The sequence below is a fragment of the Watersipora subatra genome, chromosome 10, assembly GCF_963576615.1.
Source record: "Watersipora subatra chromosome 10, tzWatSuba1.1, whole genome shotgun sequence".
In the NCBI taxonomy this organism is placed as follows: domain Eukaryota; kingdom Metazoa; phylum Bryozoa; class Gymnolaemata; order Cheilostomatida; family Watersiporidae; genus Watersipora; species Watersipora subatra.
In genome coordinates, this window is record NC_088717.1 from 6,378,065 (window position 1) to 6,434,962 (window position 56,898).

Genomic DNA, 56,898 nt, shown 5'->3' on the forward strand with positions numbered 1-56,898 from the left:
CAGCATTGCAACATGTATTTGGTTTGTGTGGTTATGTCCATTTTCTGGTGTACTTGCAGAACTCTGATTAATGGATGATAGAAATAGTGGTGATCAAGACAAAAAGGTTAGACTCCAAGTCATTCAAAAATCTGACCAAGTTATTTAGAAGCTTTGCTAATCATAGAACAAAATGTAATAGTGAAATTGATTAGATTATCAGCTCACTAGTATGATTTGGAGTCATGCCTTCTTCAGTTATGGATGCAATGGGTCTTATTTCTGAGGAATCTGAACTCGTCAATCAAGTAAAGATTATACATAATAGATATGCGAAACAATTCTTGTTTTACTGCCGTAAGTAACTGTCGGTGCTAATGGCATTGTTTACTATTTCTTTACCCTCCTGGCTCAGTATATACAATGAACCGGGACCATTTTAAATTACTCACATTTGCGTCCTTTTCTCTCTAATACAAAGCAGTTAGATGTTCCCACATATTTCTCATGTTGGTGATTTCTCAACAGCTGTATTGACCTGTAATTTGTGTTAAGGCTGTAACAGTCTAACCGAGTAAAGGTTTGTTGGTGGTATCCTCACAAACCTTAATCTGAAAGTGTCTGCGTTTACCTTTCAAGCACATTACAGACGGGATTTACGCTTTTCCGTCAGATGATACGAAACTAAGTATTTTTATCAGTTCACAAAAATTAGTTGCTCGCATTAGATGGCTTTCAAAATTATGTTAAAAAACCGTTGTTTTTTGAGTTTTCAAGAGCGTTAAACAAACATACCGAAGTGATGAAGAAGAAGAAGAATCTATCAACTGATGCCTGAAGGTGTGTAAGCAATTAAATAAGTAAAGTTTTATAAACTAAGGTTATTAAGGAGGTTCATTTAACAAACTTCGGCACACAGGTTAGACCGAAAAGAATTAATCATACGCAACATTTTGAAGATGTTTTATTGGAATGAATTAATCAGCCATTCTTATGATTTTAAACCCCCTAGTTGTTATTCTCCAGTCTCATCATAATTTTTCGTTGTCATTAGCCAAAAGTAATTAGATTTATGCTCTTGTTAAAAAACAGCCTGATTAATTATATTTAGACGAACTGAGAAATTACAAACATAAACAGTCCTTTACTATTCTTGGAATTTATTTTGTGTAGTTGCTATATTTCACTAAAATTATGTCAAGAATGGCTGAATGTAAATTTAAATGAATCATGTATTAGGGATACCACAAGTGTTGCTTGGTGATGTATTGCATTTGATCCTACAGTGGTTGTTTTACTACTGTAGGTCTACTGTTTATGCCTGAAATGTGACAAATACAAACATACGAGGGCGATTCGATAAGTAAAGATAATTTCCCTATAAGTTAGAATATTATTGTGATACATGCATAATTTTTTGGAGTTATGTTCTTTTAGGTGTTGTCGTCACACTGTAATCTTTTTCAATAACTTTGAGGCTATAAATTTTTTTGGAGACTATTTCAAAATGGCTGCCCCTCTTAAAATTTGCTCACATGTTGAACAGAGAGCTGTAATAAGATTTTTGTCAAGTGATGGAGTCAGACCAAGTGACATTTATAGAAAAATGAAAGCTCAATATGGTGACAGTTGTTTAAACCAAAACAGAGTTTTTAAATGGGCTAGCAGTTTTAAGGAAGGAAGGACCTTTATTGAGAATGAACCAAGGTCAGGCAGGCGAAAAGAGGCAGCCAAACCATCCAATTTGGAGGCTGTGGACAAGGTTGTCAGAACAGACAGGAGGATAAAGGTAGAGGAAATTGCTGAATCATTGAGCATCTCCATTGGAACAGTGCATTCCATTCTTCATGAAGATCTTGGGTACTCAAAGGTGTGCTGCAGGTGGGTACCCAAAATGCTCAGTGATGCCAACAAAGCTAAGCGATTGGAAATGTCTAGGAAGAATCTGGACAGGGTTAAAAAAGAAGGTGATTCCTTTTTAAACAGACTTGTGACTTGTGATGAGACTTGGGTGGCACACTATGAGCCAGAGTCAAAGCAGCAGTCATTGAGGTGGAAACACCCATCATCTCCTGTCACAAAGAAGTTCAGAGCACAGAGAAGTGTCAAGAAAGTGATGTTGACAGTGTTTTGGGATGTGGGAGGCCCCATTATAGTAAGCTTTTTTGAGCAGGGAACCACAGTAAACAGTGAAAATTACTGCCAACTGCTACAGCAAGTCAAGAAGGACATTAGGAACAAGAGAAGAGGCATGCAATCTCGTGGCGTCATTCTCCACCAAAACAATGCAAGGCCCCACACTGCCACTCGAACCATTGAGACCATAAATCAACTAGGTTGGGAACTGTTGGACCACCCACCTTACAGTCCTGATCTTGCACTATCTGACTATCATCTCTTTGGCGCTCTAAAGTCCTATACCAGAGGGAATCATATGGATACTCACGACGAGGTCAAAGCTACTGTGAGTATGGTTACGAAGGCAATCTGCAGAATTTTAGGCAGATGGGATCAAGAAACTGGTACCAAGATGGTAGAAATATGTTGACTTCTCTGGCAATTATGTTGAAAAAAAAGTATCTAACTCAACTACAACTTGACTTATTGTAAAATTATCTTTACTTATCGAATCGCCCTCGTAGTTTAAACTGATATGTATTATTTCAGTTTAGTGTCTGTCTGTCTGTTCGCATAAAAAAAGTTTAAAGAATAGAGAAAGCATAATATTATTATGCTTTATTATTCATCTTGAGGTGTTGACTGATGTTCTAAAAAAAGAATCAAGGAGATTGACCAACCAGAAGCTGAGATATAGCCAGCCAAACACAGGTCTACCAAAAAACATAAGTGTTTTGGTAATCATCAATATATGACGTATGAAATCGACTTGTGTGTCATTGGTCAATTAAGCCAACTAATGCGCTCTCCTATAACAATTACGGCGTTTTAATTGGTTTAATCCCTGGAAGTATAGAACAATCAAATTGGGCCTAACAATCATCGCTCCTAGAATTCCGAACCAGTCCCTCTGACGTGTAGATTAGTTTTAGCATAAAATAATTACACGCATCTATTATTTCGCAACATTTCGCTATCTTGCTAGTTCAGCTCAGTTTTGTTGTTCTCCTACTTAGCTTCCCTATTCAGACTCATCTTTAGCGTTGTTCAGATTTTTTAACTATAGCTAATAAATAGAATCAATTAAATCAATCTCGGTTATCATTTGGAATTTTCTACAAATTATATTAGTTACATCATTTATTCTATACGCAGTTATATTATTATTTTGTATAATATGCATTATGAATATTATATAAATCATAAAAAATAATCATAGATAAGATAATAGATCAATAGAAAAATCAAAGCAAAAGTTATCGTTTTCTTTTCTTATAGCAAGAGCAGCACGGTCAAGTTAGTCTTTTTAAGATTATGGCTGTAGTGAACTTCCAGTCTGTTAATAGTGACGATAATCATGAAAATCAACTGAATGCTGCAGTAGATACACAGTAGAAAAATGATGAAGGAACAAAAAGTCCCATTCCTATTTCGTATTCTAAAAAACTGCAATCGCGGATATCGCATATAGACTATACACGCGCCGTTCGTTGAACAGATGATCTTCGGAGCATATCCGTGGAGATCGAGTTAAAATTTGAAGCACAATAGTCAAAATCTGCTCTTCTGCTTTAAAAAATCATGACGAGGGGTTGTGGGCAAATGCCTTTACCACACAATGTTTGGATGATTTTCCTGAGAAACCAGAGCTAGTATGTAAATTATTTACTATCGCGAGAAGCGTTTCACATCTCGTAGCCAAAACAATCATTATAAGTAACGGCGGTAAGGGTGCGCAACTCCGGCACATGACCATTAAGTCGATTTTATACGTCATAGTTTTCGGGATTTTCGAAGGGTTTTCCTCTGATTCTTTATTAGGTAGACCTGTGTTTGGCTGTCTATATCTCAGCTTCTAGGGGGTCAATCTCCTTGATTCTTTTTTTAGAACATCAGTCAACACCTCAAGATAACTAATAAATCATAATAATATTATGCTTTCTCTATTCTTTAAAGTTGAGATTTGCTGGAAAGAGCAAAAGAATGGCACGTAAGAATTGTGGCCCTCCAATTCTACTGTAGTTACACTCGTAAGAATGGTGGCCCTCCAATTCTACTGTAGTTACACTCGTAAGAATGGTGGCCCTCCAATTCTACTGTAGTTACACTCGTAAGAATGGTGGCCCTCCAATTCTACTGTAGTTACACTCGTAAGAATGGTGGCCCTCCAATTCTACTGTAGTTACACTCGTAAGAATGGTGGCCCTCCAATTCTACTGTAGTTACACTCGTAAGAATGGTGGCCCTCCAATTCTACTGTAGTTACACTCGTAAGAATGGTGGCCCTCCAATTCTACTGTAGTTACACTCGTAAGAATGGTGGCCCTCCAATTTTAGTTCCACTCGTGTTCCTTTTTTTACTTATCAAGCATGAGTTCAATTTCTGTTCATTGAATTGGAACATCAGCAGCCTACTGCACTTGCTCACTGAACCAAACACTAATCTCTCACTAATGTACCAAATTTAAACAAAAATTGCTTATCCAGTTAGGATTGCCTCTATTTGTTAATGGCTAGTGACATGGTTGAATAAGAAACATTATTTTGTCGAAATGGATGAAGGTTTGCCTATTTAGCCATTTTAGCTACTTCATGTAAATCATATTTTCTATTGTTTGTTGGATTGAACAGAGGAGTTGGATCACAGTCACTCAGTTTAATCCAACAAGTTTTATTCATAGACTAGCTATAAATCGTATAAAATGCTGTTTTCAGGAAATGACGCTGATAAGCAGAAAAAGTGGCTGGGAAAGGTTTGGTAAAGGTAGTGGATGGATTCACTAGATTAATTTAAGAAATCTGGAACAAGAAATGAAATTCATCTGCACTATATTATGTGTATCTTCATATTAATAAAACTCTGTGAAATACAAATTGGACTAGCATTTTGTATGCCAGCATTCAAATCACTTCAACACAATAACGCAGTGAGTTATCTTGTAGAAGTTCACACATCTATTGGTATTATTTGCTGTTTTGACACTGACAAATACAATATTTTTACTTTGTAACAAGGTTTGGTGATTGTTTATTTGATGCAATATCTTGTTAAGCTGTTTTTCTACCACAATGTGTAATAAAGTGACAGTGATATGAACTGCACTCTAGACTTTGACATCTTTTGTGCATAAAAACATTTGTTCAACAGGAAAAAAAACTATATTTGCAAAACTTTGTGGTCATAAGTCACAACATACACTGTCTTAAATTGAGTAACGTAGACAAGACAAATTTGGGAGTAGTGCCCAGTTTTAAAGTTGGAGTTTTTTTCATTTATCAAGTTTGGAGACAATTTCTGTTTGAACAAAGTCGATGATTTATTTGCTCAACTGAGCTACCGCTGAATAATACATAATTGTTATTGAATGAGATGACAAGTTCTGTTACAGCATCTAGTTTGTATCCTATAACGGAGTCTGCACATACTTGGTATGAAATTGAGATACGCTACATCAGCCATGATAAAAAGCATAAAATTTCTAATATTTTTGTTCATTTTTTCTAAAAGGAGTTGATTGGCGCCAGCGATATTTTCAATTTGTGGGCTATAACATTGTTGTATGTAGTGAGCTGCTCGTTGTTAGGGTTTTAATATGTCTCGAAAGTCATGCATAACTAATTTCTGTTTGTCATCTTTGTATTCTCTATAATAACCATTATTGCCGGATATTTATGTTCATCTTTTAACATCCATATAGTCATGGTAGTTATGCAAGTTACGCAAATACAAAAAATCAGGCAATTGTCTCTCCTGGAAGGTAGTATAAGTTTCTGACAAATACTTACAGAACGCAATCCTGAATGTTATTAATTTTAACTAGTCCGACATGAAAAATCTTGATCGTGCTAGACTATCTCTATCTCGTTATAGAACAAACCGATAGTGATAATATGGAATGTTTGCATATGCCATGTTATACTTGATTCCTAAGATTTGATTATAAGTTGATTTGTTTGAAAATAAGTAGATGCTCCAAAGTTTCGAAACACGTTTATTATACATTTGGAACTTCTGTAAATTTTTATGTTTGATATGAAACATTTTAGCTGCAGTTAGAAGCACGAGTGTGCATCTCCAGACGTGATCGACAGGTTGCTGATTTCTACCAGCGATTAAGTAAGTCCCTTTATGAAAGATACACTATAATCTTCTACAAACTCAACCCATTGTTTTGTTTTAAGATTTAACTATTGTATTATCATTAAAAAGTGCAAACATGTAGATTTAAATCTGTGGTGAACGTTTTTTTTAAGCATTTTTATTGGTTAAATACTAGCCCCTGAGCACCACTTTTTCCGTAAAAGGAGTCGTGACTTCACGAGGATTGGAACCAATAAATCAAGTCATTTACTGATGCTGCTACTAATAACGCAATTTATTCATGAAAACATTAAAATAATTAAACAAAATTACATTTCATTGCAGCAACATAAACCATCTTGATCTAATGTCACAAGAATGTTTAAAATGCAAAGGCACTCCGAGAGATGTGTTTGCCCTTACTCAGTCTTATTAACTCATTCTACTCTTTTCTTTAGTATGTCCCTTTCTTCAGTGTAAACTTTATTGAACTTACAAGCCAAAAAATGTTATTTTATCTAAAGCAGTATCCAATGTTGGCTAAAACCATTTTTCAAGTTTCTGTCAACGAAAGATGCTATAATCCCTTGTTTGCTTGGATTTTTCAGTACTGACTTTTAGAAAACTTGGTGTAGTTCTATTATATTCATCACGATGGATCTTACTGTACCTTTTATAGTTCAAAGTTTGTTTCTGACATGAAATGACTGATTATAGAAATGACTCGTTAAAGAATTTTCCATTTTTCACAATTGTTATATAACTTTAACTTGTTCCCTTCAAAAATGTAGATAACATGACATGCAAAACAGCAATCCCCAAAACAGTCCATGAGTTGCAAATCAATTAATAGTTTTTAGTTAGAATGCCATCACAGCATAAATGATGTTAAGCTTCCATTTCTAGATTAAAAATGGAATATAACATTGTAACACGTAACTTTTGACTAACCTGCTACATGTATATTGTTTAGGACACAGTTTTCATTTAGCCTTTGGTACATGAGTTTTATATATCATGATCTCAAGTCTGTGCTGGGCATTTCTATAATGACATTCAGCGACAATCACTATGGATCAAAATTTGACAAGGAATGCTGGCTACAACAGTGGTACTTACTTTATGAAGTTGTTATCAGTAAAATATAGCTATTTTAATTTATTGTTTGGTAACATTCTTACTGGAAGGAAACGCGTCAAGATGACATTTAAAGGCTGGTTCACACTGTATCGTCGTATGTCGAAGTTGTCCTCTCGACGATTATTTTGTCCATTATGTGCGCCGTAAACCGATGAAATCGCCGATGCAATGCGGATATGTCAGGAAACATCACAGCTGTCAAACTTTCCTATTATTTCACCAAGCATCCATGACAGTCTGCGCAATGTGCACAACTTTGGCGATTGTGATTGGCTGTCACAGATTGCTTAATCTTAATTTCCCTGCATGACAGTTACTGCGGGACTAGTATTCAATCATTTCAGCGACCGCATCGTATAATAAAAACACTGTACTGGACTATTCACCGATATAAATGCAGATGGGTTTATGATAGTGTGAACATTGTTATCACAAACGATCACCGATGCATTGTGGGATTAATGCAGACATAATGTGATACAGCAGTGTAAACCAGCCTTATGATATGAGACATTGCTCTAGTCAAAATACTGACTCCAAATAACTGGTAACCGAAGGTGCCAGTTCTGGTCTATTGTGTTTGTTATAGCGAATCATGCTGTTATACTGTCTCTTTCTTACAGGAAATGCATGGAAATTTAGAGAAGCACTCAAGAAAGCCTCGGTTGAAAAATCTGAAGCGGCATCCGATTCTATCACTCCTCAGTCACCATCCACATCTACCGGTGACTTTAGTGACCTTGTCTCGAGTCTTTTGGACATAGAGGTAATAAGAAGTTGGTTAAGTCGGTTCAAGTCTCTTTTTATTCTCTGTTAACAAGTTTTCATCTATTTTAATTCCATCCCAATAAATGTTTGTTTCAATGATTTCTAACCAAACATCAACTCTCTTGATCTTTAGATAATCGTTGCATTTCCATGCCTCAAATGGGTTCGCGGGTACTCACTGCCGACGAATTCATACCCTACCGTTTCAACGATCCAGAGTTACACTATAGATCTTTCCAAGATTTACGATGTATCCCTCAAAATAAAACTTGTTAAAGAGGAGTCGCTTTTGGGTCATGGAGCCCTTTTTCGATTCGTGTGTAGTCAGCAAGCCAAGATGCCAAATAGCAATTGATCGCAACGCTGAAACTTTTACCTCCACTGGTGAGAGTTTAGCTGAGTATCATCGGTTTGGATCTATCAGCAGTGAGCATTTTTACCGATGTTGAATATTACTCCCACAGCGAATGTTTTCGTAAAGATTTAGCGAAGCGGAATAGTGTAAAACGTGTTTGCATTTTATGGTTTTTTTGATTTGGAGTGGAAGCAACTCCGAACCCATTCAAAGCGATCATAACAATGCCTCAGTCAGGCCCCGTTCTTTGGTTTTTCGGCTTTTGCCCATAGGCTATTGACTCACTAATAGTTAAAGCAAAACATCTTCAGGGGGATTCAAAATCTTAAAATGAAAAATGTTGGCAAAATGAAAAATTCCCATTATCTATTTGTGAACATAATCGAAAAATCCTTATTCAAGGAAAATGTATTGCTGGTAGATGTTGGTGATATTTGTCATATTGTTTCATCTAAATCTGGGAATTATTTTGTGCACTGTGTTCATCTAAAGGAGTGCAGTTAGCTCAATTAGAATGAAATAAACAAATATCCTCACGAAAACAACTGGTATAAAACACGAACCATCAAACATTGCGAAAATAGGCATTTCTGTAATTTCAATATGACCAATAATTGAAATTCACTGATGAATTTGTCACCAATTATTGCAAGTATTGATGTAAAATTTTTTACCGTTAACAGATTTTCATTCATTTTACCATTTACAACAACCAAAAATCATTATTTTTACACGTAGTTTACCGCTGCTGCGCTGAATTAACTTAAAGATAGGTGTTTTACTCATCATATGCTTATAGAAAGAGTGCGTGAGTTTACTAAATAACTTTTTATATGTCGGTTAGATGCGATCTCAGGCTTTTGCAAATAATATTTGTGATTACAGTGAAGCCGGACGGCTAGTCAATAAAACAATTTTTTTCAAATTTTTTCAATTTTTTTTCATTGAAAGTCAGCTTGACAATTGCTTATCAGCTGGCAGACTAATCAGTATTGTCGGTTTGGTTGAGAGAGCTCAGTTTAAGTTCAGATACCATTTCCTTCACTACGAGCGGCCTATTCAGGAATTGAACCCTGACTTGCTGTTCACAACTCAGAAGCTCTAAACCACGAGGCCGCGGTTGCTCCGCCAATAAGCAACAAAACGCTAAAAATTCCCATTTTTTTCAACATTATTTTATCACAGTCGATTTCTTTCCGAGTTTCAAAATTTTCACAGCGCAGCGTTTCTTGAGCTATAAAAATAATAGAAGCATAATAGTCCGGCATCGCCGGTACACTCACTAGTTATGATTTTAGGCTGTCAACCCTCCCCAGCAGTTGCGATACATTCCAGATGGTAGATGCCGGAGAGTTGACGTCTATGACTGTTATACCATTGAGACGTCTCCATACGAGAGACCCACAGAGAGAGTTCCTCAGCCTCCCATGTCCTCATCAATATTGCTAAGACCTTTCGTTAGTGAAGATTTGCCTGACCTTGGCACCGCTGTTGTGGATGAGTTCAATGATCTCACGTCTGACCCCGTGACCCTCGGCGATGATGACTTTTTATCAGTAGATTTGAGCGCAAGCTTGCTGTCTGTAGAATCCTTCTTGGAGATTAGCCACAAATCTGATAAGCTTACTCCGGAAGAACAAATGTGGGGTTTCTCTGATGGCGACCCTGCAGGTATTACTGCTTATTGAGGCTATTTCATTTATAATGGTTACAATATATAATTTGAATGTTGAATTGGTCATTTTTTCTAACTGCCGCTATATAAATGTAATTTGAGTACATAGTCAAGTTTGTATCTGTTATTACTAGAGCTTTCCGATTTTCAAAAAATCATCAGACGATTCGATATTGCAAATAGACGGTTGGCGATATAATGTGATATGTAAAAAACTTGCAAATTTTAATTAGTATTTTCTTGTATATTTTAACTTGCAAAAAATCTGTTTAGTGTTCATGATAATTGAAAACATTTCATTGAAGCCCGTGTGCTTGGAAGGCCATGGAATGAGCTTATCGTGAGTCTAGAAGGCCCGTGCATTTTTGTTCTAGTATCACTCACTTTGAATATCGTTAGGTGTTAGATACATTGCCATTGCATCATTATATCGTTAATACGATTGGCGATATTTCTTTAAAAGGTGGTGATTTTCAAATCGTTCACCTAAAAAAGCACCACCAAGCAAATCGCCATATCGCTAAGCTCTAATTATTAGATCGATTTAATACAAATTTCTTATTCTGATATCTTACAAGTGTCTGGTTTTGATTCCTGGAAGCCCTAGTCGCAAACAACACATCTGCATGTACCATCTGCTTTCTTTACCAAGCAGCAGCGCATCTAAAATTTGATTTTTACATTGAAATTACATGTTATTTACATTCACAGATTGGCTTTACACTGAAGAAAGGGACATACTAGATGAGTGTGTAGAATGTGTCGACAAGATTGGGCGAGTGCAAACAAAGAAAGCCAAAATAGTTAGAATAAAGCATGGTAAGTTCGCAGTTTGCGTAATGAGATGGCACTTTTCGAGAGGTCAGTTGGCTGGTGAGTACAGATACTGAATGGTTTAGAGAAAAGGTGTTTGTTGTAGGGCTGCGCAGAACTTGTGTTGGTTGTTGTAGGGCTGTGCAGAACTTGTGTGCTGACTGAGGAGCTGACAGAATGCGCCATCAAGTTGCCTGCTGTGTCTCAGGAAACCCTGATGTCGCTAGTAGTGCCTCCAGGTGTGTATTTAATCTTAGATGTTAAGTGAAATATGCGCATCTAGTTTACCTGCATGAATTAATATGATAGGCCACTACACTTTCTTCTGTAACATCAATTAACAGTCTTTACATGCTATCTATGTCTATGTATAATCACCCCCTAATATTCATCTATAATTTCTGGCTAAAAATTGGTCTTGATATCGGGTTACAATCTTCTTGTTGTGTGTGTGGCTGCGATCTCACACAAATAAGTAATTGCAGTCATGAAACGGTTCTGGTTATAACTATAAAATGGTATTTGATTACTACCTTGAAATGATATCCAGTAACATTCATGAATGGTATCTGGTTACAGTAGTGATATACAGCCCCCTGTGTTTGGGCTGTATATCATTGGTTACAGTAATGAAATAATATCTGGTTGCGATCATGAAAGCAGTAACTGGTTACAATTATGGAATGGTATTTGGTTACAATTATGGAATGATATCTGGTTACAATTATGGAATGGTATCTGGTTACAATTATGGAATGGTATCTGGTTACAATTATGGAATGGTATCTGGTTACAATTATGGAATGGTATCTGGTTACAATTATGGAATGGTATCTGGTTACAAATATGGAATGGTATCTGTTTCTAATTATGGAATGGTATCTGGTTAAAATTATGAAATGGTATCTGGTTACAATTATGGAATGGTATCTGGTTACAATTATGGAATGATATCTGGTTGCGATTATTTCAAGTTGCAACCAGACATTTCTGTACAATGCTGATAAGTTCACGCATTTTTCAGTTGTGAAGAATGCACCATTGACAGAGAAGACATGGCTGCAATTGCCCATACTACCTGCTGTCACTTTGTCAGAGCTGACTGGAGAGATTTATGACAGAGGAGTTGGTGAGTTGTTGTATATCATTCACCAGAGCAACATGAGGTGCAAACTTGTGCCATACGAGTATTTTTATTACTAGTCATCCAATTTTGCATCACTATTGAGATTAATAGTGTATCAATTGTTCAAATCATGAACAGATCTAGTTAATGTTGGAAACCCCCCTGAAAAACTAGTTTAACCATAGCAACTGGCAGCAGTGGAAACAGCATCCATCGCATTAGAATTTGTTGAAAACCAAACAGTTTCATCAGCAGATGTCCTAATATATAGCTTTCTCTTTTAGACAAACTTATATAGGAGCACTTGTTTGTCCTAGCCTTGCATTTTCTTCTGTATATATCAAAAGTTGAAGAGAGCTTCGCCAGTTTGGTGCCTGTTTTGGTTATCCTTTCTTGGACAATTTTTTGGTTACAGTTGCTTAGCAATTCAAGTATTTACATTTATTCTTTACAGTTTTATATGACGCGTTTGTTTTAATGCTATATGTAATTACTACCAAGTATTTATCATGGGTAAATAATAATTGATAGGCGTTTTTTAAATGTTAAATCTGCATCTCTGTTTTTACTCATGCTCGTTATTCCTACATTTAAGAGGTACTTGAATATGTGAAGCTTTTGAACTATTCTTTGCATTTTTTTTGCATTAATTCAGATATTTTTCCTAATGTAGTTTAGCTAAGAATTAATTTTCCTCGACCCGTTAAATGATATTTTGCAAGAAATGGAAAAAGGCAGATGTAGAGCTGATATTTTTGTTTTGTACTCTCATTAGAGTTGAGCGAACATAAATTCAGCCAGCGAATGACAAGGATCTGTAAAGAAGCCTTAGAGCCTCCATTGACTGCAAACCTTGGTTGTGTGGATGATGTAATAACCTCAAATTCGTATGGACCCACAGCGCGAGCTTTGTTTACTAGGCTTCACTATGATGTCACCGATCCAGTCATATCAGGTTTGTTTACTCGCTGCATCTCGATGGTCCATTTTTTATAGAAAAGGAGAAAGTAGATATGATGACAAGTGAAGAGAGTGAAATTGTGTAATATATGGAAATAATTGTACAAAAATATACTAGACAAACGCAAAAGCATAATTTCAATTTTAGTACAACTCTGTCAGCCGTTTTGATTTGGCAACAATTTTTGTAGTAAGCTGTATAAATATTCAGTCTCAGTTTTCATCAGGTATTCTAGCACACTCTACAGCGGTCATTGACTGTACATGGTTCTAGCACACTCCACAGCGGTCATTGACTGTACATGGTTCTAGCACACTCCACAGCGGTCATTGACTGTACTTGGTTCTAGCACACTATACAGCGGTTATTGACTGTACTTGGTTCTAGCACACTTCACAGCGGTCATTGACTGTACATGGTTCTAGCACACTCCACAGCGGTCATTGACTGTACTTGGTTCTAGCACACTATACAGCGGTCATTGACTGTACTTGGTTCTAGCACACTCCACAGCGGTCATTGACTGTACATGGTTCTAGCACACTCCACAGCGGTCATTGACTGTACTTGGTTCTAGCACACTATACAGCGGTCATTGACTGTACTTGGTTCTAGCACACTCTACAGTGGTCATTGACTGTACTTGGTTCTAGCACACTCTACAGCAGTCATTGACTGTACTTGGAAGAGTTTAATTTTTATCTATAATTGAGTACAGTGAAACCTGATTTTTATCTATTGTGTACAGTGAAACCTGATGCAGGTTGTTCATTATTGTATTTTGTTTAAATTGCAAGTTTAGTATTGATTATTGATTATTTTTATACTGATTATTGGTTATGAAGGTTGGTCTTTGTAGGAGCTGATGTGCGGCAGCATTATGAACTGCGATCGTGCTACGTTCCTATCGTAGACATAGCTGTCACACTCCCTCACTTTTTAACAAAACATAATAAAAGTCAGGCGAATAATGAAAAGGCTCAACGAAGGAATAAATATTCCAAAGCAGTGGAACCTTCATCGACTCGAAAAAGCGACAGACATCTTGGCGATGCAAAGTACAGGAACAGTCTCTTTACGAAAAAACGGAGAGGCGTGAGTCTGTTGATTATAATTATATGTGTGAATTTTATAGCGTACGTAAAATCTAACATTACAAGCTCATAGTTGTGGTCATAACTCCCCATTTGCAAATGTCATAAAAATCTTTTGTGGATTCTGAGTGATCTATTTTATCTAGTTTATTTACATGTATCTTGTCTGTTATTACTCTTATTATATGCCTCTAAATCTACTATCTCATTGAGCTACGTACATTACTCTGTAGCATGTATCAGTCATACATGCAATCATATATGAATAACTCACCCACGGATAGCTTGCTTGAACGCGTGGTTAACTCGTATGGTTTAGTATGGTCCCTCTCTACACAATAATAACATTATTAACTCGAACAGTTTTTGTTCTTTGTTTTGCGTAGAGATATTTGTTGATATAAAAAAGTAGCACGTTGGATATAAAGGGTTTTAGCTCAATGGCTATCGAGACTGCAATAATTGTTTTAAAATATCACTTCATTCTGGCCATCCAGATAATCATTTACTTTTAGTATTTCTTAAACTTCAATATTACTCTGATCTGCTATATGTTTTTGTTATCGATTTCATTAAAGGTTTGTAAAAAGGTATTTTATAAGGCATCCGTTTTGCTATGGTCCCGCCAAAGTAAGGAAATGCGTGGAAATTTACGGACAAACTTAAAATAATTGAGGAGGTTGAAACAGGAAAAAGCTATCAGGAAAATCAAAAAAGAAGAGTCTCCCAAAAAGAACAGTGTCGCCACGGGTTAAACAAAAGGAGAGGATAATGGTGCTATATGATAAAAGTTCATCAAGGCTAAGACATCGTTTAACATTGCACAATGATTTGGTTGGTGTATTGCTGAATTGATTTAAAGAAATACGTGGTGAAGGCTTACCTATTGATGGAGCAATTTCTCTAGAAAAAAGTAACGGGTCTCTTCAGATTTTAGGAAATGATACCGCTGTTTTTCGGGCTGGATCGGCAATTGAACCAGATGGCTCTCTGTTAGTGGTCACAGAGTTGTTGGAGAGTCAGCTGCGGTCATTTTGGAGAGGGAGTAAATGGAAGAAGGAAATGTTGACTTCATTGCTGCAATCTTACGCTGGGGACATGACATATTCAATATGGATGAAACTGGGTGGTTGTACAAGTCAATGGTCTACACAATTTTACACTTTAAAAGAGAGAAATGCTGTGGAGGGAACTTATCAAAAGAAAGGCTTTGTTCTAATATCTCGGGCATTGAGAAGAAAAGTTCAGAAAACCTCTGTTTTAAAAATGTTACTAACCTTTCGTGTCAGTACTACCAGAACAAGAAGTCTTAAATAATGAGTTACATCTTTCAAACATGGATAAGAGATTTTCATCGCCAGAGAAACTGTCGAAAAACCAACTGGGAATAAACTTACATTAATCACGCTTCTATTTACACCACCCAATACACCAAATGTACTGCAGTCTATGGACTGAGAGACCATCCATCACCCAATACTCCAAGTGTACTGCAGCCTATGGACCGAGGGACTACCCATCACCCAATACTCCAAGTGTATTGCAGCCTATGGATCGAGGGATTATCCATCACCCAATATTACAAGTGTGCTGCAGCCTATGGACCGAGGGACTATCCAAAGTTTAAAGTTTTACTATCGTCAGAAAGTTTTGCAGTTCGCTGTTCATCATATGGATTCTCATGGAAAGAAGCCATATGCGTTCTATCAATGTCTTGCAAGCAATATGACAGGTACACAGAGCATGGAACCATGTTGTAAAAAAACTATTGCCACCACTTTGTATTTTCACCACCCCATGGTCATCTTGGCTGTTATCAAACAGATGTGGTTTCAACTGCTGACTTTACTGAAGAAGATGACGCTGAGAAATCTGAATCTGCTGCTACATATCCCAGATCCTACATCCAATGTGAGAGCAGCTAGGTAATCTTGAAATAGCATATGCTGTTACAATATTGTGAACTGAACTTGCTAACGTCCTAAATTTAGGACTGTCAGTGTTGACTAATAAATGTTTTAGAGATGGTGTTGCCTTTACCATAAGTTCACGTTTGGCTTTGCAGAGGAGCTTTTGGCAGTTGATGCAGAGGTTACTGTTGTTAAGCGCTTGACTGATGCGGGGATCGGGCAGTTGGTCACTTTTTGCGTTACCCTAGAAAATTCTGATAGATAAGATGAGGTTGAGTGTGAGATTGTTAAACCTGACCTCCTTCAGCCGCTGATGCAAACAATACATTAAATCTCTTCAGACGTTTTATAAATACTAGAGAGTGCAAAGACTAAATTCACTGTTTACGGTCTGTATCTACATTCACCTACACTGTTCACTTTTCTATAAAAAAAACACCTAACCGCAGACTACACTTCATAAGTATTTTAGATGTAATCAATGATCAGACAAAAAACATGCTTTAGTGCATTGGTTTTAGTTTGCAGCAAATGATTTATGTTTTTATATGTATATATAGTTTGTTTATATGTAGGTATTTATTAGTAAATGCACTTGTGACAGTGCTCGAATAACCTGACTGCTCAGATAGCTTGAACACTTTCTCTCGATTCTTTGAAGTTTTAGACATCCATGTTTGACTGTACTTGATATTGCCAGATGCAATCATCTTATATCTTTCAATCATCTAAATAAAACATTTTCGTGGTATTGTAAACTCGCAGCACAAACCTATACGCAATATTTGGACTTCTTAATTTTTCATCATTATACAATTGTATAATCTCCGGTATGAATAGCCTCTACATTCTCTCCCTGTTCAGTCAGACAAAGTACCAGACAAAGACAGTTGGATAACTCATTTTTACATTTGCACCAGTATCGAGAGGCACCAGTATTGTCGTATGCAAAGTTTTGATGGATAGCTTCTGCTGAAACAGTAACCTTTTTATGCACACACTTCTATGCACTCTTTGTTATTATTAATTCAACATAATCAGGATTTTTATTTTGTTTTCTCAGTTCGTATTAATTGAATTATTACCGAATCATCTTTTATTGTATTCGTAACAAAACAAACATAATCTAGCTATTACATGCCAATTAATTCACATTCAAATTTGAACCCTTTTATAATTGTTTTATTTTGTTTGTTAACTTATTTGACCTGCACAAAATATTTTACTCATGATATGAAATTTGAAAGTTAGAATGGTAACTGTTGTTATATGTTAAAAATAAATAAATTTTCTGAGCAAAAGACTTTTATTATCCGAGCAATGCCGGGCATTCAGTCGGTACACTAATATAAACTTGTAAGTGGTCTTCTGCAGAGACCAAAGGCTGAGCGGCTGGAAGACCAAAACATGCTCTCAAAGTTTGAGAAAAATGCTGGCTCTGATAATTCAGCAAGAAAAGCATATAATGCCTTCGAATCGAGCAGCCTTGAAGCATTGCTGGGCTCTACTGAGGCTTCAACAATCTCTCCCTCACCAAAAGTATGCCCTCAGACTATCTTCTCTGTTTTAACCATGTTATCATACAATTAAAAAAATAATTTGTTTGACCAAAGTCGATCAGTATTACTTCCTAAGTTTGCAATGACTCTCGTTATTTTAGTCAGTGAGAGAAGTAACAGCTAGTGATCATGAATCTATACGTATCTGCTATGTGAATAATTAGGAAAGGGTTACATCTATCTACATGTATCTACTATGTAAACAATTAGGAAAGGGTTACATCTATCTACATGTATCTACATGTACTATGTTAACAATTAGGAAAGGGTTACATCTGTCTACATGTATCTACTATGTGAATAATTAGGAAAGGGTTACATCTATCTACATGTATCTACTATGTGAATAATTAGGAAAGGGTTACATCTATCTACATGTATCTACTATGTGAATAATTAGAAGATGGTTACATCTATCTACATGTATCTACTATGTGAATAATTAGAAGATGGTTACATCTATCTACATGTATCTACTATGTGAATAATTAGGAAAGGGTTACATATATCTACATGTATCTACTATGTGAATAATTAGGAAAGGGTTACATCTGTCTACAAGTATCTACTATGTGAACAATTAGGAAAGGGTTGCTACATTTTGCAAATCGAATCGGCAGTCCTGTAGTGAGGATGAATGTTAACGAGTAAGATTTTGTTCATTAGGTCATAAGCAGCACCTACATTAAATCTGCTGTTTTGATGCTTATCCAAATTTTGCTGGTGCTCTGAAACTTTAATTTTAAACTCTAATTGTCACGTACAACTTTTATCGTATTTACTAGGTAAAACAGACACGCTGATTCCGATTTTGTACTCAAAATAAAGATTAGTTCACTAACTTTCAGAGTAGTGAAGTCTTTTTTACAGCGTTTTAATATCGGTCTCGAAAACAGCACAATCGGCACAACAAGCTCCGCCCATAAATACGTGACGTAACCTAGCTTTTTAGGAACAGAAGTTACGTGAGGCTGTTTAGATCGATTTAGAATAAATAATAGAGATGGGTGTTTTAAAATCCATTAATTTCTAAATTCTGCCTTAAAAATAATCTCAGTCTTTTCTGAAAGGTTGATAAGCTATTTAGCATTGCATATTTAAAAAAGCGCGATAGCAACGCTAGCTTGTGATAAAACTGCGCTTTTTGAGCTCATTTTTCTCAGCGTTCAGCCTATTTAAACATCATGTAACAAGCTATGAGCAATTTTAAATAGTTTATATACCTTTCATAAAGACTGAGATTATTGTACAGGCTGGATTTAGATAATATCGGGTTTTAAAACACCCATCTCTATTATTCTAAATCGGACTAAACATTCCTAATATCCGTTCCTGAAAAAGCTAGGTTTTATCACATATTTATGGGCGGAGCTTGTAATACCGATTGTGTTGTTTTCGAAACGGATATTAAAACACTTTAAAAAAGCCTAAATGACTTTGAAGGTTAGTGGACCAATCTTTATTTTCAGTATAAAATCGGAATCAGCGTGGCTGATTTACCTGGAAAATACGATAAAAGTTGTACGTGACAGTTATGGTTTAAGTTCATAAATTATTGCTGCTACTATTGGCGAATCCGATCACTTGCAACTCTTCAATGTGAGGCTGTAATCTCTAGAAAATAAACTCCTCTGTTGCTAAAATATTGAAGTTTTTTGTTCAATGCTAAATAAATGAAAGCGAAAACACTCACACTTATTTAAACTGCTCACTGATTGGCTGTCAAGAGCCTATTTCAACCAATCAGCGCTAGTTAGTAGTTTAGGTAGTTTACTAGCACTTCATGTATTACACTTAGTTGTGTTTCCAGCGCTTACCTTGTTTTATTGCTGTGCTTAGGAAGAGAATCAGCTAGAAGTTTCAGCTGAAGAGTTATCTGAGGAAGAAGAGATGCGCATAGGTCAGATCTGGTCAGTGCCATCAATGGTGAGCATCACCACAAGGATATTTTGTGCATACAAGAAACCGCTGCCACATACAATTCTTTAGTTAGAAATTAGATTGATTAATTTTATTCTATTCTTGTGAGGAAATTAGCGAATATCTGCAAAGCTAAAAGCTTTAACATTAGCTTGAATTCTACAGTGTGAAGTTCACTACTTGCAACAAATTCTTTCTTAGTTCACCAAAATTTATAATAATTTCATACGTGTTACTTCTCTAAAACTATGATTGCTGAAATAAAATATGTTAGGCCAGACATGGAAGTTTGAATACGTAATCGCTGGTGACATTGATATTAGTTTTATAACGGAAAACTAAAATTTAGTGATAAGGAAAACTTTATGATAGGCTATACACTTTTATCGGCCTTTTTGAGGTGCTATTTTATAAAGGCTGCAATTTTATAAAGGGATGCAAAAACTATACTGGCAACTTCTCGATTGTGTGATCCTTTGAAAAATCAATTTCTTGGACTCATAGGATGTTTTTCAAAAGTCATTGAAATAGTGTCTCATCCATTGATTAGTGCATTTATTATTTTTTGGTGCATTGATTAGTTTATCAGTGCTTTGGTTAGTGCACTGATTAGTGCTTTGGTTAGTGCATTGATTAGTTTATTAGTACTTTGGTTAGTGCACTGATTAGTGCTTTGATTAGTGCATTTGTTAGTTCTTTGTTATGGTATTTGCTTAGTTTGCTGGTTAGTATGCCAACCTTTTCATTAACTATGCTATGATAAGGGGTTTAACTTTTTAAAGTCGGAATTACTTTTCAAAAAAATTTCAAAGACCGACATGGCCATATGTAATCTTTCGCAAGTAATCTTGGGAAGTAATTAGTATTTCTTTAAACTGAAAATTGCATCTTATTCAACGTAAAATCTCTTTTCTAATGATATATAAAATATATAACTTTAAAGAATACTTCTATTCCGTAATAATGGGAGAAATGGTTTGGAGAAATAATTTCTAAATTGCTCGTAAAATGCGAGGGGGAGGCTATAAGAACATAAACAACAATGTTGCACATGTTTTGTGGCCTCTCATGTTAGCCATGTACATCATAGTGAGCACTGAAACCTTGTAATCATAGTAGCTTTATTATTTTGCACTACAGAGGACACGCTTTCATTACGCACCTTATGAGTAAGCTATGAGTAGAAGTTATGATAAGTTATGATTACAGTTAAGTAAGCTATGATTGTAGAAGTTGTGTGATCAATGCTCTTTTGTATTTTTCGAAATTTAGACTGGGAAGTTTCTCCGTATGTTTGTATAAAATAAAATATTTCCTCTTTACTATTTTTAAGCTGGTTCAAAAAATTTCGCTTCTACACCTAATACTTACAGTTTAAAGCCGGCGAGCCGCATGATGCGGCTCGCCGGCTTCAAGGAGCTAATAAACTCCTGTCGACTGATTGGTCAATATTTTCTCTTACACTTTGATTTGCAAATTTAGTCAATTATACAAAAGAATCGTTACAATGCAAGGGGAGATTATCAACTGTCTTTTATGCTTGCGTGATTTCGCTCATGAGTTCGCTTCTGGCATGGACAGAAATATGTTGTAGAAGGCAGGCGTTCTGTCCAAAACAAAACAAGTCATAGCGTCTACTTACCCTCCTAATCCAACCAAATCAGAGATGAGATCCTTTAAAAAGAGAATACAAAATGACAAGTCAGTGCAGGCAGCGGCTGCAATAAGAAAGGCTATGCAACAGCGCAACAGGTTGCCGGAGAAGCTCAGCTCAATGATGCGACATCATGTTGGGTCGAGCACACCAGCAGTTCCAGCGAAGCAGGTGCTGGTCGTTGAGCAGGAGAACAGTCCTAAACTCATAGAGATGGCTTACAAGCGTGCCAAAAGGCTCATTAAGGTACGAGTTTACATAACAAGCGCGCCAAGAGGCTCACTAAGGTACGAGTTTACATAAGTTTGCAAGGTTACTCAGCTCAAATCGATGGCTATTGTGAGATTGTGTTAACAACGATGTCCATTTTCAAGAAGTCTCCAGTTTAACCTCTGACAGATTTCTATAGAAATTGTTTGTTCTCTTAAAGATTATAACTTGTATCACATGATTTTTCTGTTGGGTGATTTGTGTTCTCTTGTCACTATTCGCTGTCATGGCAGTGTAGCTTCGCTATGTTTACTGTAAAAGTTGATGTCGATAGGATTGCTATTGCCTAGGAGCAGATTGAAAAGGTGCATATTATTTGTTTGATTGGATTTTGCTAGTATGTAGAACTCTGAATATAATGTGACATTTTATGGTGCAGAGCCGTCATCTTGCATATGACATGTGACAGGAAGTACCTTAGTTGCTATACAGTGGTGAGCAAAACAAACCGGACCCGTTTTGTTCATTAAACAAGTTTTTCAAAATTATTTATAATTCGTTGTTCCAAACTTTGTTACTAGTAAACTAATGTAAATTATATGCCACTAGATTCAAAATCTTGTCAAGATTGTGGGATTTGTGTGATAATCTGTCAAACTTTTTATGCCAAGAGAAATGGTGACTCATTACCCAATTTTGATGCATGCGAGACCTTGAATGTCGCACTAACCGCCCTACTAACATGAATTAAGCAAAGGATTCATTAATAACACTCTGCTGTTACCTTTAGCCGTGAAGCAGCTTCATATGCAGTTTTTGCACATACAAAGGGGGTGTATATTTCTTGCTTTTCCTGGGGCACATATTTCTAGTTTATTTTAATGGTTATTGGTTAGTTATTGGTTCCTATGCATATCTTTGTAGAGCGGACAAGCTAACAGTCTGAAATACTTGAAGTAAGTAAACAACCCATTTCTGATTAAACATACTTGAGGCTTTTACTACATGCAGTAGTTTATCATGTCTTCTTGGTAGCATCTGCTGGTTTAGCTCGAAGTCACCTTTCTGTTTTCTCATAATTTGCCTTTGAGTAGTTTTAATATTCGCTTTTTATTGGTTGAAGATAACAATCTGTGCAGATATGATCACACCACATACATTTTTATTAGCTCATTTCTATTTATATACACGTATATGACATGAAATAAGCGAATTAAAATATATGTGGTGGAGTATGTGATGTATGATATGTATGAAATGTATGTGGTGTGATCATATCTGTACAGATCGTTATCTTCAACCATGGAAAAAATGAGATGTTCAAATTTTAACCTACATAATCATTCACAAACATAATTTTACAGTCATTTGACTTGCATATTTTAAATCAGGACACTATGAGGATTCATTTAATATATAATTTATGGCTGTTGATTAAATCCACTTGAGTAATAATGTTGTAGGTGAGAATTTTAGTTTTTCACCAATCAGATCCAGCTTATTTTACATACCGCTTTGGCTTCTAGCTAGTCACTTTTGTTCTTCTGGAATAAATTAGAATAAATTTGTTATTCACTTCTTGAGTTTATTTACTTCATCTTCTTTACTATAATTAGACTATTGTTATTATTTTGCTGACCTTGTTTTTGATGTTTGATGTGAATTGATTATCAGGATGTTTCAAGATTGAAATCGACAAAACTTGATCAAGGTTAAATCGCGCGGATCAAGCGAAGGTGTGATTATGACATCTATAGTTGCGAAGAGACCGACGGAATAGAGACGCGTGAAGCTGCAACTTGAACATAATAGCTGATATCAGCCATTGCAACTATAACAGCTGGTTACGTCATTTCGCACGCATCTCCGTTCTGAGCGTTTTAACCGCTATAAAGTTTTGTCGGTTTTAATCTGGAAACATCCTGGCAGTCAGACACCTCAAACATCAACAACATCGCAAATGATAAAAAATGCTGATATTTTCTGATAAAATCTACTAAAAGTTTGCGTAGGTTCGTCCTTTGAAGGTCGTACGAGTTTCTTTAGTTATTATTATCATAAGCGTTAGTCGTGTTTCATGACGTGTAAAGATAACCTTTTCACAAACTAGTAATAACAAACCTAGCAGTTTATAATCTAAATTTAAAGGATTTTTGGTTTATCTGGATTTTCACAACTTGGAATAGTTTTCCATTACCCCGTCGAATGAACACATAATATAGTAAGAAAACTGACACCGTTATTGGTAATAAATGATTATTGATTATTTAGTAAAGAAGCCCGGATTCTAAACATACTAGCCAATCCAGATAGCGATCTGATTCACAATTCCCCACTAAAAGCAAACTCGTATCACACCGAACCAAGTATTTTGTGCTTCCGAGCTAATTGTCTTTTTTTTTCATTACAAAAAATGCACTTGAACTTTACATTAATAAATTTTTTGGTGCTTAAATAAAAATTAAAAGTTAGTATTGTAATGACAGTAAATGGAAGTGTTACACTGCAGTCCTAGTTTGTGATTGACTGTAATTATTTTCATCTGTTGTAAATAACAGTTGTGACAGGGTAGATCTATATTCTGACTACAAGAAAACAAATGTTCACCTTTATCAGCTGCCTTGCACCGATTTGAATAAAAATAATCTGTCATCTAAAATTCATTATATATAAAAAAATATATATACACACCGAAGTGATGGACACATGCAGCGTTTGGTATTGGTTACTCTAATAGGCTGCGATAATATTGCTGATATCAGTAAGAGAAGTGATGAAAATATCTCGAGTTTCAGATTTTTTGGAAAAAAAGTTCATTAAAACTGATCCAGATGTGTAACTTTCATATTGTTGCCAATGCCAATATTGAAGCTAAGATACCAGCTATAAATATATGCTCGTACGGTTTTTTACAGCAACCCGCTCTTTCAATTCATTGAAGCTATTGGTATCAAAGAAGATGAAGGCTTGATGGATGCCCTAACCAGGGTAAGTTCTCTTAAGAACCATTATTGTTGTTATCCACTGGTGTGTAAGTACTTGTGGTTGTGTAAGTACTTGTGGTTGTGTAAGTACTTGTGGTTGTGTTATTACTTGTGGTTGTGTAAATACTTAAGGTTATTAGATGATCATATTGAGTGCGATTGAATTAGATTCTAAAGCTTCTCTATGAGTTTATAATTCGATATATTACAAGCTGAACTGTAGTTTTTAGCAATTTTAATGAACTTATCATGTGTCAACCTATCATGCGTCAACCTATCATGCGTCAACCTACCATGCGTCAACCTACCATGCGTCAACCTATCATGCGTCAACCTATCATGCGTCAACCTATCATGCGTCAACCTATCATGCGTCAACCTATCATGTGTCAACCTATCATGTCTCAACCTATCATGTGTCAACCTATCATGTGTCAACCTATCATGTCTCAACCTATCATGTGTCAACCTATCATGTCTCAACCTATCATGCGTCAGCCTATCATGTGTCAACTCGATATTAAAGCTAATATAGCAGCTCAACTTCATGTTAGTTAATCTTATGCTGCAGAGTTAGTTTTTTACTGGGCCATATTGAAATATTTGGAAAAACCTAATATTTGACAAAGGTGCATATAAATTGTCATCGCTTTTGAACTACACAGTGTATGAAAAGTATTTTGATACCAAATTAATCAGTATAAAATTTTACCTAAGCTGATGACATAAAAATTCTACAAATGTGCTCAGACACTTTTGGCCCTTTTCATTTTTACCATGAGCATGTCCGAATCGGACGATTTATCAATTATTATAGCTTACAGCATTATTATTACTGCTAAAAATAAAATAATCAATCTCAGCAGTACTATCGTTAAATAAATAGTCATCACAAGTCGATTGATCTACAACGCATTTGACAGGGATGGTCATTGCGAAGAAAGAATAGCGATAAAAATACAGCTTTTTTGCTAAGCGAAACTAAGCTCAGCATGGGCTGTAAACATATTTCCTATTGACTCAATGCGGGCAGACAATTGTTTTTTTGCTCAAGTACAAATATGATAGGCTAATTAATTAATTACTTAATAATCAGAAATGTTTCGTACGAAGCCTTTTAAAGCCGACCCATGCTGCTCTTGCCCATACACAAATGCTGTTCTGAGCCGCACGCGAGTTGTGGTTTTAGTTTATGCAAATAATTTAGTAGTTCATGCGTTTTATGTATTTTTAAGCTGTTTGTTTATGACTATATAAATTTTATTCACGTATAAAATATTATTTGGTAGTAAAATAGCGATATTCAAGTACATTTTGATATTCTATATTGTCAATGTGGCATGATTGTTATAATTTTTTTCCAATGGTTTGTAAGAGTTCACTTTTTATAGGCTAGCAGCCTAATTGAAGCGCAGAAGCGATTGTTCCTGATACAAGTGGTAGAACTCATGATATTAGCGAAAGAACGAAAGAAATGGGAATTGCAACTAAACGAGCTTAGTAGAGAAATTGGTATCAAAGACAAATCGGAGTTGATTGATGATGTTAAATCATTCAATTCCATGGACCTTAGTCTGCAAGACATGCCAAACGATGCTGGTTTGACTTCAAAAAAGTCAGCTACTTGTTGCGAACATGCGCTGGACAGAGCAAAAGAAGGATTGGTAGATACATGCTCACCCATGCCCGAGGCTGACACAAAAACAGATTGTTTCAGACCTCTAAGAAACAACAATTTTCTGAATTTATCTGCAATGAATACATCACATGAACAATCGCTGAATAATGACTGCTATCAAGGTAGTTCATCTGGTTCAAAGTCACCAGTGACTGGCATTGGTGAGAGTTCAATCAAGACTAGCGATACTCGCTTGAATGATAAAGAGTTACTCAGTTCCGATCTTTCTATTGAATCTTCTAGACAAACTTCTCACAAACCTTCATTTGTTTCGCAAGAACACAAAAGTACCGCAGTACCAAACACTTCCATTGTTGCTGTCAAGGACTCGAATTCTGTAACTGCATATCCTGAAAAGCCAAAAACTAATGCTGAAACAACGGATGACATTCAACATATGAAAGATTATAATGCGCCAGAGAAACTGAATGTGAATGCTGAGAGAATGGATATTGACCTAGATATAATGCCCAAATCTTTTGTAACTATATGCCCCCAGAACAAGAATACACATAGAGAGATACCGAGTAATTTGCAGCCGCTTATAGAAGAATCCGAGGATTTTGAGGTTAAAATCGCTGAATCTTATTCCCTGCTAAAAATGGATGGTCTATCCCTACACCCTGCTGATAACTCAATTAAAACTCTTGGCAGTTTTGGCCAGAGTACAATGTTGAAGTATGATAATTCTTTAACCGCTGCTCGCTTGGATGCTGAAGGGTCGGATGCTATTCCCAATATTGATGCCCAAGCATTATCACTAGGTTTATCTCGGGTTCAAGCATTACAACCACTTCCTGCAACCACTAATCAGATTCCTGTAAGGATAGCTACTGATTTTGAGGAAACGCTGGGCATAGAGTTTCTTCCAGAAATCACTAAAACTATGGAGCATCTTCTATGCTCTGTAGAAGAAGAAACTGAACCAGATCTTGTGGTACGATCTGTTATGAATCACATGCTGTTTGCTGTAACTACTTGTCACACCTCAGCAAGTAATAATGACTTTATCTCAGAACACCATTTATATGAACAGGCCAAGTTTAATGCTCCATCTGGTAACATTTTGAACTCCATGCCCAAAATAAAGCGTATGGCACCTCGGATCACAAATTCGGACTCTCCCATCACTGCTGAAAATCAAAGCCTGATTCGACAAATGAAACTTTGGTCCATTTCTGGAGCTGATAATCTTCAAGAAGTGCTGCAACATATTGTGACACCCAACAGCAGCTCGGTTTATAAGCCGTTTGCGGTAAAACTTTCGATGCTGGAAGATCTTGTTGAATCATTAACATTAGCTCAAGCGAAGAAATTGAAGACTCTGATGAACGCCACCCTGGCAGTATTTCAAGTGCACCAACCCACATCTCTGAAAAGTAAAACAAGGCTCAAGAGTAAAAGTTGTTCTGGATTGAGCGACTCCTCCTTACCATATGCATCTGCTGATGCACTAAATGGCTCTCCAAAGGAAATTGAATCAGCTGAGATGATAAGGTATTATTAGATTTTCATAGCTATGTTCTATTATTATTTAGACCACTCTAAATTGTTTTCACTTTGGGCCATTGTGGCAAATTTAGAACCAAACATGCAAAAATTAGTTGTTAACTATTAATTTATCTTCAATCTAGAGTTAAACCAACAAGTGAGCGAGAATTGGTTAACATAGATGAAGACGATATTTCAAATTGTGTAAAGAAGGAGAGGCTTAATGCTGATGTTCTACGCGATTACAAGTATGTTTGACATTCTATTTATATCATCCAGTGTAAATCCTTCATTACAAAGTTTTGTCACTGAGAATTGCGCGGATTTGATTTGTTACAGTACAAACTAATATTGTAGCGGTTAAATCTAATGATAGTACATGTGTGGTTGTTCATCTTCAGAGTGAAACCAACTAATCAACGAGCTGAAATTGATGTCCCTCAGACCCAAGGTAAACCTGAAACGCACAGTTTACCTTTAGAATCTGCTGATGCTGATCATTCAGAAAGATCTTCTGATATCTCAAGTGAACTCAATCCACATTCTCATAATGAGAATAATTCTCTGTCTTCAAAGCATAAACACTCGTATGTAAATCTGGTTTGTTTTATCAACCATATGAATTTATTGCTCTGGCAAGGTGTGACATAGTTACTGAAGGGGGATAAAAATTAATTAAAAGAGATAAATTGCTCCCATGTTCTTGAGACAATCCTCACCTGGAATCAGCATTAATGGTCCGCTGCATTTGTTCTTAGGATTTGGACATAAAACCATCAAACCGCAGGTGGTTTTTGTCAAAAAATATGGTGATTCGAATTTGAATAGTTGGTTCAGCACTGCCCTTTTCAAAGGTAGTCAATTAAAATTTTTTCAGTGTATGGCGGGTGCATTTCAGATGGAGGTTTCTGTTAGCCAATAGCAGGCTGCGTCGTCGCAAGCAATGTACTACAGTTAACCGGATTTTTATTAGAGGTGCATTAATATGAGACCTAGTATTCGATTGTGTAACCATAGGCTGAGATGTAATATGTAAAATACAAAGAAACCTGTTTGTGTACGCCTGATCATAAACTCCCACGCTCTCAAGAAGATTTATGTTCTCTCAATATTCATTTCAGTGAGATGGTATTGTCACTCAGACTATATATAAATACTGCTGTACATCGTTGTTTTTTGTAAAACCGTTTAGCTAAAAATACTTGTTTCTCGTATAGTGTCACTTTATTTCCTGTAGTATTACTTTCTTATTTTTCCATTTACTTTATTTCCTAGTAGTCTGAAGTTTGAGAGCATGTCCTGACCAAGTTTAAACTCTCTAAGAGATTTTAATGATATTTTTACTCTTTCCTTCCAAAACAATGCACATTTTTCTCAGACTTTGCATTGGTATTGTCTATGATACCCATAGATAGCGAGTTTAAAAATGACACTAATGAAACGAATTCCACTGGCGACGCTTAACTTTTTTTTTCACTGAAAATAATTTTGAAGTGGAACAGTTTGAAAGATATATTGCTGGTATTATAATTTTATCAACTATGCATTGCAATTTGAAATCATTTTTTTAGACAGAAAATATCGCATAACTATTGGAAATGACTTTTTCGGTGTCATTGATTGATATCATACATCTTTATATTGTCTTCAAATAATTGGTCACCTTTTATTCAAAGACTCGTTTGGGTAGGTGGAGTCAAGGGTTTCTCCATGTCATACTAGTGAGAAAAACCTCTAAAACTCATGTGATGCTAGACTCTCAGCTGATACTCAGTGAACTCCTTGGGGCCATTCGCTACACCAAGTCTTTGAGGTTTTGCATTGATACTAGGGATTACTGCCTGTACCGTCGATCTTATCAGCAAACCACCTGTAGCCATCTGTAACTCGTTGCGACTTGTTGGTGTTGACAGGCAGTTATTAAATGTCTAGATGCCTCATAACATTTTATTGATAATCACTTGAAAATACATGACTAGTATATGCATTCACTATTGTGCAAGCATCATTCAGCATTCACTTCATATCAAACATTCCTGTGAGTGTAAAACTTATCATAAGCGTACATGAACACGTGTCATACGTATCAGTGTGTATCTTAAGTAAGCACGTACTGTAAGTGTATACGTGTACCATAATTGAAAACTTTCATAACAAGTGTAAACATATATCGCAAGTGTCAACATGTAATGTAAGTGTAAACATATACTGTAAGTGCAAGCGTGTATGGTAATTGTGTACATGTGTAAGCATGTACTTTGCAGGGAGTGCAAAAGAAGGAAAGAGCTGCTGCAGTCTCTTAAGGCCTTGGCTCGTGTCGTTAACAAATATGGCAATCATCCACCTTATGCCAAATTCTCCAAGGTGGTTGTGTTGGCAATGGTAAGTACAGTAGACGCTCCTACAACGTAAATAATCTGTCCAGGGACGTTTACCTTATACGGAATTTACGTTATAAGAACTGTAAATTGCCTAATCTGTTCCTAGATCTTTCCAAACTCATCCCTTTGGCAATGCAAGAAAGAAAAACTTTATAGGGACTGCACATTTTTGATGTTCTTTCACAATGATTCGCTTATTTTTTCTGAACAGCAAAGTCTATTCTGCAAAGTATGACTAATACAAAATATTTCTTACGTCTACAATAAGACAAAACAACAAAATCTTTTTACTATAGAAAGCAGTTATACCTGTTCGGTTAAGGTTAGGATAAAGATAATTTTTCGACGATACTTCAACTCGTGACATTTAGACTGGTAAACCAACGCTGTAACACCTGCACTAATCGATCGCCTTTTGTATTTATCAACAATGCGCATCTATCTTATTCGCCTTTTTGTTGACACATTCAACGATCTACAACGACGAACTAGAACGTCACGAAAGTTATATACCCTAGGACACTTATGCATTCGCCTCATCTAACTTTCGCGTTTTCGCGGAGTCATCCTCTCACGAAAATTTCATGAGCCAAACTGAACTATCATAGCGAACGAGCAAAAACGCGGAATTAAATAGCTTTGTTCATTGATAGTCCAAGAAACAAATGGCAGCAAGCGATCAAATTGCATTATCGATTTTGGCAACACAATTCTACCTGCGGTTTATAATTACAAACTAGTCCCAAAAAAAAAAAACTTTGCTTACCTGTGAACCAAACCTGAGGAATCTAATTATGCTTGTTCCACTGCATTTATTTTCACATCACTGTATTTTCGCACTCATCAGAGCTACGAAATTAAATTGCATCGAAATTTTACTCTGTATGCTACTCACGAAACGAAATACTAGCGAATTATAAGTGTCTTAGGGTATAACGATATACAGAAGGCGAATTTTTTCTTGCGATTGCGGCTAAATAAACTAACGATCAGATCGAATTTGAAAACACGCCCGGCTTGACACTTTACATTATATGGAATTTTTTACGTTGTAGGAAGCAAAAACTTCATAGAAAGTTTTTATGTTATCTGGAATTTACGTTATAGGAGGTATACGTTATAGGAGCGTTTACTGTATTGTGAAAATGGTCTCACCTAGAATATTTTGAAAATCTATTAATTTTTTAGTCTGAAAACAGTGTAGACTTAGTATTTTTGTTACCAACTTTACTTGCTATGCAGGCTCAGTCAATGGCCTCTAGTTTGAAGTCATCAGTTCCAAGAATGATAGAGACCCATGGTGAACTTCTTGCAAGAAGGTTGACTCTGAGGAAACATCTAAAGACCCTCTTGGGTATGTACTAGTGCTGGGCACGGGTAGTGATACTCGTTGAATTCGCGGGTTTATCTTCTCTCGAGTATCAGGTAATAGAGATTTCGGGTATTCCGGTCTTTCGGGTTCGGATTTTGACTTTCCAGTTCAGGTTTTAGTACACGGATCCGTCGGGTACTGTGAACAAAAACTCGGTCTATTGTGCCCTGCGCTCTTAGTCTGGGGGACAGGGCATTTCTGTGTCATTTTTGCTAAGGAGGCACGACAATGGGTTATAACGAGTCTTTAATTTAATAGATAGAATAAAGCATCTTATACCTTATTTACCATACCTACCAGAGATCTTGTAGTCAAGCAGTGATAACTTGTTGGTAAAACGTGAGTAGAAATACATAAATCAACTTTTATTTGCGCAATTAGCCAAATCAGCTTCGTTAACAAATCTATGCCTTTTTTAATACGGCGCGTGTTTGCTTTCACCGATAACACATAGGTCCTTAGTCTGTTTCCGCTATCGCCTTGTTAGAAGCTGCCATCAGCGTTGGTAGTAGCAGTGAAAATTTAATAACTCTGTTTAAATTGATTAGCACAGCTAGCTTTTATGGATTACATAGTTCATTATAATCAAGTTTTACTAAGCCAACAAGCCTTACTAACGGAAAAAGCCGATAATGTAAAGTTTTTTATGACATTTGGAGCACCATCTACAAAAAGTCAGAGAGGTACATAGAACATGCTTAAGTATTAAGCTATCATAGACCCTATCTTCTGCCACCTGTTGACACGAAAATACCCTGTGGCCCCAGACTATCTTGACTGTTTAGTCGATAAAAACTGTGAAAAATGATAACTAAATTGAAAAGAAATATAATTGCTTTGTAAATTTGAAGATATGTCTGTTTAGAAAATTTAAACATAAAATCCATATCAAAAAACCCGATACCACAACAATTGTTAACAACAATTGTCACTGCTTTTACTGTTAACAATTGTTAACAGTTGTAAACAGTAAAAGCAATGATGTTGTCAATCATAATTGTTGTAATATAATTAATGTATGCGAAATGTTACACTATTTACCTAGAAGCCTGAGGTATCATGCGTGTATAGAAAAGGTGATAGTTAATATTAGATTTAGTGATCAATAAATAAAGATACAAAAGGTGTTTTGATTAGCAGGTAATAAACCAATCAACAATCAATCTCTTAAAATAGCAATAGTGCATCCTGGGTAATTGATGGGACTTGTTTAGCAAAGGTTCAAATTTAGACAAGTACAGGATCAACCATCGATGAAATAAATGAAAGAGTAAAAAAATTCAAAACATTTTGAGAGCAGTAAGATAATCATTATTTTGGTTACAATTAAAGGCGTTAATGAGCTGACGTGCTAATCTGCATAAGCATGCCACAAAAACTGGAAGGCTTATGAAAAGCCTCTTTTTTATGAAAGTCAAATTAGGTATCGCACTTTTAGCAGTTAATTTATGTAAGATATTTTGCCAGATGTGTCAGATTTCTGAGTCAATCGGCCTTAGTGCCAACCTGAGTTGTTTCAATCTGCAGATGTGCTCGTCTACTGTAATGATTGTTTACTTTGATACATTGTGCTGGGAAAGTTGTAGTCTTTGTTTCCGGCTTCAGGGAAAAGCAATATTCCAGAGAAGTTGAGGGAGAAAGCTGCACAAGTTCTCAATCCACATCAATCATGTCCGTGTGAAGATAAGATTTCACAGTTTTGCTTGTACCGACACAGTATTTTATATGCTTTGCCTATGCCAGCTACAACTCGAATGTGGAGTAATACTGATTGTCCTGCCATAGGTACTGTTTTCCCTGCCACAGGCACTGGTTCCCCTGCCACAGAGACTAGTTCCCCTGCTACAGGGACTGGTTCCCCTGCCACAGGAACTGGTTCCCCTGCTACAGGGACTGGTTCCTCTGCCACAGGAACTGGTTCCTCTTCCACAAGGACTGTTTTCCCAAGTGCTTGTAATCATGAAGATGATCCTGAGCCTGACCGGACATATAAAAGCTCTACTAAAAACCCTGACAAGCAGTTGCCATCGTCTATTACTGCCAGAGTTCCTATAAAACCGGGAATAATAAAAAAAAATTCATCTCAGTACACGATTGTCTCGTCAAATGTGGGAGGTTTAATAAAAATATCTTCAGCTATGAAAAGTCGGACATCAATTGATTTTGCTAAATTTTCTTTTTTGACTGCAACATTTACAAAATGTGCTATGCCTTCTGAAGTCGTTTTAACTTCAGTTTCAAGGCCAAAAATGCAATCCAAACAACCTGTCAAATTAGTAAAACTGATTTCTGCAAAAGACAAGCCACAAAGCGATGTTGCCAAACAGAAAGAAGTCATAAACCCAGTACTCCAGGGAAAGACAGTAAAAGTAAAAGTGCATGATGATAATGCTGTGAAAACATCATGCCCGACTTATGGATCTAGTTTGTTGACAACAAGCTCTGCCAGCAATCCATTGGCTGTTCTCATAATTGGCCCTAGCTCTACCTATATGAAAACTTTCTCTAATAATACTGTCACTTTTCCATCGATAATCACAACATCTTGTCAGAGCTCATCGTCTACCCAAGATTCTTTCTGCAGCTCTCAAGTAGAACGTGACAAGGTTAATCCAGTTATGCAGAATGATCTTTTATCTCATCCCAAAATTAGCCATACTCATTTTGTTTCTGATAGTACTCAACTGGGGTCTACACCGATTAGGCCAATGATGGCTTCATCCTCTTTAACCAGCCCTTGTTTAGCTGTGGTAAAAACAGTAGCGAAAACTGGTAAGAATGCTGTAGTTACTCCATCGGAAAGCAATCAGACGTCGAAGCTGTTCTACTGCAAACCAAATATTGGAGCCCCATTATTCCGAATGCCAAGTATACTATCTAATGATTTATTTGGTAACAAGGCATGTTCTGCAGAAAAGTCAACATCACATATAGACTGTGCAAAAAAAACAGTCGAGTGTGGCTTGATCTCCACTGGAGACAAAGCTATGTCATTTCCTAACGGTACAAGCAGACCAGAAAATGCTATTTTAAAACTTTGGGACTCACCTGTTGTCTATGATGACATCTTTTATCCCAATAAACATGCAGAGAGTAGCGACCAGGCTTCTCTATTGCTGAAAGACTGTGCCCCCAAAAGTCATGCTGAAAATGGGAACCACGTTTCTCCTTCGCTGAAAGATGATGTCCTTTCTGAAGTGCCAACTAGTTCAAAGTGTGGAACTGAGCAAAAACAGGTATCATCTCAAGCAGAGAGTTCTGTAACAATTTGTTCTCAATCAAGCGTTCTTCCCACAGCAATTGAAGGCAAAGAAATTTTGTCGCAGCTGATCTGTGAACAATCGGGAAAAGTATGTAGAAGTTCAGAAGATTTAATGTATAGCAAGCCTACTAGTAAGAAAACCATACTACAGAAAAACTTGCCGAATCCTCACACAGTTGTTTCACATCAAACTACACAACTCGCAACTACAACTTCTGAAACAGCAAAGTCGACAAAAGCGCTTTCCTTTAGATATGTATGGGCTGGCAATGACGTCTTTTTTGCTAGAGGATATCGGGTTCCTGTTAGGGAGCTGCAGACTCAGAGCTTCAAGTTATCTCCTCAAGGCAAGGTTTGCCCTATTCCAGTTTTAAAGGCTCCTCCCATAAGATCTTCTGCTTCATTCAGGATAGTGGAGCTCACTTCTGCAGAAGTCCCAGGGTTTGTAAAAATGTTTAAATCTTAATTTTATAACTGAGTGTAAATTAAGTTAAAATCATAATGTGTGTTCACTTAATCTAATTTGTGTTTAGTATGTAATGTCATTGCTGAACTTATGTTTTACAAAATAATTGTAGACCAGGTTTGCGCAGCGAGTTTCCTGAACAAGATGGAAAAGAACAGTCAACACCCAAAAAAATAATAGAAACTGTTTCTAGCATCAATAAACAAAAGAAAAGAAATTTACCTAACCCTGATTTTGCCAGTGAGACTCCGAAGCAAGATACAATGAAAAGGTCTGTTAAGAATCGCTCACTGCATGCAGACTTTTCATGCACCTTTCATCATTTTTCAGACTTCATTTTCATGCACTTTCGTAGGCTAATGTATATGATTACCATATATACTCATACTTATACTCTTATACTTACTACAACTGTGAATTCCGAATAAAGTCTAATTCATGTACATTTAATTCGAACGCGGTCTATAAATATTCCCTTTTTGTTTGTTTATCAGCCATGGAGTAGCGAACACGTGACTGGTAACAGGCAACGCTAAACTCACATTTTAGTGTGCAGTCATTGCACAAAAACACCATAGCATGTCACTCCAAAACTAGTTTAAAACATGTTGAAGAACTTTATATATGAGAAAACTTTGAATTTTAAATGTGAGCAAGTTTTGTTCTATAAACGCGGTCTATAAATATTCCCTTTTTGTTTGTTTATCAGCCATGGAGTAGCGAACACGTGACTGGTAACAGGCAACGCTAAACTCACATTTTAGTGTGCAGTCATTGCGCAAAAACACCATAGCATGTCACTCCAAAACTAGTTTAAAACATGTTGAAGAACTTTATATATGAGAAAACTTTGAATTTTAAATGTGAGCAAGTTTTGTTCAAAAAACAAGGTGATGTTTGTATTTTGGATCATAAAAATCAAATCCGATTCGATATTGTTATTCCAGAATGTTCTGGAATAGCGGAGTTGACTTATTCATGAGTAATATCGATAATAGTGCATTTGTTTGGCTTAAAATACCTATCGACGTATACATAAGTTATTTTATGAGCTGCGTGACTAATGGTACTTTCTTGATATTGTTTTCTCAGAAATAAAGTACATTGATTCTTCATTTTCGTAGTTAAATGAGAGCGGTACTCTCATGAAAAATGAAAACTGCGTAAAATAGAAACTAGGAGCCATAATTTTAACACTAAGAACACCTAAACTGCTTTCTAAACTTATTATATTTATTGAGTGAATTTCCAACGTAATCTATACGTCAAATCCCGTCGATATGACTGTCCAGCTATAGCTATTAAAATCTAGGAGTGTAAGATCCGTTTCATGCTGGATTTGATCTCGGAACCTCCCATTCATCAGGTGATAACCTAACCAATTAAGCTAAGAGAAATGCAATGGATTCCTTAGGCGATATGAATCATTATCCCGGTTTAAACAGCATAGCCTTCTGTGTTATGCTATGTCAGTAAAGCTTGCTCTCTCTCTCTCTCTGCTTTTGTTAGTAAGTTTGGCAATACGGATAGCAGTTTACACAAAACATTCATTGGCAATGTGCCAGGCTAATGGCAAATAGCAGGCAACTACATTACCTGCCACTGTTTATAAGCCGTTTTTAATACCCGTGCAACGACGGCCATTCCGCTAGTAAGTAAATAAGCTAGAGTTTTTTGGACTGGTTTTTAGTTTATGTTTTAACTTTAGTCCCAGTATTTTAAGCCAGAGAACGTACACGTACTTGTGCAGTACGTGCGGGCTTCATTTGTTCTGAATATTTGTACTTGTGATCTCACCGGGCCAGAATATGAGAGAGATTTATGTATCTTAGTCTTTTTGTTTTATGTTTAAATATATAATGAATAATTTTCCCACGAAGTACCAAAGTCGCAGAAGTTGAATCGTGAAATAGCAAGAGAGTATTGTTTACAGTTTCATTCACTCATCACCTCTAAACGAGTTACAGTCATACCTTGACATACGAGTGCCCCAACATACAAGAAAATCAAGATATGAGCAGAATTTTGAGCCAGTTTCTTCCTTCACATATGAGTATTCGTTGAGGCATGAACATACGAGCTGGTTCTCCATAGCCACTATATAGCCAAGTATGCGAGAGGTGGCTTTCAAAAACAGCATCCATTAGTCTTTTGATTGAATCAGTTTGGAATTTTTTTATAAGATTTAATATTGATGTTAATTTCTAGATCAGTTTAAATTATTGATTTCTGTTCAATCCTAGTGCTTACTGATTCCATACACATAGGGGGCATACATTTGGAGTTTACATGAAGAATGTAGATTTCAATCAGACCCTCACAATTGTGAGAGAATTACAGTGGTTTTTGCCTGAAGTACATGAGGATACCACAATATCGAAGTTAAAGGTAAAGTCCATTGACAGTGGAAAAGCACATTTATGTTGATGCGTTGTTCAAAGCCTTGGCCTAATATTTTTATAGTTGAAAATCTGTAGGGTACTATAATCAAAAGCTTGCTTCATAACAAACACGTCCAGTCTATGCAAAAAAGTGTTTTATTGGATTCGTTCATGAATCATTGATTAAGCAATCAATGTATGGGGTAAGTCAGTTGCAGTAAGTTGTAAGTTTATTGTATGAGTAAGTATAGTTGTATTGTAAGTATAGTTGTAAGTTTATGGGTATGGATAAGATTAAGCATAAGCTCAGTTTAATAATAAATTTTTTTATATTTTGTCATTAGCGAAATGTCCGGCGTTGCACAGGTCATAAAAACCAGCTTGAATTTGGGAATAATAATGAAATTTGAAGATGGCACTCATATCGTTAGTCTTGCTAAAGAGGAAGGCCGTAACTAACTATCATCGATAGCAGTAAGAGAGACTATAGGTTTATTTGAAAACCTTTTTAGATTTTTGCTTATAAATAATGTAGTAATGGGTAAGAGGTAATGTAGTTGCCTGTCACATGCCATTAGCCTGGCACATTGCCAATAGATAATTTGAGTAAGCTTACTAATAAGAGCGCCATCCCGTAGCGTCATAACGGAAAGAGGTAGCGTATTTGGGCCCATATAACGACATATATCGCCTAATGAATCCATCAAGCTCGTGTGCTTAATTGGTAAGGGATTGGACTGGCGAACAAGAGTGTCCGAGATCAAATTTTCTGCGATACGGATTTTTATTCCAATATTTTAATAGTTATAGCTGGACAAACACACATACAGACATCAAGTTTGAGAAATATATATACATATACACACTCCTCTAAGATACAACATATATTTTTTTACTAAGGTAGCTCTCATGGAAGCCGAGAGCTGCTTTAGTAAAAAACAAGACTAAATCACATAAATGTATTTAAGTAGTGGGAACGATAGGTAAACTTTCCCATGAATATTTTGCACTGCAGAAGGAAGTATGAGGATTCAGAAAAAGTTTCAAAGTCACCAGATGATATATCTAAACCAGATGTAAAAGAAAATCTCTTAAAAGAGCCTCAAGCTGGCAGTTCAAGCCATAAGAGCCAAAAGCAAATGGAGACAACAACTCCTTTACAAACGGATGTTGAAGTAATTCTCCCAGTAGCTTCTTCGCAGCTTAAATTGAGGCCCTTGAGCAACTCCAAAAAAAGGACCAGCTCTGACGAGCTGTTGGATGCGGTCCAAGAGCATCCTCGAGCGAAGTGTAGAAAACTGGATGGGAATGCGACTGGGTCAACAAATACATCCAGTGAGGCTGGCATCAAGCCAGGCATCGCTAAGTCTATCGAGGTTATAACCTTATCATATTCTGATGAAAATGATAGTGACATTTCCATTTGATGGGTTATTTTACAATCCCATCTTATATAAATAATTATATTGCCTCAATAACATTATTTGATTTGTTTTATTTTATTTCATTATACCTTGTGTGTTCAACTCATAGCTACAATTGGTGTAATTAGTCTTAATCTAATTTTAAGTGCTTCTCTCTTTATTCACTTGATGTACTGTCTATAATATTTGTGTATATTTGTACATGATGCTGTTCATTTATGTGTACAAACGATTTCAGTTTTATGTTATCATGTTTAAAAAAATTTTGTGCTATTTTTCTCGGCAATTTTGCCAAACAGCAGTTGAGGTAGTCAACTATCCATATAATTAAACATGCTGTTACCTTACTCTTGAACAAAGTTTGAACTCATTCTTAAATTCCATTCTTCTGCCAATATTCTCAGACTAGTTTTAACTAGTCCATTATTGGAGTTTTAGAGAGTTTTCTTTAATTTGGATTCTTGTTTGCATAGATGCAAATTTAACTGGTTTTGCCAGTCATGGTGGACAACATTACGGTAAACCAGAGGTTGACATTCAATTCTCAAAAAGGTCAATGGTGCTGACAGGAATGGAATCTTCGGTAAAACCCGAAGTGTTTGTCATAAACTAGTGCTACGATATGTTATATAGTGAGCTTTTTATTGGCCTTTCAATTCATGTGAGAACATACGTGACAAGACGATAATCAAACTGTAATGACATCAGATAAATAAAGAGATTCCAATCTACGGCGGCTTTTCGTTTTTGAGCTTTTAAGGGCTTGTAATCACATTTCCATGTATTTGGCACCTACAACGCAACAGAGTAAGACAGTGAATATTTTGATACCAAATAACTGTAATGTGAATTTTATTGCAAGTCAACTTTTAAATTGCTCTTTGCAACTGAGCATGTTTCTAGTCGTAAAGGTTCCCTTGTCTCTGAACTCAGACAAGTCCAGCCAAGACCAGAGGTATTGTTTGTGAAACACGACTCTTAAAAAACACGCACAGCTTCTATTTGTAGTAAGAACAGCAGACATATGATCTTACAAGAACTTCACTTGTACACACACCACACTCGCGAATGCAGTTTGCCATACAAGACATACTCTGCTTCTTGTACAGCATACGTGATTCCAAAGCATTTAGAAAATTCCACTAGGTGAAAACTTTTAAAGCTCGATTGTGACATTCTCTCATTCTTTCAGGGTTGATATATATTATAGGCTTTTCTACTCGACGCTTGAATGATAAATACTAACACGTTGACTGAACCAATGCCACTTTCAAAGGGAAGTCATCGAATGTACAATTTTGCAGTTGGTGTACATGTTCATCATCCTTCTATAGGTAAAAAGCTAAAAGCTAGAATCTCTAAACTAAGGGTGTGTTCAGGTTTCTTGCACATACCCTAAAGGAGTTTGTATGACAAAACATTTATTGCTGGTTAAGGTAAGTTTTCTTTTAGTCGTACACTAATCTAGAAAGTTTGAGTTATCTCTCTATGCTACCATGTGCGACAGTTAGACATGATTGATGACAGGACTGACATCATGACTATTGATGGTCAGCAAACGAATTCGTGAAAAGCGTTTTAGCATAATTCAAGCATGTTTATAAATCAAGTGTCCGGGTATCATAGCCTAAAAACACTAATGTTTATGAAGATCTTGAGCCACGGTCTTGAGTGCATCTTGAGCGCATCGCCATGCACATGCCAATTTGCTATCAACAGGCTCTTCCCATTTGGTTACCATAGTTACTATGTACCTTCGTGTACCCATATGAGGCAAAAGCTATCATAATTATTTCTTAGTTGTACATGATACATGATTAGGTGTAGTTTATGCATCAGTGATTGCTCCATATAGGTATATAAGTTAATGTCTATGGTAGCTAAAACTATGTTGCCTTGCATTAGAGCAACTTGACAAGGTTTGGTATTTGTATATTCTCAGTGTGCCCTACTGTCAGCTAAACTATAATACACTATGTTACTCGCGGACCATTCAATGATCAGACTTTTGCAGTCTCCCATAAAAATGTTTACATTGAAGTGGTACATCATTCCATTTGGGTGCTTAGTAAACAACAACTCATAGATTATGAATAAATCTATGAATAGCTTTTTGAGCTGTTGAATATGTACTAGTTTTTGACATTGACCACCGTCATTATCTTGTATTTGTATATAGCCTTTGTCATACTCTTTGTTCATATTGATTCACTCATCTGTTATGTAATTGTTATGTAATAATACTTTTACTCTCTTGTCTCACTTATGTAGTAAGTCAGTTGCTGTTTAGCTTTCAAATATACAAGACTAACAGGTTATGGGCCCAGACAGGCTAACAAAGAAGCTGTACATGAGTTTGATACCAGAAAAAGGGTGATCGGCTATTATACTGACTGACCAACGACTGGTGAACCAGGAGTTAAACAATTGATACCATGAACAGTGAAACAAGGACTACTGAACCAGAACTTAGATTCTACCTCTCATTCTACAATGGATAGTGATAAATGGACAATAGATCAGTTGGACAGTCAGAACTATCAGATATGGAAGTTCCAGATGAAACACATTTTGCTGCTAAAGGATCTATACCAGTGGTTCTTAACCTTTTTTGCCCCGTTCCCCTTCTTCAAACAGAAGTTCCTCCCTCCCAACTCCTTCAAATAATGCACTGCAACTAGATAATGAACTTTATTTACATATATAACTTATACACACACACATATATATATATATATATAAATTGTTTCCTCACCTGGATACCCCGTATGGGTGGTAAATTCTGCTCTAACTCGGGTCTCCTACCAGAGACCTGGGAGTTTGAGCACTCGCCTCAATATCTTAGCTGTTCCCAATAGCGCATTTTTCTGCAACTCACCTGAGTTGATTGTTGTTGGTATCTGGGCAAGCCACATTTTATGCGCTGGTGTTATTGCGCCCAGTGCCCCAATGACTAATGGGATTACAGTTGTTCTTACATTCCAGCATTTTTCAATCTCTTCTCTAAGAGGAAGATATATATATATATATAGTATATAGTATACAGTTCTGCATATGCCTAAACCCTCTAAGCAATATGCTGGAGGAGACTCAATATGGGTACCAGTAAGAGTGGCACCAAGATAAACCACCTCTTCTACATGGATGACATCAAGCTGCACGCTAACAAAGAAAGGGACATTGATTCGCTAATACACCTCACTCAGGTATACAGCAAGGACATCGGAATGACCTTCGGTATTGAGAAATGTGGAAGGCTAATTCTTAAGAAAGGCCATTCTATGCTCACAGATGGCCTAAGAATGCCAAATGGTACCATCAAAGATATAGAAGAAGGATACAAGTACTTGGGGATTATGCAAAGCAACATCAACTACGAAGCCGAGGTACGTCACAAAGCCATTATCGAATACAACAAACGCCTTCGGCAGGTCTTACGGAGCCAGTTCAATGCCAAGAACCAAGTCATGGCAATAAATACCTACTCACTGCCAGTAATAAGATATCCAGCAGGCATAATAAAGTGGACTGAGGGAGCCATCAAAAAAACAGATATAGCAACTCGTAAACTGCTGACCAAGCATGGAGCACTCCACCCAAAATCTGATACTACTAGATTGTATCTCGATAGGAAAGATGGTGGTAGGGGACTCAAAAGTGTGCAGCAGACAGTGAATGAGGAGGAGCAAAGCATCAAAGCATATGCAGCCTTCATGGCCACTTCAGATAAGTTGCTAGCTGAATTTCAATCGGCTGCTCTTACAACGGACCTACGCCCTGATGATGAGGAAATTGACTGGCACACGAAACCTCTTCATGGTGCTTACCACCAACAAATATCTAAGGTTGGCGATCTTCACCAGACATATATGTGGCTGAACAAAGGAAACCTAACGGCCAATACAGAGTTGCTAATCATGGCAGCCCAGGAGCAAGTGCTCCCAACAAGGCAACTCCAAACAAAAATCTATCACACTAGAGACGGTCCTAGATGCAGATTGTGCAAAGATGCACCTGAGACCATCCAACACATCATCAGTGGATGCAAGCAGCTAGCAGGAAACGCATACACTGAGCGGCATAATCATGTCACAGGTGTTGTGTATAGAAGTCTATGTGATAAATATGGCCTTAGTAAACCACAACACTGGTGGGAAGCTCCTGGTAAGGTCAATGAAAATGACCGCGCTAAGATCCTCTGGGACTTCTACATCCGAACTGACAAGCATGTCCTAGCAAACCAACCAGATATAGTGGTGGTAGACAAGGAGAACAAGAGGGCTACTATAATAGATATAGCAGTACCTAATGACTACAATATAGCCAGCAAAGAAAAAGAAAAGGTAGAGAAATATGTCTCTCTTGGAGAAGAAATTGAAAAATGCTGGAATGTAAGAACAACTGTAATCCCAGTAGTCATTGGGGCACTGGGCGCAATAACACCGGCGCATAAAATGTGGCTTGCCCAAATACCAACAGCAATCAACTCAAGTGAGTTGCAGAAAAGTGCGCTATTGGGAACAGCTAAGATCTTAAGGCGAGTGCTCAAACTCCCAGGTCTCTGGTAGGAGACCCGAGTTAGAGCAGAATTTACCACCCATACGGGGTATTCGGGGTGAGGAAACAATTTTTATATATATATATACATGTATATATGCATTTATTACAGTCATATTTACATGGAATATTAAAAATGAATGTATATTGAAACTCAATATATCTAGCATTGTAAGGCACTCAGCAGTCAAGTGCGATTTCTGTGTTTGTTTGAAGCTGACCAGAATTTTGATGTTAGGAGTTTTTGTAGATAGGGCACGCCGTAGGTCAGCTTCTACTTCCAGACGGTTTCTAGATTTGCTCTTTATGGTTAGCATTGCTAAAAATGCTGACTCGCAAAGAGGTGTGGAAGCAAATGGTATGAGCATCTTAAAAGCGGCCAGGTTTATGTTAGGATACAATCTTTGGGCCTGAACCCAAAAGTGCCCTATTGATAGCTCCTTGAAGTCATCTTTTAATGCAGAGTTGTTTGTCAGCTCCAATAACTCCTCATGAAGCCGTTCCAGAATTTCGTGGACATTACGCCTGAAAGGGTCTCGGGTCAGGCTCATCAATTGCTCTGTCCTAGGATCTAACTTTGGAAAATATCTCTCAAACTCTGCTATCAAGCTGTTCAAGTGATGCTTTATGTCAGTTAGCAAAGAAGCGGAAGGAGCTTTCTTGTCAACTAATGAATGCAGAACTGGAAATGAAACTCTTACATTCCTAGTAGCCAGTCTTTCCACCCAGAGTTTGAGCTTGTCCTTGATTGCATCGATACTATCAGTTACATTCAACACATTTCTGTCTCTACCTTGCATCCTTGTGTTCACTTCATTGATTGAACCAAATATTTCAACCAGGTAAGCAAGACACTGATGGAAGCCTTCCACCTGCATTGAAGCCAGTAGTTTGGGTTTGTTATGAGTTTTCAAAAACTCATTGACCTCTGCTCATAGATTGAAGAAACGCAGAAGCATGTTACCCTTTTATAACTATCGAACTTTGGTGTGGAACAATAGTGATGAGTGCACAGCATCCATATCTTTGCATAACTTGTGGGAGAGACGTCTTGCAAGGTAGAGCCTTTGATAAAGTTTACTACTTTAATCACTGAAGAAAGGTGTCCCTGCAATCCTTAGGGAAGAGTTTTTGCTGCTAGCACTCGTCTGTGAATGAAGCAATGGGTACTCACCACTAAAGGATTCTTTTTTTACCAATTGTGCAAATCCAGCACGACAGCCAAGCATGGCTGGAGCACCATCAGTGCAAACTCCAATTAGTTTGCCCCAGTCCAGATGTTCTTTGCTGAAGAAGTTGGAAACCAGGTTCATAACATCAGCAGCTGTGGTGGTCTCTGTTAGAGGACTGCAGAACAGAAATTCTTCCTCAATTGTCTCTCTGTGTACATAGCGTGCAAACACCATCAGCTGTGAAATGCTAGCAACATCAGTGGACTCATCAAGTTGAATGGCGAACATGGGAGATGACTTGATCTTTTCAATTAAGCCTGATTTCCATAGGACAGCGCAATGATCGTGCGCGGCCCAGTGATCGTGCGCAATGTATTTCTTGGGCCGCGATGCAGTGTTTCCATATCAGGCGTAAGCGCCATGCTTGCATTGGACAGGGTGGATAATTTTCTTACTTTTTCGTAGAAGAGACATATTTCTTCGGACAAACAGTTCTCAGTTGCGAAATTGCACTGTCATATGAAAACCAGTCTTACTCTTTCGCACTGGAGACCGATTTCTTCGGAACACCGCCCTCCGTTTGAATTGTGGGATAGGTTGAAAAGGTCTAGCGGTGTATTGTGGGATACATCATTGCGCGCACCCATCGCAAGGATCCATTCTGTTGAATCCTTGCGATCAGCGTGCGCACGTCGCCCGATCGTCGCGCGTTGACGTTTCCATATCACAGCTGGCCTACGCACGACGTCGTGCGCCTTGTTGCGCCTCTTGCGCTGTCATATAGAAACCAGGCTTTACTTGCCTCTTTATGTCCGCAGACATATCATCGATCCTTGATTTCACTGTGCTGTCTGAGAGGGATAAATCAGCTATATTTTGAGCGGCTGTGTCTCCGAGGATAATCTTAGTACACTCTAACAGACAAGGTTTAATTAATGTTGCACCAATGGTGTGTGGCTTCTTATCTCTGGCGATACGGTAAGACAGAGCATAGGATGCCTCGGTAATGGCCTGTGCCTGGATATGAAAGCTGCCAGTGGAATCCGGTTTTGCCCGCTTGAGTTTTCTCTCTTTAGCTTCCAAGAACGGTTTTGATTTATCCATGTGTTCTGCATGTTTATTTCTTAAGTGTTGCTTAAGTTGATGTGGTTTCATGGAGTCGTTAGCGAGCACTTTCATGCACAAAACACATTGTGGTACTTCAATGCCGCTTTTAATCATACAAGTGAATCCATAGTTAAGGTAAGAATCATCAAATGTTCGTGTTTTTGTCTTTGACATTTCTAACACCTACAATATGGGATATGCACTCAAAATATTTGAATACGTTCAATATCTACATGAGCAAAACATCATACATTTTTTAGGCTACAGAGCAAATTGTCAAAATGTTATACGTCTATGCAAACCAAATCGGTAACTGAACAATTAATATTGCAGGTATGTATATGCGTGTAGTGTAGCAATCCTTACCTTTTCCACAGTTTTAGATCTTGGTTTTGTTGAAACTACCGAAGTTCATTCACTCTTCGCTGCCCTTTATATAAGAAAAATTAGTGCCACGGAAATCCCCTTTGGCAAACTGCTAAATTCCCCCCCTAAAATCGCAAAATTCTCCCCTGGGGAGAATTTTCCCTGGTTAAGAACCACTTCTCTATCTGTTAGTACTGAACTTCTCTACTTAATAACAGATACAGAAGCACCTGATGTAGCATGGAAGCGACTGCAAAACCATATGGAACGTAAAAATGACGATGGCTGTGTAAGCAATGAATTTACATTTATCACTCATCATAGCAATACATTTGCATTGCACAATAGCTCATCCTGGCTAATTGACTCTGGAGCATGGTGTCATATGACACCTAACAGGGAAAGTTTTAATAGCTACAAGAAGCTAGAACAGATAGCAATGGTCAGCCTAGGTGATGGTCGAACAGTTGAAGCTGTGGGAGTTGGTGTTGTAAAAGTGATGCTAAAGCTCAATCGTAGAGTTCAATGTGCAGCTGCATTTTACAATGTACTTCATGTCCCTCAGCTAACAAGCAGTTTATTTTCAGTTGGAGCTGCAACTCAGAAAGGCTACATTGTTCAGTTCGGCCATACTCGATGTTGGATTGAAGGATGCTAGTGGTTGAGTTAGGGCCATGGGATCACTAGCTAATAAGCTGTTCAGTCTAGACTGTGTTTAAACTGAAACTCAATATGCAAACACTGCTAGCGCAAAGATTTGGCATCAATGTCTAGTACATGTGAATAACTGTACTCTGAAAAAACTGAGCAAAGGAAATATAGTCTGTGCTACAAGATTACCTGCAATGGACATTTCCTTCTGTGAAGGCTGTGCTGAAGAGAAGATGACTCGTAAACCCTTCAAACCTGTGGGAGATATCAAGGCTACCCGTAAGCTAGAACTAGTGCATTCTGACGCTTGTACAATGGAAACAGAATCAATTGGAGGTAGCAAATACTTTGTTACCTTTATAGACGATTTTTTTAGATGCTGTGCTGTGTATTTTCTTAGAAACAAATCTGAGGTACCTGAGAAGTTCAAAGAGTTTGAAGCACATACAACCAACCAATCTGGAAAAACCATTCAAACGCTGAGATCAGATAGAGGTGGTGAATACTTGTCTCAAGAATTTACTGACTACTTGAAATCTAAAGGTATTCATCATGAACTCACATCAGCCTACTCACCGGAACATAATGGTGTTGCTGAGCAAATGAATAGAACTCTGTGTGAAGCAGCATGTTCAATGTTGTGCCATGCTAAATTGTCAAAGCAATACTGGGCTGAGGCCATTTCTACTGCTGGCTACGTTAGAAATCGGCTTGCCACTTCCTCGCACAAGAATGATCACACACCGTATGAGAAGTGGTATGAACGCAAACCCAACATAGACAATGTAAGGGTGTTTGGATGTTTTGCTTATGCTCATGTTCCAGATCAACTGCGACAGAAACTTGACAAGAAGTGCCAGAAGCTAAGGTTTATAGGATACAGCAAACAGTCAAAGGTATACCGCCTGCTTGATGAATCGACTGGTAAAGTCACTACTAGGCGAGACGTGGTATTTGATGAAACGAACTTTACAAATACCGTTAAACCATCATGTGACCAATATAAAAAGCAGAAATCTATTCTTGTTGAACATTCAGTAAATGAACAGACAACTCCAAACCTATCTGGGCAATGCATTGGTGAAGGGCAACAGCGACGCATATATGCTCGCGAACGTAGACCTCCGGTTCGCTATGGAATTGATGAGTATGTAAGCCAGGCTCAACATGTCGATCATCAAGCTGGTCACATAATTGGACCAGAGACATTCTCAGAGGCAAAACAAAGCTCTCAACATAGGGAATGGATAGAAGCTGCTAGGTGTGAGTAACAGTCACTGATAGATAATAATACCTGGAATCTTACAGAGTTACCTCGAAAATGTAGTGTTGTTGGATGCAAGTGGGTGTTTAAAGCTAAACATCGAGGTGACGGAACCGTAGAGCGATTCAAAGGTCGACTAGTGGCTAAGGTTTATTCACAGCAGCATGGAATAGACTATCATGAGACATTCTCACCTGTTTTTGGTTTTGCAACAATTCGTACGCTACTGGCGTATGGCCTTTATCGCAACATGTACATTCATCAAATGGACGTTTTAACTGCCTTTTTGAATGGCAAACTTGATGAAGAAGTCTACATGTCTCAACCAGAAAGTTTTATTAAACCTGGATCTGAACATCTTGTGTATAAACTCAACAAGTCTATTTATGGACTGAAGCAATCTCCTAAATGCTGGAATCTTGCTCTAGATAGTTTTCTGAAGTCTATAGATTTTTGTCAGTCCACTACTGACCCATGTGTATATGTTAGAGATAGCAATTCAGGCATCAAAACTATAATGGCCGTATACGTTGACGATCTCATTGTAATGAGTGATGATGATGCATCATTAATGCAAGTGAAGCATGCTCTCTAAAATCAGTTTAAAATGAAAGACTTAGGACCACTGCACGATTGCTTGGTGGTTAATATTGATCAACACGAATCTTCAATATCTCTAGATCAAAAGTACTATCTCCAGCAAGTCATCAATCGCTTTGGTATGCAAGACTCAAACGCGGTATCCACACCTGCAGACATAAATGTTAAACTCATAAAATATGATGGAATCAGTAAGCCTGTGGATTCAAGAAAGTATCAAGTAATGGTTGGTTCACTTTTATATGCTTCTGTTGCACTTGCAACACGTCCAGATATAGCACAGGCAGTAAGTGAAGTGTCAAAGTACAACTCATGTCCAACAGAAGCTCAACTTACCGCTGTAAAGCGAATCATACGCTATATCAAAGGAACACTGACAACTAAACTTTGCTACAACAAGTCAGATGAAGCTAAAGTCATCGGTTATTCCAATGCAAACTGGGCTGGAGACTTACGTAATCGACCTTCTACTTCAGGTAATGTGTTCCTAATGTCAGGTGGAGCTGTAAGCCGGCAAAGCAAGCGTCAAAATACTGTAGCCGTCTCAACGGCAGAAGCTGAATACGTCTCGTTATTTCATGCAACACAAGAATCAATGTGGTTACGCAAGTTACTCAATGACATTGACGGCAAGGATGCTCATATGCCTACAACATGCATGGTTGACAATCAAGCAGCAATCGCTATAGCTAAGAACACTGCAACAAAATCTCGAACAAAACATATTGACATAAAATATCACTTTCTGAGAGAAGCTGTTGCAAATGGACACATACTTATTAAACACTGTCTATCTGCTGATATGACTGCCGATATCTTAACTAAACCCCTATGCAGAGACCGCTTTGTAGTACATCGACAGAACATGGGCCTAACAGATTATTAAGTGTGCATGTCAAAACTATGTGGGAGTGTTGAGTATGTACTAGTTTTTGACATTGACCGCCGTCATTATCTTGTATTTGTATATAGCTTTTGTCATACTCTTTGTTCATATTGACTCACTCATCTGTTACGTAATTGTTATGTAATAATCCTTTTACTCTCTTATCTCACTTATGTAGCAAGTCAGTTGCTGTTTAGCTTTCAAATATACAAGACTAACCCATAAAAATGCTTAAATTGAAGTGGTACATTATTCCATTTGGGTGCTTAGTAAACAAAAACTCATAGATTATGAATAAATCTATGAATCGCTTTTCGAGCTGCTTAAAGTTCTGCTTGAACCTGTTTTTTAGACAATCACTTCAAGCTAATCTTCATTCTTTTTGATTCAAGCTGAGGTATTTCTGCTTATTACCCAAATGGAAGCAGCAATAGTCATATAGCTGACCTATGACCTGAGACCTACATATGACCTATATAGCTGACCTAATAAGTTGATGTTAATACCTATGGCTAGGAGTTCTTCTGTTTGCACGTTTAGTTAGCTAGCCAGTACAATCTCTCTTTTAAAATTTTTCCATTTAATGATTTTAAAGCATCTGCAAAAAGTGTATTGAAAATGGTAGTTGTGAATTTTGCGTAGTTGTGTGCTCTTGTTTGAATTACAGAAAAGTAACTCAAATACGCTGCGGACGCCAGCGTTCAATTTCATAGCTGCTTTTACTCCCACACGAGTGCTTTTTCAGCAGCATTGCTATGGTTGGAGCTTATTCCTCATTCACAGTGAATGCAGTCTACAACTACAATAATAGCATTTGTGACACCTGTGAATAAATTGACAAGTTTAACAAATGAAAAAATATGGTAAGGGAGAGGTAGGATAGGTGAGCCGGATTACGTAAGCCAGTTTTAAGTTGAATTCTTATTGCTTACATTCTATGGGCCAATAATCTATCAGGTACCTGTGTCCTTGACACCAAAGTCACCTTTTTTAAAAGAAAGGTAAGTAAAACCATTTGCTCAAACAAATAAAGGAAATTTTATTATAAGCTTTTTGCAGCTTATAATAATAATAATATGTTTTTATATTATACAATATTTTTTATGATAATACTAACCAAATCCTCGGCATTGCACGGCTAGTAGAATAATTACCAAATGAATTTAAGCAATTTGCCTGGAAAGCTGGATCTTAACTAAAATCTATACTACAGTAATAACCGTTTTGGGCAAGCTTAACAATCATTATGCATTACAGTCAACAGTGCTAGTTATTAACTCCAAGCAAGCGCTGTGAGTATCTTTACCAATGTAATGACTATTCGTCCAAAGAATCCATAGTGCTCCGCGTAGCTTAAGGGTTAAGTTTGTGGCCTCTAGATCTGGGTCCTGAGATCAAATCTAGTGCAATGCAGATTTTTCATTGCCATACTACATTTTAATTGCTATCACTGGAAACAGGGTTTAACAAAAAGTCAAAAAGACAAACACAGATTTATAGATTTACTAGCTGTTCTACCCAGTATTGCCCGGGTAATAAAAAAGTCTGGTCAGAAAATTGATTTGTATTTAACATATAACAACATTTGCCATTTTAACTTTCAAACTGCATATCATGAGAAAAGATCTGATGGTTAGCTTCTGATGGAACAGTAATTTTTTTATACACACACTTCTATGCAAGAATTATTGTTATTAATTCAGCATATTCAGGATTTTTATTTTGTTTTCTCACTTCGTATTAATTGTATCATTACCGAATCATATTTTATTGCAATCATAGCAAAACAGACTTAATTTAGCTATTACTTGCTAATTATTTCACATTTACATCTAAACCCTTTTATAGTTGTTTTATTTTTTTAAATTTATTTGACTTGCACAAAACATTTTCTTCGTGATATAAAGTTTGAAAGTTACAGTTGTTTGACAAAATTGAAAATCTTCACAGTTGTTTTTATTTTTTCTCCCAACTTATTTCAGCTACACAAAACACTACAAAAACAACTACACAATCGATGCTGGTGCAAATGTAAAAATGAGATACCATACTGTCTTTGTCTGACCGAATGGAGAAAAAATTTCGAAGCTCTTCCCATAAACGTCTGCATGAGAAGAATTGGCCTTGACCCCATATAGAGTAATTGAACCTTACGAAAAAAGATTTCTTAACAGGGGCATCCATAACAATGCTTACATGATTAGAGTGTGGTTACGGTATATCGAATATGATAATGCCTTAGATTGAAATTTCCTATCAGGGGCATCGTAATGTTTGAGCGTAATGCTTAAATAATAGCTATAGCTGAACAATCAAAACAACGAATACATGAATTATACACATACGGCCAATTTTGAGAAATATACACTGTATATATAAATTAACTAATAATCTTTTTTCAGCTTTTCATAACATTTATTTGGTAAACATGCAGCCAATTTGTTGTGTGTTATTGAACTTCCTTTATTTAATACTTTGTTTTTACAACAAAGCATAAAATGAAAAATCAGTTTTGAGCAAAAGTTCAGTTGTGAAAATATGTTGCTTCATGGATGACATGGGCCAGGGAGACATAGACCAGTAGTTCAATTATATCACCACTGGCCTATGTATCTGGCCATCTGTACTCTGCCACTTATACCTATACGCATCCTTACATACATCGGTGTTGAATTGACTTTATCATTAAATTTTATACTTAACTATGTTTAGTTTGCGTGTTTTTTTGTAGGTTGTGTGAACTGGTTTCATCAATATTGGTTCAGACACTAGTGTGTGCTGAAATGTGCTGTACACTATATGACTTTATTGTACCACTGCGAGTGAAGAAGAGAGTGCCTACTCATACCATAATCTCAAACAACACAAGATAGACAAAAGGGGCACAGCCAATGACATAAGAGTAAGGCTTACTGCCAGTAATGAACACATAACAAAGGCAAACCACAATTATGTAACAATGCCAGCTACAAGCGCAAGCTGTATGTCATGACTTTCTTCTCTCACCACATAGTGAAGGTGGTAAACTATATGCAATACTAATATTTACTAGAAATGAACCCCCTTTATTTCTACAAGTGCAAAACTTTAAATGTACAACTAACTAAGTCCTGATACAATAATAACAGTGACAAAAGGTAAAAAGTAGCCAATGAAAGTTGCGCCTTTACACAAACAGTTGTTCATGCTGTTTCACTCAACCTCAGATGTTTATGAGGTTTCACTCAATCTTAGATGTCTATGAGGTTTCGCTCAATCTCAGATGTTTATGAGGTTTCACTCAATCTCAGATGTCTATGAGGTTTCACTCAATCTCAGATGTTTATGAGGTTTCACTCAATCTCAGATGTCTATGAGGTTTCGCTCAATCTCAGATGTTTATGAGGTTTCACTCAATCTCAGATGTCTATGAGGTTTCACTGAATCTCAGATGTCTAATAGGTTTCACTCAATCTCAGATGTCTATGAGGTTTCACTCAATCTCAGATGTCTATGAGGTTTCACTCAATCTCAGATGTCTATGAGGTTTCACTCAATCTCAGATGTCTATGAGGTTTCACTCAATCTCAGATGTCTATGAGGTTTCACTCAATCTCAGATGTCTATGAGGTTTCACTCAATCTCAGATGTTTATGAGGTTTCACTCAATCTTAGATGTCTATGAGGTTTCGCTCAATCTCAGATGTTTATGAGGTTTCACTCAATCTCAGATGTCTATGAGGTTTCGCTCAATCTCAGATGTTTATGAGGTTTCACTCAATCTCAGATGTCTATGAGGTTTCACTCAATCTCAGATGTCTATGAGGTTTCACTCAATCTCAGATGTCTATGAGGTTTCACTCAATCTCAGATGTCTATGAGGTTTCACTCAATCTCAGATGTCTATGAGGTTTCACTCAATCTCAGATGTCTATGAGGTTTCACTCAATCTCAGATGTTTATGGGGTTTCGCTCAATCTCAGATGTTTATGGGGTTTCACTCAATCTCAGATGTTTATGAGGTTTTACTCAATCTCAGATGTTTATGGGGTTTCACTCAATCTCAGATGTCTATGAGGTTTCACTCAATCTCAGATGTCTATGAGGTTTCGCTCAATCTCAGATGTTTATGAGGTTTCACTCAATCTCAGATGTCTATGAGGTTTCACTCAATCTCAGATGTCTATGAGGTTTCACTCAATCTCAGATGTCTATGAGGTTTCACTCAATCTCAGATGTTTATGAGGTTTCACTCAATCTTAGATGTCTATGAGGTTTCGCTCAATCTCAGATGTCTATGAGGTTTCACTCAATCTCAGATGTTTATGAGGTTTCACTCAATCTTAGATGTCTATGAGGTTTCGCTCAATCTCAGATGTCTATGAGGTTTCACTCAATCTCAGATGTCTATGAGGTTTCGCTCAATCTCAGATGTTTATGAGGTTTCACTCAATCTCAGATGTCTATGAGGTTTCACTCAATCTCAGATGTCTATGAGGTTTCACTCAATCTCAGATGTCTATGAGGTTTCACTCAATCTCAGATGTCTATGAGGTTTCGCTCAATCTCAGATGTCTATGAGGTTTCGCTCAATCTCAGATGTTTATGAGGTTTCACTCAATCTCAGATGTTTATGAGGTTTCACTCAATCTCAGATGTCTATGAGGTTTCACTCAATCTCAGATGTCTATGAGGTTTCACTCAATCTCAGATGTCTATGAGGTTTCACTCAATCTCAGATGTTTATGAGGTTTCACTCAATCTCAGATGTCTATGAGGTTTCACTCAATCTCAGATGTCTATGAGGTTTCACTCAATCTCAGATGTTTATGAGGTTTCACTCAATCTTAGATGTCTATGAGGTTTCGCTCAATCTCAGATGTCTATGAGGTTTCACTCAATCTCAGATGTCTATGAGGTTTCGCTCAATCTCAGATGTTTATGAGGTTTCACTCAATCTCAGATGTCTATGAGGTTTCACTCAATCTCAGATGTCTATGAGGTTTCACTCAATCTCAGATGTCTATGAGGTTTCACTCAATCTCAGATGTCTATGAGGTTTCACTCAATCTCAGATGTCTATGAGGTTTCACTCAATCTCAGATGTTTATGGGGTTTCGCTCAATCTCAGATGTTTATGGGGTTTCACTCAATCTCAGATGTTTATGAGGTTTTACTCAATCTCAGATGTTTATGGGGTTTCACTCAATCTCAGATGTCTATGAGGTTTCACTCAATCTCAGATGTCTATGAGGTTTCGCTCAATCTCAGATGTCTATGAGGTTTCACTCAATCTCAGATGTCTATGAGGTTTTACTCAATCTCAGATGTTTATGGGGTTTCACTCAATCTCAGATGTCTATGAGGTTTCACTCAATCTTAGATGTCTATGAGGTTTCGCTCAATCTCAGATGTTTATGAGGTTTCACTCAATCTCAGATGTCTATGAGGTTTCACTCAATCTCAGATGTCTATGAGGTTTCACTCAACCTCAGATGTTTATGAGGTTTCACTCAATCTTAGATGTCTATGAGGTTTCGCTCAATCTCAGATGTTTATGAGGTTTCACTCAATCTCAGATGTCTATGAGGTTTCGCTCAATCTCAGATGTTTATGAGGTTTCACTCAATCTCAGATGTCTATGAGGTTTCACTCAACCTCAGATGTCTATGAGGTTTCACTCAATCTCAGATGTCTATGAGGTTTCACTCAATCTCAGATGTCTATGAGGTTTTACTCAATCTCAGATGTTTATGGGGTTTCGCTCAATCTCAGATGTTTATGGGGTTTCACTCAATCTCAGATGAGTTTCAACGGTCAAAAAAGGAAGCGGCAGAGTCATTGCAGCTGTTCTCGATGTTAGCCTACAAAAAGTTGTTCAAGTGCTCAGTTTCCGTTTTCTATGTTGTAGAGGCATTTGAGTAAAATTGTCCTGAGTACACCATGTGAATGTGCCAGTTAGAAATGATGATTAACTCGTGTTATTTTGGTCATGTTTGGTAGGGGCACGCATATTTCTAATTTCTTTTGGTAGTTTCTCGACTTACCAGCTGAAGCATCTTTTGTTGGTTGATTTTGCTGAGAATCCTTTGATGTACCGGTACATGTTTTGCTGATTGACCAATTTGTGTGAGTTTTTGTGACTGGTATCTGGTCTTTTGGTATCTGGTTTCGCTGATGTTTCCATACAACAATATTTTTGAAGCATAATTGCAAATCAAACACTAAAGCTGTATTTTAGTAACTTGCTTTAATTATTACGACTTGACTAAAATATAAATGATAATTAATTAAATCAGATAATACAAAATATGCCATGACGATGGTTTTGGGCACTTGTACTTTGTTATATTGATATTTCACTAAAACTCGATACCGACACAGAATGGGAAAGATTACTGGATATACATACATTATGCCGCTGCTTGGAGATATCAAGACACCGACAAAGAATGGAGTAAGCCCAAGAAAATGTACATACAATACACGCAACGGGACATACAGATAGCAAGCCACATCCGCAACAAGACCTCTGAAGGCATCCAAAGTTCAATAATTAAAAAGTAGCAACAAGCTAATTAGAAACCTCAAACTGAGAAAAATCAACCACAGAAGATGAGATAATCGCATAACAGAGAAACCACCAAAAGAAGCTGAAATCCATTCTCCTGCCAGCTAACACCGGACATTGACAAAATAATTTGAATATACCATCTCCTTAATCCGGTAAATTTCCGATGACGTACCCAAAGACAGTGCTCCTTCAATGACCAACCTCAGTAACATAAAGACACAACCCTGAACCCTTGTTCATGGATGGTAGTGCGGTGTTCGAGTGAGTAAATTCCTTAGATACCACATATAACTACTTTATATGCGTGTTCAAAGATAATAATTTTGCTTTAGTCAATAACAAACCGCTCGTGGTTAATTGTAGTTTAAATTTCATAATGTCATTGATTCTGCAATATGGTGCTACCCTATGATATCACAGGTTTTGTAAATATTTCAATGATTAGAAAAAATAGCCGAAAAAATAACGACATTAAGTGATTTACAAAGATTTGGTGACAGAAGTTGTTTTCTCTTTTAACAAGACAACCTTTACGTAATTCAGAAAAACGTGATTTTGAAATGCTTACAGCTATAATCGCTATACATACGGTGGCGGTTTTTGGCCATGTATGTATAAGGCCATGTAAAAGCTAGTTCCCATCAGAAAAGTCGTGTGCTCTAGGCATGCGGTATATACGATAAAGAAACAATCTGTCCTCCATGGGAAAAGTCCTGCAACAACCCGCTGTATTCTTTCTCACTCCTATCTTGCGTGTAGTTGTTTGAGAAATGAATAAATGACCATGATCTATTTAGAATAGTGTATCATCTTCATTTTGGTACTAGCTCAAACTGAGGTAAGTAGTTGCTGAGTGCATTCTTATTGTAAATTGATTAAAAACAACCTGGGCATCACCAGCCTGTATATAAACTCCTTCTGGGCTTGTGTACAGGGCTAG

The 56,898-nt window shown here is 37.0% G+C and overlaps 2 protein-coding genes across 2 annotated transcripts; both read right to left on the reverse strand.

The window, feature by feature from the left end:
• Positions 1-42,713: 42,713 nt before the first annotated feature.
• LOC137406703 (zinc finger BED domain-containing protein 5-like) lies at positions 42,714-45,178 on the reverse strand. The gene is made up of 4 exons (XM_068093318.1): positions 45,068-45,178; positions 44,556-44,834; positions 43,581-44,231; positions 42,714-42,854 (listed from the first exon to the last, which is right to left on the reverse strand). Exons 1-4 carry the CDS (start codon positions 45,176-45,178, stop codon positions 42,714-42,716), a joined length of 1,182 nt encoding a protein of 393 aa, XP_067949419.1.
• Positions 45,179-45,266: 88 nt separating this feature from the next.
• LOC137406704 (zinc finger BED domain-containing protein 5-like) lies at positions 45,267-45,812 on the reverse strand. Its single transcript, XM_068093319.1, has one exon. It carries the CDS (start codon positions 45,810-45,812, stop codon positions 45,267-45,269), a length of 546 nt encoding a protein of 181 aa, XP_067949420.1.
• Positions 45,813-56,898: the final 11,086 nt, after the last annotated feature.

What these genes read in the sequence shown, in the direction of transcription:
- LOC137406704 (XM_068093319.1), bottom strand. Translation starts at nt 45,812, where the DNA reads ATGTCAAAGACAAAAACACGAACATTTGATGATTCTTACCTTAACTAT.
- LOC137406703 (XM_068093318.1), bottom strand. Translation starts at nt 45,178, where the DNA reads ATGGGTGCGCGCAATGATGTATCCCACAATACACCGCTAGACCTTTTC. An exon ending in TCGGTCTCCAGTGCGAAAGA is followed by an intron (nt 44,835 to 45,067) that starts GTAAGACTGGTT and finishes TTAATTGAAAAG; the next exon opens with ATCAAGTCATCTCCCATGTT. An exon ending in CTCCTAACATCAAAATTCTG is followed by an intron (nt 42,855 to 43,580) that starts GTCAGCTTCAAA and finishes GTTTCCTGCTAG; the next exon opens with CTGCTTGCATCCACTGATGA.